This window comes from Azolla caroliniana, unplaced genomic scaffold, assembly GCF_043228905.1.
Source record: "Azolla caroliniana isolate FFs.n. ecotype wild unplaced genomic scaffold, voAzoCaro1.0.p SCAF_3, whole genome shotgun sequence".
Classification (NCBI taxonomy): Eukaryota; Viridiplantae; Streptophyta; class Polypodiopsida; order Salviniales; family Salviniaceae; genus Azolla; species Azolla caroliniana.
In genome coordinates, this window is record NW_028230438.1 from 18,043,235 (window position 1) to 18,114,573 (window position 71,339).

Consider the following 71,339-nt stretch of genomic DNA (forward strand, 5'->3'; position numbering starts at 1 on the left):
TATCATTCTCCAAATCAACAAGATGAATAGTCCACCCTCCAGAAAAGAGCCAACAAAGGAGTCCCTATACATATACGTGAAGCATTGAACTAGATCAAGGTCATTGCTTTTTCTTTTTCTTTCCTTCATCAACTGCATAAATGTTAGATAACAACACATACACAGTTTCTTTTTGTGGCTCCAACTTGATGATAAATTCAATCATCAGGTTATATTACACATACATTCATTCATATCTACATATACATTCATTCACATCCATACATTTATATACAAGCACACATTCATTCATTCATACAAATACGTATATTCTTACAATCATAGTCACATCCATGCATACATACATTTATAAACTTATTGATTCACATACATTTATGTTGAGGATAAAGTCCCCAAGAACTTCCCTTTTGTGTATATTTTGACCCTTCCATGTGAAAGCCCCCGAAGGGAGCTTTCTAGACATACCTTTACTATATCTTTTACCCCAATTTGGGGGGTTATAGAAATTTACATTATCTTTATAACTTCTGGTCATTGGTTGTGTGTGAACGTGCACGAATGACCGAAAAGTTACTTATTATTAAGATTTGGTCCCAAATCTCACATAATAAGGTGGGAACTTTTGGCGATTGGGGTTACCTCTTCATTTTTCTACATAGTTTTCTCCACTTCCTCTCTTCTCACAAAACAACCCACTCCCTTGGTGTTTTGGAGAAATTTATCACACCATCACATCACTCTATTAATTGGTGTCAAGGCTAGAGAGTTTCATCGCGAAGAATTTTTGTCTCATCAAGTGACTGTGTTAGCCGGTCGGCTACCCGAGGGACAAAGGTCGACAAGTCAGAGTCGGAGTCGGAAAGCGTATAAGTATGAAAAGATAGAATTCAAATTTAAATGTAATTTTGCCGACTATTAGAATTAGAGTAGACAATTTTGTAAGTTCTTGCCGAACAAGGCAAGTGTAATCTTGGTAGAGATACTCTTGGATCACCTATAAAAAGGGACCTAGAGCACCATAATTGCATCGACCTCTTTTGGTTAATATAAGTTTTAGTAGTTAGAGTTGTTAAGGATTAGGTAATTAATTAAGGAATAATTATTACTTAATTATATGATTAAGTTAAGCGATTACGTAGCAGAAGATTAAGTGATATGTGCGTGTATGTGTGCGTGAGAGGAAGAGAGAGAGAAGTGCACTTATAACACAAAAACAAGATGGGGGATGATGAAGTATATTAAAAGGTAAATATCATCAACTATCACCCAATACAAAAATACCTTCAATGAGGTATATATAGGTTTCATGTGCAAGGGTGCACATGTGCTAGGAGAATATAGGTACAACGTGTAAGTCCTATATTAAATGAGCATGGAGTGGTGGATCTACAATGTATCCCAATTGAGTACAAAATCCTATTTACGGCTTTATGGTCAACACACTAACTAGATTCTATCTAGGTAACTACAAAGTTACATTGTTGACTAACTAACTAAACTAAGTTGAGCTTGATCTCTCAACACGCCCCCTCAAGCTCAAGTGTGAGGCGTCCGACATCCAACGTTGTTTTCGGCGTTGTCCAGCTTCCGATGTCGGCTTCCGTCCAGCCTTCGGCTTTGTTCGCCGTGACAATCTCGAGTCCTCCGCCTCAAGCCGGTGACGAAGGCTTGTAGTGTGAGGGCGAAGGTCGACTACTTCCACCCATCGTGGGATACGAGCCGCTTCGGTGGAGTTCTTGGGCTCTTGTTTGGCCGCTACCTTCATCGCGAAGCTGTAATGATGGGCCAATTAACTCGTTGTAGCTGAGCCGCATGACGGGGTTCTTATCTCTAGATGAGCGTCGAAGTTTTTCACTTGCCAATGTGAGCGCCTTCTTTACTCCGAGTGTCCGCATGATGGGTACACCGAACTCACTATCTAGTGAGGGAGCCGATCCATCCGAATCATTGTCATCAAGGTGATCGACTTCGTATTCGGGCATCTTACCTTTGCCTTTGTTCAAGTTCGTACTTGGCCGCGACGTGCTTGGGTCGCGTGGGGGCTCTTGTGGCCTACTAAGCTCGGTTGTAATCGGACTTTCTTCGAACATGTGTTCGAAGCGATCTCCATCTTCTACCTCTTGTTCAGCGGATTCCGGTTCGACCGAAGTCAGAGTCGAGGTTGCCTCTGGTGCGTACCACGATGCGGACTCATCGAAGACTACGTCTCGATTTACCCGAACCGCTCGGGTAGAAGGGTTGTAACACTTGTACGCCTTCTTCTCGGACGAGTATCCTATGAGGATACATTCCTCCGACTTTGCGTCGGGCTTTTGTCGTTGTTCGTTCGGGATGCGTACATTCGCAATGCTTTCGAACAACTTGAGGTGTGACAGGATCAACTTCCTTCCGACGAGGAGCTCGTATGGAGTTAGCTCATGCACTCCATTCGTGGTGCATCGGTTCATGAGATAGACGACCGTGGATGCCGCTTCGGCCCAATAGAAATTCTGCATGTGCTTCTCATGCATCATGGCGCATGCTACCTCAAGTATTTGCCGATTCTTCCATTTTGTTGGGGTGTGTGTCAGCACGAGAATTCTCTACGAATGCCTTCACTTTGGAGGTAGGAAATCACGTTCGCGTTCACAAGTGGAAGGATCGCGCATAAATGGAAGGATAAGGGAAATTTTGGTTGATTTTAGGGCTTTTTCAATGATTTTACAAAACACATTGATACCAGTATCATACATGTTCAAACATACTATGAAAAAGGTTAAAAATCCATTATTTTCGTGATTTAGAAGTAACTAAATAAAGACGAATTTCAAAAAGATACATTCTCAATTTATATCACAAACTTTACAACCAATGTTATTTTATAAGAAACGATTTTTTAGAAATCATAAGAATTCAAAACACATGCTTTTATATTACTCGATTTGTTACAAGAGGAATGTAGTTACACTTAATAGCCAAATATACATTCATGATCACTCCTTTACGGAGAATCACTACTATAACTAATATACAATGACGATTCCTCCTCATCATCCTCGGATGTACCAATCAGTGCATTATCTTCGTCATAAACCAAATGGTTTGACTCTAGATTATATGTAGCAGATCTCGTTTGCCTTTGACTCGAGCCACCTTGTAGACCTGGTAATTTTTCTTTTATTATATCTATTGTTGACTTCCTTAATCGTCCGGCTTTTGTAAGTGTGAAGTCGTACACGATGATATCCACATCAGAGATATCAAGGGTCGAGGTGTTACGAATGTTTCGCTTCCTCTTCTGACGGGAACTCAACGCTCCTTATGCACAACGCTCGGCCACAACCGAGCTTAGAATGATACACAGAAAAAACGGGAAATAAAACACGACACAAAGAAGAGGAAGATACATAGGAGGTTTACGTGGAAAACCCCAAACTAGGGGGAAAACCACGGCAGCCCACAGGCTGCAAACTGTCACTATGTAAGAATGTACAACAGTGAGTTCATTGAGGCAACAATCTCGTGTTCACAGATCTTCGCCACAGGCGGCGGTTACAGCAGAGGCAACGACCTCTTTCTCACTCTCTCTCTCTGTACACGGTTACGTGCTCTCTCTATACTTTTTCAACAAGAATGACAACACACACTAAAAGTTTGCCCTAAGTCATATTTATACTAATATGACTTTTCGGCTATTTACAAATATAGCCACGGTGGGCTCTTCAGAAAACATATTTACGAATATGTCTCTTCATCCGGAGAGCATTCCTCACCGGGTCTGCGCCATCCGGCTCTTCGTAGCCGGGTACTCCTCATCCGGTCCTCACCGGGTCTGCATCATCCGGCTCTCCGTAGCCGGGTACTCCTCATCCGGTCCTCACCGGGTCTGCATCATCCGGCTCTCCGTAGCCGGGTACTCCTCATCCGGTCTTCACCGGGTCTGCGCCATCCGGCTCTCCATAGCCGGGTACTCCTCATCCGGTCTTCACTGGGTCTGCATCATCCGGCTCTCCGTAGCTGGGTACTCCTCATACAGTTTCGGCCTCGACCTATCGGCCTCGGCCGAGTTTGTTCATCAGCACTGTTCTTTTCTCTTCCCATCCGGAGGGACCTGTCTCCCAACATACTCCTCCTTCACTCCGGCATGGGGTGTCTTACCAGTCCGATCCGCTTCCGGCATGCGTTGTCGTAGTGTATTTTGTACACTACGTGAAAAACGTATATAGTATTAGATTCAATAAAAAATGAAGAAATAGAAGAAAATAGCAAAATAAATGGAACATGCATAGGGCAAGATTCGAACCTTGCACCTCCATGTTAATAATGTAATGTCTTACCATTACACTAGCATTTCATTAGTGTTAAAGCATAGATGTCCCACATAGAAAGGTAAATTCACGCTAGGATAAACATTAGAAAAACGCATAACAAAAGAAAAAGCTACACATACACATCTAGCGTGCATGATAAAAAACGCACAAGTTAGAAAAAAGCATGATCACTTTAGATAAAGCATATAGTCTATCTATAGGAAAAGCATGGGGTCTATAGTTAGAGAAAAAGCATGGATTACTAAGACTTCCTCATCACTACATAAGGATGGGGAGCACAATGTAATTGTGTGTGAAAAATATTTGGAAACTGGATATGTTTCTAAAAAACACCAATTAATAAACTATACTCGTGGGATTCACGAGGATTCTATATCATTCTCTTTCAACCCAAATTTATATTCTTATATTCATATTGATTAATCAAATACAATACACTCGTGGGATTCACGAGTTTGCTATAACTCTTTCTTACAACATATTTATATTCTTATTAGCCTTAAAACTCTCCTCTTCCTAGTCCAAAACCCCAGCGGTTCCCACCCGACTCACGCAACGATCCGGAGCCGAAAGGCACGACACAGTTGGTGAACCCGACGTGAAGACGGGTGGCAAGGAGATGGAGAATTAACAAGAGGCGATGAACATGATGATGATAATGTTTGAGCAGATGCAACAAGAACAACGTGCGATGTCGGAGATGAAGGCGGCAGTAGAGCGGCTTCTGCGACGAAACGGGGAATTCAACGGTAAGGGTGTGTCACGCTACCTACGTGAATATAAGGCGGAGATGATGCAATATCGGATACCGGAAGGATTGCAAGTGATATCCTTTAGTCGGGTGGCCTCGGACGAACTACAAGAGAGAATCCACAAGATACAACAACAAAACTCGACATGGGAGTCCTTTGAAGAAGCTTTACGGGAGGCATATGACTATGAGAGATGGACGGGACGAGATCGACGAGAATTCGACGAATAGGTGGCGTCGGAGAAGACCCACCAAAGTGCAACACAAGCATTCCTAGAGTTCGAGCATCGTTTTGCTCGACTCTCGGAGCGGGAACGAAGATTGGTGGGAGGAGATAAAGTCTTAATGTTCGTAAGATCGATCGATCGGAAAGAAAGGATGGACATTGGGATCGAACTCGAAGATGATGACGGTGCGAACAGCCTTACCGAGGATTGGGCCAAAGTCGAAAGGGTATGCCGAAGACATGATGAAAGGAAGCTGAGAATCTCGTCAACAACGACATGGCCCATGAAGGATGGTCGATTGAGGAAAAACGATGAAGCCAATATGAAGGCCGAAATACAACATGATGATACCACGGGAGAAAGAGTGGAACAAGACACCCACTCGTCTTGTGAAAGAACGATGGCGAAGGATAAGGCCGATAATTCAAGTGTAGAAGGAAATTTCGGGATACAAGTGCCCGAGACATCGGGTCAAAAAGGGGTAAGCATAATAGATGTTTGCATAATTGATGCAGATAAAGAGTGTGAAGCGGATGTGATTAAGGAGGTAGCCACAAAAGACGAAATCGAATCGGAGGTGGCTATGGACGAATCAATGGCGGATTGCCATATTGAGACTTCCCCACCACTGATTCCAGAGACTCCGGCGGTTGCGATCGAAAGGCAACGTGAGACCGAAGAGACGGAAGGTGGCGGAGAGAAAACGAATGTCGAAGCCGACGAATACGATGAAGAGATAGCCGAGAAGAATGCTAAGGGTGAAACTACGAAAGAAGTTAATACCGAGGATTCATGCCAACAATATCTAGAGACTTCAGCGGTTGTGTCCGAGAACCAACGTGAGACCGGAGAGACGGGAGATGGCGGCGAGGAAGGTAAAGTCGGAAGTCGGTTCGGATGGAAAATGATCCATCCGAAATTCCAATCTAAAAGAAAGTGCGACAATGCGGAGGTCGGGTCTACGACGGGAGAAGCGCGTAATACAGAGCACGCTCTACAGCGAATAAAGAAACGCGTGTTATGGCGAATAAAGAAGCACGCGCTACGGCGAGAAAAGAAGCATGCATTACAACCACACGAGGACCGAACAACGAGCACATATCGGAGGACCTACGTAGCGAACAACGGAAAGAAGTGCCGAAAGTCGAACCGGACAAGGCAGGTGAAAACGAAGAAAAGAAAGCAAATCCGGACGAAAAGAAAAGAAAAGAAACCGACCCGAAAGAGCACTGAATCGGTAAAAACCGATCAACCGAGTCCGGATCGACCGAATACAAATCGGAAAGGAAGCCGAACTAAACGAAAGACGATCCGACGAGACCGAATCGGAAGTAAGCTAATCCGACTAAACCAAAAATCCGAAAAGAAGTCGAGATTGATGAAGAAAAGAAAGAGGGCAAGAAAAGATACTACCGCGGATGACAAGGACCAAGCGGGCCATGCAAAAAGCGAACGAAGACTATGGTGGATCGGATGTCGACAATGGTTCGGGTGGAAAGAATGGATGTGCTCCAAATGGAGAGACAAAGTCAACATAACAAGAGAAGTCGAGGGTACTACGAGCCGGCAACGAAACCAATCGGGTAGAGACCGGACGGAGGAGACTAACAAACACCAACAACTTCGGCACATACCGGAGGATGTGCGGGTTTGGAGGGGGCGAGTGTCGTAGTGTATTTTGTACACTACGTGAAAAACGTATATAGTATTAGATTCAATAAAAAATGAAGAAATAGAAGAAAATAGCAAAATAAATGGAACATGCATAGGGCAAGATTCGAACCTTGCACCTCCATGTTAATAATGTAATGTCATACCATTACACTAGCATTTCATTAGTGTTAAAGCTATAGATGTCCCACATAGAAAGGTAAATTCACGCTAGGATAAACATTAGAAAAACGCATAACAAAAGAAAAAGCTACACATACACATCTAGCGTGCATGATAAAAAACGCACAAGTTAGAAAAAAGCATGATCACTTTAGATAAAGCATATAGTCTATCTATAGGAAAAGCATGGGGTCTATAGTTAGAGAAAAAGCATGGATTACTAAGACTTCCTCATCACTACATAAGGATGGGGAGCACAATGTAATTGTGTGTGAAAAATATTTGGAAACTGGATATGTTTCTAAAAAACACCAATTAATAAACTATACTCGTGGGATTCACGAGGATTCTATATCATTCTCTTTCAACCCAAATTTATATTCTTATATTCATATTGATTAATCAAATACAATACACTCGTGGGATTCACGAGTTTGCTATAACTCTTTCTTACAACATATTTATATTCTTATTAGCCTTAAAACTCTCCTCTTCCTAGTCCAAAACCCCAGCGGTTCCCACCCGACTCACGCAACGATCCGGAGCCGAAAGGCACGACAGCGTCCAGCTTGTCGGGTGTCAGCACTTTGGTCAGCATATCTGACCCGTTCTCGGCCGTGTGGATCTTCGTCAGTGCGAACTCCTGGTCGTCTACTCTTTCCCGGATCCAGTGATACCTTCGCTGGATATGCTTCGTCCGGGAATGGTAGGCCACATTCTTAGCAAGGTGGATGGCACTTTGACTGTCGCAATAGAGTCGGTATTCCTCTTGCCGGATACCGAGCTCTCCGATGAAGTCCTTCATCCATAATATTTCCTTGCCGGCTTCCACAGCCACCATGTACTCCGCCTCCGTGGTTGACAATGCAACCGTCTTTTGCAGCCTCGACTGCCACGAAACAGCTCCCCCTGCATATGTCATTACATACCCGGATGTAGACCAGCTGGTATCCACATTAGCCGACATGTCCGAATCGGTGAAACCGTCCAATTGAGGTTTTCCTGAGCCGAATTGGAGACACATATTTGAAGTGCCCTTCAAATACCAGAGTATCCATTTGACCGCGTTCCGAGTTTGTTCATCAGCAATGTTCTTTTCTCTTCCCATCCGGAGGGACCTGTCTCCCAACATCTTCCTACCTCCCCTTCTTGTTGGGCATTCAATCATCTCCAATGTATACTTACCTGTAAAAGCATTTGCACTTCTAGTGTTGTACCAATGAACATTCATAGACTTGATCGTGTTTTCTATTTCATGCATTATCACTTCTAGAATTTTACCAACCCAAAATTGGTGGCCATGTGAGTTCTCATCAGCCGGCGTTGCAATCAACATCCCCGCGGTGAGCTCTTGCAAATTGCCTTGCCATCTAGCTTCGGTTGCTTTCGTCATCCTTGGTCCCACATAAATGTCTCTTTGTTGTGGATGGACTAAGCTGTCATTAATCGCATTTACTAGTTGCTCCGGAGTTCTATTTACGCGATCATGTTGCAGCGACCATGTGAATGGCGTTTCCAAATTCCAATTATCAACAGATACACAATATTATTGTCTATAATTTCTTTCTGATCACTATAAAATACATCCCACCATGACATGTCTTGTTGTGCGGCATATTTCTTGGCGGCCTCAATATGCTTTCTTTTTTCTTCTAAGGCTTGGAGCCATGACCGTTTTTGTTCTGATACCAAGTCGCTCTGCAACTGTCCTTTCTTCTCAATTGGCATTTGCTTAGCTCCATGGACAATTGTACTCGGCATACAAAGTAATAATTGGCAACCACCTTCAGGTTCCCATGTTGTAGAAGATGAATATTGTTTAGCATACAAAAGTGTAGAACCACTTATTCCATTTTTCTTTATCATAAAAATGTGATTGAAACTTATATTGTTTAACTGAGCAAGCACTTTAACATTCCCACCACCCCCATCTGATATATATCTCTTAAAGTCATATACCTCCTTCAAGTGTAACACTTTTGGGCGTGGTGTATATGCATCACAAATGACATCAAATAGTTTAGGTAAAGTGAAAGCATCATGCCGAGACAACTGTCTGGAGAATGTGCTAAACATCTGATCTATATGGTCATGTGTGTGGCCAACCAAAAGGAAATTGACTTTCACTTTCCTAAACAATTCTTGGTTGACCAACATACTTAGATAGCCAAATACAGTTGAATTTTTGTTCTCTCTAGCAGTATTGTCCAATTGAATGTATAGAACAGGGGGGAAAGGTTGGCCCCAAGACATCAAAACTCGGTGAATGACTGTAACTGTTAGGTTAGGGTCATTGTGAACATTGGGGTAAGTAATGAAGACATGAGGTCGAACAGACCTATTATAAGCCAAGCATCTCACCAAGTGCATTTGAACAAGGCACTCATCATTGACATCTTTGGGGAGCCTCCGCATATGTGGCAAGCACAACTTCTTCTGGTCCATGCCATCTATCATTAAGCACATGTATTGTTCGGGCCTCTTCAAACACTTCTCTCTATGATGCATCGCCTTCTTTCGTTCTAAGGATTGTGCCTCACGATGCTCTTGTAGTAACTTCTTACTCATATCCTTTTCCATTGATGTCTTTGCACCTTTAGCCAAACTTTTAAGATTTCCACGTACTTTACGAGGAATAATAACATTTGAAAACCGAGTTCTCCATAATCTTGTGAATTGGCTATAGGTGATAGACTTATTACGTGAGCCCAGCATATCAGATCAATAGACATCATAAACTTCCCGACGTGTATAATTATCAGAAAGGTGCATCCTACCTGTAGTGGGCATTACTTCACAATTTAACTGAAAGTAAGTTTTCATCCAACCAATAGCATGTCTTCCAATTGCACCTTTCATACTTGGAACCTCTTTACAATTGAGCATCTGATCCCCGCTAAGTAGACGTTGTTGTACTCTATGTAGCTGCATGTTACTAACACATAACGCAATTTTGAATGCAACTCTACATATCTGTTGCGCATGGAAGATATAATAGTCGAATCATACTTTGATCCCCGTACATTTGTCAGATACTAGTTGCATATGTGACCCGAGGTAAGTGTCTTGCTCATCACCGGTCATCGAAAAATAGTATCGCCTTAATTCTCGCAACTTTGATTTTCCAATCATAGACATACAACCACAGGCACAACATATTTTTTTGACATCAAATCCAATCTGTTTATCTGATGTCACTAAGCTAAATCTAGCTAGACGAATTCTTTGTGGGATTCTTCTAATATGCATAGGGCTCCCAGATTTCTCTTCCTGCATAGAGGTTACAATCTAATTCTCTGTTGTGACCATCGCCAATGTTATTCAATGTTTCCTTGGCACTACCTTCATTCTCCGTATCTTTATTAATATCGTATTCTTCAATAGAGAATTCTTCACATGTGTCATTATTTACATTCCCTGTAGATGAGCTCAGACAATATTCTTCGATAGAATATGGTGAGTCTGTCGACAGACAATATTCTTCAATCGAATATGGTGACTCTGTCGACAAACAATACTCTTCAGTAGAAAACGATGAGTCTGATGACAAACAATATTCTTCAATCGAGAACAGCGAATCTTCACTCATGGCTTAAGGTCTAGATAGGGCTCTGTAAGTTATGTGCTTAGGGTAAGGAAAAAAACTAATAAGCTCCTCTCTAAACATATACTCCTCTCTAAACATAAACTTCTCTCTAAACAAAAGCCAAATCAATAGAATGTCTATATTATGTAATATTATATTAATACAATACATAAAAATTTTATTTTTAATAAAGTAATTGTATTTAAAATATCAATTATTATTTAAACTACATCTATATGAAGTTAAATCAAGTATAATATAAATCTAATCATTACCAAGCCATAAATATGTTGGATTAATGTTAAAATCATTGGCTAATTAATGGCACCCATATTTGATATAGAACCTCTCACTCATTGGTTCTTTAATGCTCACCATTTTAAATATTAGACTTATCAATCATTGGTTAATTCATGCCCGCATCTTTAATACACAGCATTTGAGAGTCATAAAAAATGTTGCTTTTAGTAATCAATCATTGGTACATTCATGAATCTCTATGATTATCTCCTTCATGACCTTTGAAGTCATTGCAGGTTGTTATGACTATAAAAGATTGATCAATATGTTAGTTTGACTTTGTAATCATTAATGCAATCATAAGTTACTCTAGTTAATGTGACTGTGGTTACCAACTAACTATCCTCAAACTTACCAAGCTTGGTTAAGGTGACTATGGTTACTTTAACCAATGTGGTCAATCCCTATAAATAGGAAGACCTCGTCATATTTCACTCACAAGAGCACCCAAGAGCGTACAGAGCGTACAGAGCACACAGAGCGTACAAAGCACACAAAGCACACAAAGCACACAGAGCACGAAGCACAAAAGCGCGATCTCCACCTCCACTGCCACACGATCAACCATGTCTTCAAAGAGAATCGAGCGCGAGGACTCCAGGTAGGCCTCTGACACTGTGGACATTTTTGTAAATATGTTTTGTCGCTCAAGAACTCGATACGCCGTATCGAGTTCATATTTTTTTTTTGCTTTTTAAACAGGAACTCGATAGGGCGTATCGAGTTCCTGTTTAAAACCTACACTTTAAACACGAACTCGATACGACGTGTCAAGTTCATGTTTAAAACCTAAACTTTAAACGAGAACTCGATACGCCGTATCGAGTTCCTATTTAAAAAGCAAAGAAATCACAGGAACTCGATACGGCGTATCGAGTTCCCGTTTAAAGTTTAGGTTTTAAACAGGACCTCAATACGGCATATCGAGTTCATGTTTAAAACCTAAACTTTAAACGGGAACTCGATACGCCGTATCGAGTTCCTGTTTAAAAAGCAAAGAAATCACAAGAACTTGATACGCCGTATCGAGTTCCTGTATAAAAGAAGGCTCTAGAAGAGAAAAATTGTGTTTTTGGGGCAACAATTAATTATTGTGTGGAAAAGATATCAAATTGTCTGTCAAAATCAGTCTTTTTTATGTTGACTTCCCTTACTTTTAAAAAAAATCATGCCCTAATTATAGGTGTTTTATGACCTACTATAGCTTAAAATAGTAGAAAATAACCCACAAATTACCTTTATGATAGCAAATTCTCCTCAATATAGGTTTGGAATCTATATAAGTTATACCTACTCTTTAAAAGAATATATAACCTTGTTTACTTATTACGATATATATTTTCTAGTTTGAATAGCCCTGCCTAGAATAGAGTTTTGAATATAGGACTACCATGTACTCTGAATGCATGATTGATATTTTCACTTCACCACTAATCGCCTGCTAGTGAGAACTATTCTTCATCTTCATATTTATATTTTAATATACAACCTTAATCTACGTGACCACCTAACTTATGTTTTTGCATATACTTTCTTAAATAGGTCGTTTGAGAACTTGTCGGATCGACCCGTGAAGAAAATAAAGCTTCGCATACAGGGTTCTCCAATCGAAGCCCAGACCAAGGTAGCTCCTGAGACCATGAAGAGAGGAAAAAAGCTTCTCTTCAACGAGGAGACAAAATCTCAGCCACACATTGACGTTAGCCAAAAGAAACTTATCGCCGCTACTGGAGGTGAAGACCTTCCTGACCGTGATCTAACAGACAAGGAATGGTGTATGCAATATGTCGACTCAAAGAAAAAAGTCGTATTGTATACAACAAAGAAGAAGGGGGAGGGGCAGCTTGGAAAGGAAACCCCATTTATGTATGGCCGTATTCTACGATTTGACTATGAAGATGCAAATTCGGCCAACATACTGGTAATGATAGAGTGCTCCAAGGGGGTACGTAAAGTGTTCCTTTTAGAAGACCTTTTAGTAAAGGAATCTTGTGGGCCAGAAGCGTTCAAAAAAGATCTTGAAAGCTCACAAAACCTTATTGTTACCTTGAGGCCTTATATACAAGGCCATGTAACTCTAAGAGATGAAGTGCCCTCCCCATTGAAGCCACAAAAAGGGTATCCAAAGTTCAGTCAAGACCACCAAAGAAGAAGACAACCAAAATGTCGGACACCCATTCAACAAGTGAAAACGAAGAGGAGGACAATAAGGGGACGCCAGGAGCTGAGCTGGCATCGGGTGTTTTGTCATCCGAGCAGAATAAGATAAGGAGAGAGTTAATGCAACGTAAACTGGTCAGGAAAGGGCAAGTGTTTAATTTGCCTATAACACACATCCATCGGCCCCCTATTGATGAAAAAACAGGTCGACAACCACTTGAGATTAGAGAGCCACACCGCATGCATGTTCAAAATCTCAAGAAAAAAATGAAAATTAATCCTCATGCCACTGTGGTGCCTTTTATTGTTATGGTAGATCCTGAAGAATATGAAACCATTGAAGATTTTGATATTAGAAAGCATGATCAATATAATTACTTTGTCATTGGTGGATCGCATTCAGCAGAGGCACGTCGGAAACTTGTGAGAGAACATCCAACGACTTTCTTCTTCAAGTATGCGGAGTGCAAAATTTATGTTGGGCTCACAACCGAAGAGGCTAAGCTGTTGGCATGGGACCATAATAATGATAATGACTATAGGCAGAAAATGTTGTCCATTGAGCGTATACAGTTCTTCCACCACGAGTATTTAGACGTGAAACAAAAGTTTGGTGTGAAGTTACATCCAGGCCTACGACGTCAATGTTTGCATGAAGTCGGCATTGTTGTAGATGATAATGTTAAGTCTGATGGTCTTCGAAAATATGAGTCTTGGTTTCAATTGGCGTTTAGAGATGGAGAAGTATGGAACCTACAAGATCAAATCTTCTCAATGTGGGAGAATAAGGAGGTAAAGGGTCAACGACAAAAGAAATGTAAGGTTGACCCTCAACTAGAGTTAAAGTCACAAGCCGCCAAGAAAATTGACTTGACAATTGAAGAAGCGGCAGATGACATGAAGTTGTCTCTGTGGAGAGCGACGCAAGGTATTAAGGACGAGCAGATTCTTGTGTCTGTTTTGTCAAGGGTTGTGGCGAAAGATTTAAGCCTTGAAGAAATGGTCACTGAGTTCAATAAGTAAGTCTTTCAAATACTGAAATTGTAGTCTATCTGGTGTAATTCAAAGTTCTAATCTTGATTTCTAATTTTACAGTCATAAGGTGTACATGAAGATCCAAGAAGTTATGATGAAACAACTTGGATGTATAACTTGGGAACAAGTGACCGAGGATTATCCTCTAACGTCTTCATATAAGGCATTATGAGAGTATTTTATTGCATTCAAGGATTGGGTTAGTATTGATGGTTTTTCATTACCCTTTCATCATATGTAGAGCTTGTATAATAATACCTGATGTCCTATTGCTTCTATTAGAAACCGTGTCGAGGCAAGAAACAAGGAGAAGTTAAGGATATACACGATTTCCCTACATCCTTCCTTGCACATCTCGAGCGAGCCAGAAAAGAAAAGGATCGTCGCTTAGTCAAGGTGTATGAAATGAAGGAAGATGGCTCCTTTAAAAAATTTAGCCACAAAAAAGATATTACGAGAGATCTTTACTACAATGTGGTTTGCGGTGATGTCGTCGACTTGATCCAAAAGGTGCCAAAGAAGGAATATACGCTAATGATTGCGGATATTCCTTACGGATTTCGAATGGCTAGGTCATCATACGACGATGAACCGTTGTCGTGAAGAAAATCGGCCATAGGCGGATTCGGAGAGAAAGGCACGTGAACCGGCTCTTACACGGATGGACGCGTAACTTGATATTTTGTACCCGATTCATAAACGGATCGGTGGGTGAAATACGAGGCGGCACACATTTATCAGGGGATTGTGCGTATCTCTGTCAGAAGGAGGGGAGGACAGGGAATAAAAAGGGACTTGACAAGAGAAGAAAAGGGCATCGCACGCGAGGAGGAAGAGGGAGGTTGCTGCAGAACGGAAGGAGGGAGCTCTCTCTCTTGGACGGGGAATCGTCGCTCTCTACGGGTGTTGGGAGGTCGTTGCCTCTGCTTCATGGACAGCCCGTGTGCTTCCAGTAGAGTCGCTCCCCTTCCCCTTTTGTTTCTTGGAGTCGGTGACTATCGTCGGTGTGCGTGGGTAGGGTCCTCGTGTCGGGCCCGTCGCCGCTTTGTCGATTGTAACTGTCGGAGTTTGTAATCTCTGTCATTATAATTAAGTGTTGCGTTCTATTTCTCACCTCCTCGCTTCTACGTGTCGGTGAATCTTTCTCTCTCGCTCCTCGGTCCAAGACCCCCGTGGTCCCGCCCCTTTTCTACACGTACGCGCGTAACAACGCAACATCTTTGGTGAACCCGACGTGAACAGGGCGGCAAAGGAGTCGAAAGATGAGAGGATCAGAGCTAGCAGAGGCAATGGCAGTGGCCGTCGACCGGCTCGTGAGCGCTGGTGAGGGAACGGGTACCCTCGACAGAGCCATTGAATCGATCGTCGGCTCTATAGGCCGTTTTGGAGGGAAAGACACCACAAGTTATTTGGAGGCTTACCGGGCCGAAATGATCATGAGGGATATCCCGGTGGACAGGCGGTTGTCCGGATTCCCTTGGGTGGTGACACCGGGCATCCATGCGGAGGTGCTCGAGGTGTTGGCCGGATGCCAGACTTGAGAGGAGTTCGAGTTGCAGCTCCTCGAGAAGTACGGGTTTGACGACTCGCTCCGGTTGTCGAGGCGGGACTTCATGGCGTGGGGGGAAAGCCCCGGAAAAGGGAGGAACACGTCGGTGCTCCTCCAGGAGTTCGAAAAACGGTTCGCGCGGCTGTCGATGCTGGACTGGACAGTCCTCGAAACGAATCGAGTGCTGCTATTTGTCAAGTCGGTGGATGCGCTCGATAGGGAAAAGGTGGGTCCCCTACTGGAAACGGACGAAGGGCTCACGACGGATTGGGCCGTGGTAAAACAGGTCAGCAGCCGTTTCGACAAACGGCGCGATTGGAGCGACGGAAGCGTGTTGGGGTCAGGGCCGGTCCTGGGGAGGAGGCTCGAGGAGCCGGTTTCGGTGCCGGATGGGAGGAAGGAAGAGACCCGAATCTGGCCGGAGTTGGGGTTGGCATCAAACGACGTGGTCAGAGGCCCGTCCGGAGGAGCGGCTCTGGAGGAACTAACACAGATGGCGCGAGACCTGCAGATCGCAAAGGCCCGAAGAGACAGCGGTGAACAACCTCGCGACCGGAGGCCGCCGGCTGGGCAGCGGTGCATGTGATGTGACGCGATCGGTCACATTCGGAAGGATTGCGCGGACTTCGCCGACGCGCTCAGGACCAACGTGGTGTACCTCTGGAATGGGTGCACGCGAGCGAGACCCGGAGAGCCCTGGAACTAAATACGGGGCGTGGCGACATGAAGAGGTTGATGGAAGTGGCCGTGGCACGGCACGTCGAAGCCGTTAACTACTCAGTCTTGGCGGGAATTCAGGTCGGGGGTGATGAGACCCGGAAGGCGAAGGACTCCGGATTCTGGCCGCTAATGCTAGAAGGCCTCTCTAGAGTTCGGCTGAGAAGGGAAGAGGCGGACCCCGCGGAACAGCGGGTCCAGGAAGTCACCGGTTGGGACGATCCGGTGGAAGAGAAAACGGGCTTCGTAGAAGCCACTTGCCAGAACTATGAGGTTCTAGTGGAGGAAAAACGGGCAGGAAAGGCCGGAGGAGTCGGGGCCCCGAGGTATGAGACCCGGTTCGGGCCGAAACCGACCGGTGCCTGCAACCCAGGCATGCCTGATAGGAAGAAGCAGGCGGGGTTTCGGTTGAGCACCGAAATCGAGAGAGCAACGGACCTATGGAAGGTCCTTGAAGAGCGAATCCTCGACAGTAAAGTGGAGCTGTTGTTGCGGGAGGTGTTGGGGATCGCCAAGAGGGAGTTCCACGACTCTATCGTAGACTTGGTGAAGCGTAAGAGGCTCTCGACGGAGCCGGAACCGGAGAAGCCGGTGGAGGTGCGGACCACGCACCTGGAAGACGAGCTGGCGGGAAGCCACTACACGAAGCCGCATTGGGCCAAGGCAACAACGGAAACCCCTGTACGGATCGGCAACGTTCTGGAACTAGTGGTGGCGTTGGTAGACCATGGATCCGAAATCAACCTGATGTCCATGGATTTCTACAAGAAGGGTAAATGGCCGATCAACACCAAGCATGGCTGGAAGATACGGGCAACGACGCGCACCACGGAAGAACTACATGGGGCCTGTCCGAACGTACGGGTGAAAATCGGCGATGTCGAGATCGACCAACACTTCTTCATACAGGAGACGTCCTCGCATCCGGTTATACTAGGAGAGCCATATATCACGGCGGCATGGTTGGAGACCAAGGTGCTGGACAACGGTTCAGCCTATGCAAGAGTCAAAAGCCAGGACGGGCACCACTCGGTCCAGTTCCTAACGGTGAGACCAAACCACGAGCGTAACCGCGAGACCCTTGGCAGCGAAGCCCGAGGGGATTTTTAGAGAGGGCTATCAAGGCGTGGGGCCGCGATAGTCCGAACTCCCGGGAACCACCCCACAAATGTACAATACAGAAGAAGACTTATACCATGGGTAGGAAGTTTTGGTTCTCTGACAACGGAGGTTGTACTATAACCAGCGTCAGCGGCCGGGAGAGGAAGCGAGCGGAGGAGCGGCTCAAGGGATGCAGAGTCCTCTTCCCCGACGAAGACATCAGTGGCGCCGTGGAGGCGGTCTCTTTTGACGACACCTTGGGCGAACTACAAAAGGTGATCGATGAAGACCTTAGAGAAGATTGGACCGTTCCGGTAGGATCGATGGGAATGTACGAAGTCATCGCAGACTTCGGGGAAAGGATCGGGTCGGATCGGACGGCCCGCGTGGATACGAAATACAAGATGGTGGACCGGAAGGTGAGGCCAGTCGTGGCACCCTTGCCGGAGGGCAGCGAGGAGCGGATGAAAGGGGTCGCGTCGGACCCAAGTTTACGGAATCCGGCTGGCATAGGGCACCGGTTCACCGACATAACGCTACGAGAGCTCAAGGTTGGTGGGGGCGGCTTCCTACTGCCGGCGGAGGAGGACCGGTTTCGGAGAATGCTCGGAAGGCAGGGGAAGGCTTTCGCATTCTCACCGGAGGAGATCGGGTGCGTAGACTTGACAGTTGTCGAACCGATGGTGATCTTCACGGTACCGCATGTACCGTGGAATCTCAAGCCGATTCCGGTGCTAAGAGCTCACATCCCGAAGTTGATGGAGCTCCTAAAGGAAAAGATGGAGATGGGCATCCTCGAACCGTCGAGTGCCCCGTATTTAAATCGGTGGTTTACGGTGCCGAAGAAGAACGGCACGTTGCGCTTCATCCAGGACCTACAACCGGTCAACAAGGTGACCATCCGTAATGCAGGGATCGGACCGACCATAGACGAGTTCGCAGAGGCCTTCGCTGGAAGGTCGATCTATTCTGTCAGTGATCTGTACTCGGGGTACGATCAGTTCCAACTAGCCCTGGAGAGCAGAGACATTACGACGATGCGGACTCCTCTCGGCCTAGTGCGGATGTGTACCCTGCCACAAGGAGGGACGAACTCAGTGGCTCACATGGTGAACGCGATGAACAAAGTGCTCAGGGATTGTATCCCGGACATCACCATGCCGTTCTTAGATGACATCCCGATCAAGGGATGCCCGATGGAGAAAAGGGACGAGGCAATCGGGCCGGACGGATGTCGGAATTTCGTGGCGTCCCACATCGATGACTGCGAGAAGGTGCTGCAGAGACTAGAGCGCGCGAGGCTCACCTTCTCCGGGGAAAAGTCGGCCTTTGGACAGTCAGAGATCTTGGTGGTCGGACACCTGTGCGGGCCTTACGGTAGGAAACCGTCTCCGGCAAAAGTAGAGACCATCTCCGCGATGAGGAATGTTTGCGGGTCGGTCACGGAGGTCCGCAGATTCTTGGGGGCATGCGCGTTCTACCACATCTGGATCCCGCACTACGCACATGTCGCGGAACCCCTCTACGAACTATTGAAAAAGGCACATAGCTTTGAGTGGAGGACGGAGCACACGGAGTCGGTTCGGAGACTAAAAGAGGCGCTTACGGCAGCGCCGGCTCTCCGCAGAGCGGTTTACGGCAAGGATTTTCCCATCTGCGTAACAGTGGACACCAGCCCGACCAGGATCGGGTGGGTAATCAGTCAGGAGGACAAGGGCGGTGTACGATTCCCGATCTGGTTCGGGGCGAAGGTATTGACCGAGCGGCACCGAGGGTACGCCCAAGTTAAGCGCGAACTTTGGGGTGTTGTTTCGGCAGTCAAGGCTGACAAGGATTATCTGATCGGGACGGAGGTGATTATCGAGACGAAGTGCCTGCCGATACTCGGCATGGTTTCCGGATGCGCGACGCCGGACCTAGCAATGCTTCGGTGGATAGCGTACGTTAAGTCCCTGAACCCGGAGATACGGCACATCTCCGGAAAGGACAACGCCATGGCCGACATGCTTTCGAGGGCAAGGTTCAACGACGAAGACGGCATGGTTTCGGAGGACGAAGAAGTCGGCGAGGACTTCTTCGGGTCTGCTAACGTAACGACAAGAAGGAAAGGGAACACTCCGACGCTTAATGAATTTGACGAAAGCGGGTACGACGGCGAGTGGCTCCAAATCGGGAGGTTCTTACGGACGATGACGCCGGACGCAACATGGGCGAGAGAGGAGGCGAGCCGGATACGGAGGAAGGCATACCGATTCTTCCTGCGGGACGGGTGCATATGGAAACACCCAAAGAAGAGAAGCGACATCCCGCTCCGAGTAGTAGCGAAGAAAGAAGAACAGGGGAAACTATTGGCGGCATTCCACGAGAGCCCATGGGCCGGACACCGCAGAACGTGGGCCACGTTCGAGAAGCTTAAGGAGAAGTACTGGTGGCCAGGGCTATACCAGGACGTGCACCAGTTCGTAACGACCTGCGAAAGCTGTCAGGTGCACTCCGTAGTCCGACGCCGGGACGAGCTACACCCGACCTACCCGCCTACGGTCCATTTCAAGTGGATGGTGGACTTGGTGACGATGCCGATGGGGGTAGGACAGATGCGATACCTGGTGCTTGCACGGGAGGACTTAACAAACCAGGTGGAAGGTCGTGCATTGCAAAGCAAGACAACCACGGCGGTATGCCAGTTCCTGATCGAAGAAGTAGTGTGTCGGTACGGGTGCGTCGGGAGGATCGTGGCGGACTGGGGAGAGCTGGATGCGTGGGAAGCTGAGGAGCTATTCGACCGGCTAAGCGTCAAACTCTCCCTCACTACGGCATACAATCCGGAGGCGAACAAAAAGGTAGAACGTGGGCATGGGCCTATCGTAAAAGCGTTGGTGTGTGCATGCGGAGGGCATGTCGGGAATTGGTCGCGGCTCCTTCCTTACGCGCTATGGGCGGACCGGACTACACACAGTTCGGTAACAAAGTTTATGCCGGCAGAGCTGATGTACGGACAGAAGCCGATCATGCCGGTGGAACGGACGGTTTCTTCATGGGCGACAGTGGATTGGAAGGACAAAATGAGCCGGGAGGAGTTGCTGGCGGTGCGGATCCGACAACTCGAGCGGAGGCCGGAGGACGTGATACAGGTGAAGGAAAAGTTGCGAGCGGCAAGGGAGCGGAATAAGACACGGTTCAACCGGACACACCGGTAGCAACCAAAGAAGATCGAGGAAGGCGACTAGGTCTTGGTATACGACAGCAGCCTCGACAATCAGCACAAGGCGGTGCGAAAGTTTGCCAGGAGGTGGTTCGGGCCCTACATGGTAAAGAGCGCAAACGACAACGGCACGTACCACCTCGCGGCACTCGACGGGACACGGTTAGCGGTGCCGATGGCCGGGAAGCGGATCAAAGCGTTCAAAAAGCGGTTCGAAGACGAGCCGGAGCCTGCGAGCGGGAGTGACAGCGACGATCAGTTCGGGCCCGGCGGAGAATCGGAGAGCAACGAGTGAGGCCGGTTTTCTTCGGTATCTACCTGTCTCTGGCGCATGCCGGTGGATGTCGTGAAGAAAATCGGCCATAGGCGGATTCGGAGAGAAAGACGCGTGAACCGGCTCTTACACGAATGGACGTGTAACTTGATATTTTGTACCCGATTCATAAACGGATCGGTGGGTGAAATACGAGGCGGCACGCATTTATCAGGGGATTGTGCGTATCTCTGTCAGACGGAGGGGAGGACAGGGAATAAAAAGGGACTTGACAAGAGAAGAAAAGGGCATCGCGCGCGAGGAGGAAGAGGGAGGTTGCTGCAGAACGGAAGGAGGGAGCTCTCTCTCTTGGACGGGGAATCGTCGATCTCTACGGGTGTCGGGAGGTCGCTGCCTCTGCTTTGTGGACAGCCCATGTGCTTCCAGCAGAGTCGCTCACCTTCCCCTTTTGTTTCTTGGAGTCGGTGACCGTCGTCGGTGTGCATGGGTAGGGTCCCCGTGTCCGGCCCGTCGCCGCTTTGTCGGTTGTAACTGTCAGAGTTTGTAATCTTTGTCATTATAATTAAGTGTTGCATTCTGTTTCTCTCTTCCTCGCTTCTACGTGTCGGTGAATCTTTCTCTCTCTCTGTATCTCTCTCTCTCGCTCCTCGGTCCAAGACCCCCATGGTTCCGCCCCTTTTCTACACGTACGCGCGTAACAACGCGACACCATTTAGGTTTAAACAATTGGAGAAGATGGTCAAGGATTTCGCTGAGCTAACAACTGCATCCTTGTGGCGAATAGTTGTCTTTCATAGTATGGACCAAGGGTACTCGGTAGCTCAAGCTTTGAGATCTCGTTGCCATGGCATCGAGAACCTTGCATGGTAAGGATTATTTATAGGCGTCTTTCAGTATATTGCATTTCTTAAGGTTGTTCAATCTATTCTTAACTCGATGTATTATTTTTTATAGGATCAAGACCAATGTAAATAGAGGGCCAACTTTTCGGTTCGTTAATGCCATTAAATACATCACGGTTGGCTACTTCGATGAAATTAAGAAACAGAGAATCAAGGAGCATTCTAATGAAGTGGGAGGTTCAAATCTGTTGGTATATCCAGCAGTGACACGGAAATTGCGACATGTCACCACGACAGAACGGGGACTTGTCAACCCATATCAAAAACCTCAACGACTTATGATGCGCTTGATCGAGATGTTTTCTATCGAAGGAGACTGGATATTAGATCTCTTTTCTGGCACAGGTATTCCTCGAACTAGGGTAACGATCTTGAGATAACCAATCCCTTTTTTTTTTGTTTGACAACTAAATCTTCTTGTTACTTACATCACAGGAACGACGTTTGCATGTGCATTGAAGCTCTTTAGAAATACAGTTGCATTGGAGAAGGACGAGGACCAGGTTATATTTATTAATATGCGGATTAAGGCTTTGGAGTGCCCAGACCAGGATGAGGAGGTCGGTGCAAAGAACCTCGCTAATACAGAAAGGTTTCAACCTGCTTCGCGAGAGCCTATTCCTCCGTTAGCCGGCGAACCGGGGGAGCTAATAGAGCTTGATGATGAGCTTATAGAAGATATTTCGTTGGCTCGACTAACAGGGGAAGCCAATGCACGTATAGCCGAAGAGAGTTCTACACAAGATGATGAAGAAAATGACGTTGATGAATTGATTGCTATGTAATAGACTCTATGAAGAAAATGACACTGACGATTTGTTAGGATTTCACATTATTAATACAAATTTTGGGTTTTACCCAGTGGATTCTATTCTTTATAATCTTCTATATGTTTTTATTTTTATATACTTGGTTAGTAGATTTATGACATTGGTTTCACTGCGTGCATATTTGACTACCAAATTTATGGAGAAACATGAATTAGTTTAAATTGAGGCTGATTTTGGTCCAAGCTAACCTTAACAGAACATGGCCCTACAATTGTTGCCATGACTGTCCATGTTGTTATTATGGATCTTTGTCTTCTATTGTTAAAACTATTATGTTTCTATTCCATTGCTGCTTAGATTGTGTAGTGTGTTGATAATGGTTCCAGTTGCGTTATCATTCGGAGTTTGATCCTGTGTGAATCACCTAAGCAATAGAGTAGATCAATTTTAAATACAGGTATGAAAGCCTAATAGGTTTGTTATTTCCACGACATTATCCTAAAGTTCACTACCTTACATTGTCCACAATTATATACATATGGTTTGATCCCATATGAACAAACTGAGGAATAGATTAGATCAACTTTAAATACAAGTATTGAATACTTTAATAAGTTAGTTATTCTAATCACTTATCCTAATGTGCACTATCCTACATTTTCCACAAATACATACATGCACGTATGGGTCAAAGTATAAATTATAACTCATTTTATTAGTATGGATACAAGTACACCTGATATTTTTGTAAAACTTACCTAATTAATATAAGTCTTTAAGTTAGTGTTTCCCTTGTCGCACAGTAGTGACATATTGAGCCATTGTTGACCTTTATTATGCCTACATTAACTTATCAACGCGTCTAAACTTGCATGATTTCTAATAATCTCCACTCGTAGACCTATCATGTATTTTTATATTTGCAAATTCTCATCAAGTTGAGGAACATGTGATACTAGTGCATCCAATTTTTGTAGAGAGGGTGTATTTGCTTCGTTTTAAGAAGATTCTACAAGTGGAATGTGCAATCCTTCCACTTGTGAACGCGAACGTGTTGGAAGTGAATTCGTCGGAGAAGTACTCCTTTCCTCTATCCGATCGTAGGCATCGAATGTGCCGACTGGTTTCTTTTTCGACTTGCCCCTTGAGCTTTTGGAAGTGGGAGAGCACTTCACTTTTCTTCTTCATCGGGTAGATCCACGCATAGCGCGAGTAGTCGTCGATGAAGGTTACGTAGTATCGACATCCGACGATCATCGGTGTTTGAGCCGGTCCCCATAAATCCGAGTGTACGACGTCAAGGAGGCCTTTGCTCGCGTGGCTCTCCTTCGGGAATGGGAGTCGATGTTGTTTGCCGAGTTGACACGCTTCACATAATTGGTCGACTCGTTTCGACTCGAATGTCGGAAGTCTGATGACGACTCCCTTCATTTACATCGCTCGAAGCCGTTGGAGGTTTATGTGGCCGATTCTCTTGTGCCACAACTTGATGCTTGTCTCGGTTTTGAGACTTTTAGCGTACATTGCCGATTTCACCTCGTTCGAATCGAGGATGAACATCCGGTCATCTCTCCGCCCCTTAGCTATGAGTTGGCCATCTTTCTCGATGAAACAACCTTTGTTGTTGAAGCAGACTTGCATGCCTTGCTCCACGATTTGGCCGACCGAGACCAAATTCTTTGTTATTGTGGGCATGTGCAAGACATTCTTGATGCAAGTTTGCTCGCCTTCTTTCCCGAATGGGACATTGCCGATGTGCCGAATGGGATGCGTGGTATCATCTCCCGTCTCTATAAAGCCGGGTTGATCCGGCGTTCGTAAGTCGCGAAACCACTCTTCGTGGGATGTCATGTGATGTGAGGCGCCGGAATCTACGAACCACACGTCTTCTGGATTGGAGATGCTTGCGGAATCAGAGGCCGTCATAGAGTTCGCTCTATGCCACATTACGAATAGTCCGTCGTAATCCTCGTATTCAAAGTTGTTGGCGTAGTTTGTGAGTTGTCGGCTTGTCGACGCCGACTCACTTCTTTTCTTCCGACACTCCGCCTCATAGTGGCCGATTTTGCCGCAATAATTGCAAGTTGTGGGCCTCGTTTTCTGACCTTCTTCGGCTTGCAAGCTCCCCCTTCTTTCGAAGGTTCCTCGATGGCTTCCTCTTCTACCGCCACGACCTCTTCCTCGACCACCGTCCGAATTTGAGAAGAACATTTTTCCTTCCAGTGCCTTGCTTTTGGTTCAGACGTGGTTTTCTTCGACCAATAACATCGATTGGAGGTCGAAGAATGAAGGAGGGTTTTCTCTCGCCAAGATTGTCGTTCGTAGTGGATCAAATCGTTGTGCGAGGCCGCCCAAGCATACTTGAACCATCTCATCTTCGTCGACGTTTATGTTGATGGAGCCAAGCGAGTCACAAATGTCCGACACGGACATGTCTTTTTGCCGAATGTTATTCAACTCTTGCCGGAGTAGAAGTTTATGGGCGGTCGTGTTGGCGGCGGACATTTTCTTTAAGTTCTCCCATGCCTCTTTAGGCATCTTGGCGTCTCGAATGTGGCTAAGCATATGGTCGTGGACACATGTTTCCAAGCAATACATTACCCGACTCGCTCCTTACTCCCATGTTAGGTAGTTGGCATTTGTGTTGTCGGGCTTGTCCTCGAGTGCGCCGTTGATGTAGCTCCAATACCCTTGGCCGACGAGGTATTGGGTCATCTTGTACTCCCAAGATGAATAATTGCTCCGGTCTAGCGTTTCGCTAGGGAGCGACCTACCCATTTGTGTGTTCATGTTGATTGTGCCTTCTCTTCTTTTGCTTTTCTTCCTTCGATCACGTACACGTGCTACGTAGCGGCACTACGGTAGCGATGAGCCAGTTCTTCTTGAATGTCGGCGTAGAGCACAACACACGATCACGATGAGGTGAGTGGGCTAGATCGAGCTCCCAAATCGCTCTGATACCATGTTACGGATTAGGTAATTAATTAAGGAATGATTATTACCTAATTATGTGATTAAGTTAAGCGATTACGTAGCTGAAGATTAAGTGATATGTGCGTGTATGTGTGCGTGAGAGGAAGAGAGAGAGAAGTACACTTATAACACAAAAACAAGATGGGGGATGATAAAGTATATTAAAAGGTAAATATCATCAACTATCATCCAATACAAAAATACCTTCAATGAGGTATACATAGGTTTCATGTGCAAGGGTGCACATGTGCTAGGAGAATATAGGTACAACATGTAAGTCCTATATTAAATGAGCATGGAGTGGTGGATCTACAATGTATCCCACTCGAGTACAAAATCCTATTTAAGGCTTTATGGTCAACACACTAACTAGATTCTATCTAGGTAACTACAAAGTTACATTGTTGACTAACTAACTAAACTAAGTTGAGCTTGATCTCTCAACAAGAGTATCTACTATGTCGACTACAGTGTGTCATAATTTTTTAACTATCTCTATGTCATATGTTCGAATGTAGTCTCTATTGCACAAGTTATATTACATCTAATAGTCTATCATAAGTATATGTTAATCATAATAACTAGTTCTGGATACCGAGTTCTAAGTGTAGGACTAGTGTCGACCAATCCATCTCTCCACCACAATCTTCTTGACCGAACATTCAGAGTCCAACGTTCGACCTATTGTGTTTGTTGACCACAGCCGTCGGCAAAGCAACACAATATTCTGGGACGCTCGGTTACATTTGCTATAAGCAGAGAACAAGGAGAATGGATGTCGTCTAGTCGACCGAATACAGACCGACCTATAGAAAGCAGAAGACCACGCACACGATCAGAGAGCCGACGTGCAGAAGGTGGTGGTGTTTCCGATAGTTCAGAGTTTACTGAACAAATCCAACAAGAAGCTTAAGGGGAATTGAGAGTACTTCATGATTTAGCAATTGACAGTAGTTCGGACGAGGAGCAGTCAAACCAGGAAGACTTACTCAAAGTTTGTGAGGAGGATACAATGTCGTATCCCTACCCCAAATATAATGATGAAGCTGATGCCGATGCACACGTGCGTGCTTTTCTCACGACATGGCAAGCAAACCATGTATTACAACGGTTGTCTGAAGCATATGCAGACAAATCTAAAATTGCAAAATTTGGATTATCGCTCGACAGGTAGTAGGTGAATTGGTACTCGCTGCATGAAACGGGTGAGTTTGAATCTTTTAAACAGTTAACTACACAATTTATCAGATTATTCCACCGACAAGTTCTAAAAAAGGAACTCATGAGCCAATTTTCTGCGGCTTATCAAGAAGCACATGAAAATGTTCCGCAATTCATCATTAGGTTTCAAAATCTTCGGCGGCAGTTAGCAAGACCTCTGCTTGAGAAGATGTCAAAGGAAACTTTATTGTCAACACTACACTAACCACTTCGAACAACGTTAGCTGTGTTCGACTTTAAAGATCTTTACAACGATATTTACCGACATCAGAAGAGTTGAGGTTCCGACAAGCAATCCAATGTACGACTTGTCTAAATCCAGGCCATTCTATGATCAAATGCACTTTACGCACTCATTGTCCGATCTACCATTCCAAGGTGCATATGATCGCCCAGTGCGAATACAATCTGCTCAATAAAGTTGCAACACCGGTAAAATAGATACAACCCCAAGACGATCGTCTTGAGGATCGGAATCGGTCGGTCCGATTTCGGGACGACTATTGGCCACATTACGATGATCATTGTTGGTCGGATCATAATCGACGAGAGGATAATCAGAGAGACGATTATCGACGAGACAATCTATACAATCACTATTGACGGGAAGATGACCGACAAGATGACTATGGACTAGATAGTCGAAACAGTTATGACCAGGATTATTCACCCCAGCAAGATAGAATAATCAACAACCTTACAAGGGTAGTAGATATCATGATGAGAGTGTCGACTCAGGAAAAGGTGGCGACATCATGACAATGACAGCATGGTAATGTGTGCCATTGTATGTTGAAGCTGTCAATATGATGATGATGGAGAAGAACATCAGTATTTTGAAAACAATCCCAAGATTATTCCATTATTCGAAATCAACGTCGTCAAAAGTACTCCCGCCATATCCCGGTGATGACGAAAAGGTGCAACTCAATGATAAGACTCTAAGGGAGTTACTCCTACAGCAAGAAGTGATGGAGAAAGAAATGAACGTATCACAACACATACATGCATTGAAAGAATTAAATCTCGTCGACAATGAGAAAGAGCCAAAAATAGTGCTCATAGCAAACAAGATGCAGTCGGCCGACAAATCAAGTTTGGCCAAACTACTATGACAATACAAAGATGTATTTGTGTGGTTGTTCGAAGATATGAAGGGCTTCGATCTGGCATTCTGCTAGCATCAAAGTAGTCTACATAAAGATGCACAACCGGTACAACACCGTCGATGTTGTCTAAACCCGAATTATGTAGTAAAGGTAAAAGAGGAAATCGACAAACTACTGCGAGTTGGATTTATTCGACCAGTCAAGAAGGCTACTTGGCTGAGTCTGATTGTCGTGAGAGTATGTGTCGATTATCAACAACTGAATGCTGCCACAGTGACAAATGCCTTTCCATTACCATTCACAGATGGAGTGTTGGATGTAGTTGGCTGACCATGAAATATATAGCTTCCTAAATGGCTTCAGTGGATATAATCAGATTCTGATGCATCTCGATGACTAGGAGAAAACTGGTTTTGTCACCGAATGGGTTATATTTGTAGCGGTTGTCATGATGTTCAGGCTTAAAACGGCTCCGACTACATTTTAGAGGGTGATCATGGGAATTTTTGTTGATTATATACCGGAATTTATGCAGGTATTTTTGGATGATTTTGCAGTATGCCGTTGGCAAATCAACTATTTGGAACATCTCCGACTCTGTTTGGAGAGGTGTCGTCAAGGAAGGTTAAGCTTAAATCCAGAAAAATGTGCATTTGGGGTGTCTAGTGGAGCGTTGCTAGGGCATATTGTTAGTCCCGATGGTATTGCCGTCGACCCCGACAAGGTGAAAGCAGTAGTCGAGGCACCACCGCCGACAAACGTTAAGGTGTTGAGTCATTTCCTAGGCCAAATTCGATGGCATAGTAGAATAATTAGGTATCTCGCCGATGTCGCAACACCTCTTCATGCGGTGGTTCATAAAACACCATTTCAATGGTCGACAATCAAACAAGATGCTTATGATTGTCTAAAGAAAATATTGACCAAGGTACCAGTCGTACAAACCCGATTGGGCAAAGGACTTTCATGTCTTTGTTGACGCCACAGGTGTAGTTATCGAAAGTGCCGTAATGCAATTATCAAAGCCTAACTGGTATAGACCAATGTATTATGCAAGTCGGAAATTGTCAACTACCGAGCAGAACTATTCAACAACCGAAAGAGAGGCTCTTGGCATGATATATAGTGTAGTGTGAACTAGTTCCGACATTACCTATTAGGTCAGAAATTTATTTTCATGTGGATCATTCTGCCTTACTATACTTAGTGTTGAAACAATAATTAATAGGCAAGCTAGCAAGATGGACACTTTTATTACAGGAATTTGAATTCAACATGTTCCATTGTCTAGGAGTGCAACACGCGGTAGCCGACTGGAGTCGGGAGAGCCAGGTACAGGAGTTCGTGATGACATTCCAGATGTACAAATGTTCTGAATTGAAGCTCAGCATTCGACAAAAGTTGATGAGGAAGTAGCTAACCTATGGATTACAGAGATGGTAGTAATTCTCAACACAAGATTGCCACCATAGGGCATGGCACCAAACGAGCACAAACGATTAGCGGTTCAGAGTTGGAAATTAAGTTTACTCAAGGAAACGTTGTATAATAAAGGAGCCGACGGCATATGGTAGCGCACAGTTCCACAATTTGAGAAGGAAGCAGTTTTACGCAAAGACAGGCAAATGAACAATGGCGAAGACAGGCAACTGATACATCATAGTAGTTATCGACTACTTTACAAAATGGATTGAGGCCAAAGCTCTTCGAGGTAATACGACAACGTCAACGGAAAATTTTCTCTATGAATGCATATGGTGCAGATTCGGCTACCCAATCGAGTTAGTCAATGATCAAGGTACTCACTTTGTTAATAAAGTCATTCATGAGTTATCAAACTATTATGCAGTAGTACATAAAGGGAGTACACCGTACTACGCACAAGCTAATGGGTTAGCCGAGTCAACAAACAAAACAATTCAAACAATTATGAGGAAGATCGTCAATGAACATCGGACCAACTAGGATCAGAAGCTACATAGTGCCCTATGGGCATACCAAACAACATACAAGTCGATGATTCGATCGAACCCCTTCAGGATGGCATTCAGATTAGAAACATTGATGTCGATCGAGTTCTAGATTCCAACTTTGCGTGTACCAGTGATAGAAAGACTAGATGAGGAACAATCGGAATGGTTTCAGAAGGAACAATAATGAATCAGTGATGATTCTGTGCAGTGGAAGAACTATGTATGTGTTTGTGGGGAGATAGATAGATAGATTATATTATCGTCTTCGGAGGTCAAATATGACCTATGAGACCAAAAATATTACATTTCACGTGGTACGTGTGAGAGTGAGTAGTGACTCTCGATGTTCAAGAACTTTACCAATGAATGTTGCAATCAAGAGTGCACATTGTGGTTGTAAGAGGAATTCATGCAAGGATTGGGCTCGGTCAAAGAGATGTGGAAAGCATGGTCGAATATGATCAAAGGCAGAGCATTGTATCAAACTGTGATACTCAGACTTGTGAACTTGTTTAAAGGGCAAAGTGTGCATAACCGACCACTCTCATCACTTGTGCCCCATCTCACATCACAATGCATGTGAGCTAAGTCACATGGAAGCAATGGTTCGAATGGCAGATAACGGTATGGGCTCTAACATGTATCGATCTGTACGATTTCCCCGTTCCGCAAAGAATATGGTTTTATAGTTATGTGCAACATGTGTAGTATAATGTGTGAAGCGTGAGCCTCCACATTTTTCGCATGTTATGATACATTGGCGTTGCAAAAATGCCTCATTTACAAAGGAATCTAATGATGCATCATGAAACAAGTGTCTCGCATCCCATCTACCAAACCATTTTTCTATATCTTGCATCCAACCAGAACACAAAAGTTTGCATTTATGCACCTTTTGGATCTTTTTTCTTGCTTCCCATGCAATTCTAGGAAGTCGATGTGAGGGACTTTTTGAACCTTAAGCATGTATTCAACAACCCTTTCCATGACCATGATCTCAATGGGAATCGATCCTATCTCAAGGAGGAGGGTGTAGGGCGTTTGTTTCTTAACTTGCAGAAACTTTGTAAGAAAATGTTTTTGGACATTTTCAAACTCTTTCCACATAGATTTAGGGATGCTACCGCCCAATACTTCCACCCCATAGAGAAGAACCAGTGTCACCAAAGTTTCGAAAAGATATTTCTTGAGGACCCAACACTTAATATCTCCAAGATTGCATGTGTTCTCAAATGCATAGTATGCTCGCTTACCCGCCTCTAAGCGGTGTGTAGCACATTCATTCCATCTATGATTTGAAGGATCTTCAAGGCCAAGATATTTGAAGCTTTCCACACATTCAAGTGACTCATTGTTGTACATAATGCATGGTTTATCTCTTTTTTGGCTCTTCACAAGCATAATCTTTGTTTTAGAGCTATTGACACTTAATTTAGTATGCGTGCAAATTTTTTCCAATGCCTTCATAAGCTTTTGTGCATCTCCTAAAGTATTTGCCAAAAACACTACATCATCTCCATATAGTAAAAGCATAATCACAACATTCCCAATGACAACTTCTTCAACACATTCTTCCTTTGCAAACTTGGTAACCATTTCTTCCAATTCATCAATGCATAGACCAAATATTGTTGGTGAGAGTGGGCATCCTTGCTTAACACCAATAGTGCTTTTGAAAAATCTGAAAGTTTATCTCTCATGCACACACAACATATAACCTGCTCATAAATTCAGGAAATTGCAAGCGTATATTCACTTGGCACCTCAAGTTCTTCCATTTGCCTCCAAAGATGCTCATGAGGTACCATATCAAAAGCTTTCTTGAAGTCTACAAAGCAACAATATAAACCTTTACCTCTAAGACGACTTTCCTTCATTAATACTCAAAGGGTGACAAGGTGATCAATGGTGCTATGTAGAGAGAGAGAGAGAGAGAGAGAGAGAGAGAGAGAGAGAGAGAACTCAAGAGTTACAGAAAAACATTGAAAGAGAAGGGGAAGGTGCTTATGTAGTCACCTTCTGTCTAGGTTCTCTCACTAGAGTCACCTCTTGGGAAAGAGGTCTAGTTTTAACTACTTAAAGATATGTGTCATAGGATATTAACTTCTATGACACATTTGCTACTATACAAGGTGGTGGGGTGGTCATGCACTTGAGTATCCTAGAGTGTGTTCCCACACACATGAAGTTTGATTCTCAACACGCCCCTTCGAACATAACTTCTGGTCGTCGGATGGTTGGTTCGGACTGGTCTTCTGGTCGGCCTTGAGTCGACTCTAGCTTCGGCTTCGAATGGGCAATTAACTCCTATTTCTCTTTACTCTCATTCAAGCGCGGTTGGTTGCCGGTCAAACGACCCAAGTTCGTTGTGAACTGCCGCATCTTGTCGACTCCCAAGGCCTTGGTGAAGATGTCAGTCATCTACAGGTTTGTGTTTATGTGTTGTAGGTCGACATCCCTGGCCAGAACATGTTCTTAGATGAAGTGATAGTGCACTTCGATGTGCTTGGTCCGAACGTGGAAAATTGGGTTTCGAGCTAGGTGAATATTGCTCATATAGTCGCAGTAGAGGAGAATCAGATTTTATATGGGAATGCCTAGATCCTTCAATATCTATTTCAGCCAAACAACTTCATAGGTAGCAAATGTCGTGCCCTTGTATTCATCCTTTGTGCTCGACAATGTGATTTTCAGTTGCTTTTTGTTGCTCCAAGAGATGGCTTTGTTGCCAAGGGAGAAGACAAACCCTAACGTTGATCGTTTGTCGGCTTTGTAGCTGGCCCAATCGACATTTGTGTACCCTTTGAGTCGTATCGGCGTGGCCGATTTGTAGAGGATGCCGAAATCCATGGTTCCACTCATATACCTGAGCACTCGCTTAGCACAATCGAGAGAGATGTCTCGAGGAGTTTGCATGAACTAGCTAAGGAGGTCGACCGACTAACTCAGGTCGGGTCAGGTAATTCTGAGGTAGATGCGGCTTCCGACTTGCAGTCGATAAAGCGTCTATTCAGACTCTCTTGTGCCAGAGTCATCATCTAGCTTTAGGTTGCAATCAAGAGGGGTAGTGACGGGCTTACACTTTGTCATCCCGAACTTGAAGAGAAGATCAAGGATATATTGTCGTTGGCAGATCATAATGTCATCGGGGGTTCGAGTTACTTCTATTCCTCGAAAGTAATAGAGTTCCTTCATATCAGTCATTTCGTATCGGTTGGAGAGTAGCCTTTTGGTATGTTCGATGTCCCCAAGGTGCTCTCTTCCAATGACCAGGTCGTCCACATAAATTATGATAAATAGCTGTCCTCTGGAGTAATTCCGGATGAACAAAGAATTGTCAGACTTGGACATTCGAAAGCCGATTTGGTGAAGATATTGCGTTATCTTCGAATGCCATGCTCTTGGTGCCTGCTTGAGATTGTAGAGAGGCTTTTTGAGTTGGCAGACAATAGTCGGATGCGTGGTTGACCCGAATCTGAGCGGTTGTATCATGTACACCTTTTCTAACTCTCCTTGGAGGAAGGCATTCTTCATGTCCATTTGGTGGAGGTGCCACCCTTTTGCTACTGCATGCACGATTATGGTTCAAATTGTAGTCATCTTTTCCACCGAGGCAAAGGTCTCTTCATAATTGATCCCATGGTTCTGCGCATACCCTTTGGAAACAAGTTGAGCCTTATACCTATTGATGGTGTCGTCCGCATTGTGCTTCACCTTGTATATCCATTGGCATTCAATTACCTGTTCATGGGGTGAAGAGGGGACGAGATCCCATGTCGCGTTTTGCGAGAGGGCTTGCATCTCCTCCTTCATCGCTTCAACCCATCGTGGGTCTTTAGCGGCTTCGGAAAAGGTTTTCGACTCTTGGATTGTTGCCACCTTCATCATGAATGCATAAGGATATGCCATGTAGTCGTAGCCGAATTGGCTGACTACATTCTTCTCTTGGGTGGAGCGAAGTGGTTCCTCTTCTTAATCTCACTTCTCTTTCCTAAGACCTCACAATTCTATTTTTAGCCTCCCCATGCAAATACATTTTAAGTTTCAATAATCTTCCCTCTAAGTTTATCAAGTGCACCACAACTAGCTAGATTACTTGCCCATATGCTCCCTTCCCACTTCCGCATCCTTAAAAAGCTTACTGGTGATCCTCTAGTTGTGGTCCCTTTTTGCCTACAGGAGAGGAAATCATATCTCCTGTGATTTCTGGGTTTGGGAGTTTTGTATGTATTTCAGAAGTCGAGGCAGGGCGAGACATGGAACTTGATGGCACATGTGGCACTGAAGATGTGTTCATATTTCCTTCTTTCTGCCTCCTCTTCCTTGTATACACCTTTAACTCCCCCTCAACTTGAGTCCCAACACATATAGGCTCCTCGTCTTCGTTTCCTTCTTCTTCTGTACCTCCTACGCTCATTTGTTTCTCAGCTGGTGTAGGGATCAGCAAAGGAATTTATCCTATTTTTAGCAACCTCTCACCATTATCTCCTTCCCTCATATTTTCAGTCTCAATTAAGTCATCAAAGGGTGAAGTTACCCCTTGTATATAATATGGCTCTGACACTATGAAATGCACATCCATGCTCACAAATAATCTCTTCTCTACTGGATTCCAGCAAACATAGCTTTTTTGTGTGGCAGAGTATCCCACAAATACACATTTTACAGCTTTAGGATCAAGTTTTCCTATAGATGGTCTACTGTCCTTTACAAAACACACACATCCAAACACCTTCAAAGGAAGGATTCCAGAGTTATTTCCTTGCAACAACTCACATGGAGACCTTCACTCCAATACTCTAGAGAGCATTCTATTGATCAATGTGGCCGCCGTCAAAATTGTATGTCCCCACAACTGCTTTGGGACATTCATAGAAATCATCATGCTTCTCATTACCTCTAGAAGATGTCTATTCTTCCTCTCTACTACTCCATTTTGTTCTGGTGTATATGGGCATGTAATTTGATGTTGTATTCCTTGATCTGAGAGTTATGCCCTAAATGTCATGTTAGCATACTCTTCCATTATCAAACCTCAACACTTTTACTATTGCACCATATTGAGTTTGAACTATTCTATGAAAACCTTTAAAACAAGAAAATACTTCATTGTTTTTCCTCATCAAATATAACCAAGTCACACGAGAGAAGCAATCAATGAAAGAGACAAAATATCGATATCCATTTATAGAACTTGTGGAACATGGTTCCCAAACATCGGAGTGTATTACATCAAATGCATGGGAACTCCTATGACATGAACTAGCATATGAGCTTTTAGTAAGCTTACCAAATTCACATGCATCACAAACAAGTTTTGTTTTATCAACCTTTTCAAAAAGGTGTGGATACACCCGACTCAAAACGCCATAAGAGGTATGTCCCATACGTTGGTGGTAAAGTATCAACAACTCCTCATAACTCATTTTAGATCCCCTTACATATGTTCCCTCTACCATAGATGTTAATGTTGAATCCAGCCCTTCATGATCCAAATACCATAGTCCACTATGCCATGTGTCAATCCCAAGTCTCCAACTTGTTCCTTTCTCCTAGAATATCACCTTGGGAATATCAAAAGAAACAACACATTTTAGTTGGTGTATGATAGAACTTATGGATAATAAGTTTATTGGGAAAGAAGGAGCATGCAACACATTACAAAATGTCACAGAGTCGGTACATTTTACTGTACCTATACCCACTACAAGTTGTATTGTACCATCAGCAATTTGAATGTTTTCTAGCATTGCTAAGTGAGTATACGAGGAGAATTCACTAGCATTACCCATCACATGCCTAGATGCACCATAATCAATTATCCATTCTGGTGTAGAGGCAAGAGTATTTGTGTTGCTAGTACTTGTGGCCGAATAAGCATAGGTGGCAATGTTACCTCTTGACATGAATGAAGTATCATCAGCGGCTCTTTGTCGCCACATGCCTAGATGCACCAGAATAAATTATCCATACTGGTGTAGAGGCAAGAGTATTTGTGTTGCTAGTACTTGTGGCCGAATAAGCATAGGTGGCAATGTTACCTCTTGACATGAATGAAGTATCATCAGCGGCTCTTTGCTTCCTCCTATGTATTTCTAAGAGAGCTTGATCCTCTTCAGTGAACACTACCTTAGTTCCTTCCTCTTCTTTTGCTACCATCAAGTTTGCTTGGTGACCTCCTCTTGCACCTGTTCGGCCCCCTCAACCACGACCTCTAGTTTGTCCACGTCCTCCATATTCTCTCTCCTTAGATGGTTTAGGGCAAGCATTCTTTAAATGACTAGCTTCACCACAATTGTAGCATTTTCGATTTTCACTTTCTCTTGAATTTGACACCATTAGTGTCGATCGTACCCCTAGAAGTCTGGTAGTGTTTGAGAGCAGCATCATTCTACTCTCCTCTTGTATCATAGTTGCAATTGCCTCATCAAGTGTGGGAATTTCAGCCTTGGCTAGAAGAATTGCCCTTCTTTGATCAAACAACGGGTTGAGATGTTTCAAAAATCGGATGGTTCTTCTTTGAGCAGAAAGTTCCTTCCTCTTACATTGAGGATCATTGCACACTGTCACAAGCGAGAAATGATCGTATTCTGCCCATAGACGCTCCAGCTCTATGGCATATTCCTGAATCATCCTATATCCCTACCAAACAACATCTATCTCCTGCTCGATTTGAAATACTCTCATGTTGTTTCCCCTCCCAACATACGTCTTTTGCAATTTCTCCCATATCTCCTTCACACTTAAAATTCCATTAACTGTTATGGCGATTGATGGAATCATGGAGTTGAGAAGCCACGTGGGTAGCTCTCCATGCTTTCCATTCATTGCTCGTTATGATAGGAGGTTCTTTCTCTTCTCCTGTTAGGTAGCCTTCAAGGCTTCTCCCTACCGAGGCACCTATAATCCGACACGACCAGCTCAAGTATGTGGTTGGTTCATCGAGTTTGAACTGAACTAGGAGGAGTTCAAGTCGGGGTGGTGGTTGTGTTCCTGTCACACCTCTAGATGCTACAATCTCAGCCTACTTCATGTATTTCACCAATGTTTTCTTCTCATCCTCGTTCAATTTTGAGAACACCTCATCCATCTTCTCAACTTGGCCTATCTCTACTCTCCTCTTCTAACTTCTTTTCTCAAGTCACCTCTCAATCACATAGCAATGTCATCCCAAATGGAAAAAAAAAACCCTTTCGTCTCTTGGATGCTAGGACAGTGATGTTCCAATCCTTGCCATACCAACTGAAGGGTGGATCTAGGGTTTTGCAGAGGGCTTATCTAGGGTTTTACAGAGAGGCGAATCTATGCTTTGATACCACAAAGAAAAATGAGAAGGCACATCTGTTCAATAATATACATTAGTATGTCACAACATGAGGGAGAAAATACAGAGATTGCTCATATTTACATGAGGAGAAAGTTCCTCTAAATAAAGGCCAAGATCTGGCCGTTGGGTGAACTAGTTGTTGGAACTAACTAGTCGTTGGGCTAGCCATTATAACTTTTAAACATTCTCAACAACAAGTCTTAAGATCACAATTGATATGTGGAGGGGCAAGGGCTGACATTATTGTTCCCATTTTGGCTAAGAATACCGAGCCAACAACAATGCTCCCATTTCCACCAAAACAAGTAAAAGAAATTGTGCTTGCCTCAACCAACCATCAAGATAATGAAGTATTGAAATCTTCAGTCCCCATCAATGCCAAAGAAAGTTGTCATAGAAGAAGTCCTACCAGCCATTGCTTAACTTTTATCTTTCATTGTGTAGCTACCACCCCTCTCCCCTCTTCGTTGCCACTTCTTCCATCTAGAGCCACATTTTGTTTCTAGAAATTGTTGTTCCACAGCTCTCCCATTACATATGACCATTATCCAACAATTGGCCCATGTTATCAAAGCATCCTTTTTTGCCTTGTGCACCCCAACTTAACACACTAGCTCAAACCAAAACCTCTAGTTAAGTACACTTGCAATCAATTTGGTTTGTTCATTTTTTTAATGTGGAGCAAATTATTTAACAAAGCATAAAGCATCATGACACTGAAGCACAATGTTAAAGCATTGCATTTCTGCATTATATATTGGGATTTAGATATCAACCAATTTGATTTTCTAATTCATCATTTTTTTATATTTATGAACTTCCTTTCTTATGGGCTCAATTGATTACACAATTGCACGAATCTTTGAAACATTGAACATTCTCAATGGTTCATCAAAGTTTGAAACAAAGGTCTATAGTTTCATGCATAGGTATGCAACTTCAATTAGCATATCGCAAAACAATAGCAAACATGGAATCAACAAATATAAGAAGTTGCCCCTCGCACTTGCCTTACATAGACTCATTTACCTAATACACATTAGGGTATGATTGCAATAAATATATGATGTTGCCACTCTAGGCTTGCCTTCAATAGACACAATTACTTACACACATGAGAGGCTTATTGCTACAGATGAATACTAATTATTGGGACATACAAGCAAATGAATACCCAAGATCATGCTGTGTTCTACTATCCAAACTCTTTAAGGAAGATATTGGGTTACCTGATATATTGGATAATACCTTTCAATCTATGTTAGGTACTTTCTTGGTGTAATTATTTACACATATATACTTATTATAAACTGGCCTCTTCCTTACATGAGCAAGCATATATGAACGCATGTACATACGTATGCAAATATAATCATGACGTCTTCCTTATGATCTCAAAGGATTCATTTTAGTGGGATTATGTTTTTTTCAGAGACCTTTATAAATAATATTACGCAATATGTAATAGGATACTAGATACACTTGAGAAATCCTTCGCAAACGTTCTCATGAATAATGTTAATAAAAATTTGTACTCTCTATAAGAATTTCCAAAAAGAATGTTACAAGTAGATTTTATACCCATCGATATTTTCACCACAATCAGTTGTCCATATCTCTCACCAATGTTGTAGGGTACATAATCTTTACCGAATCAGGCAAACTAGTATGCTCATCCTGTCAAATAATAATGATGATAAAAGCAGGAACCTCTTTCATCATGTATTTCTTCTCACTTTTTGAATTATAAAGTAAAACAAAAAATCAACTTACAAGATTCCAATAATGCTTCAATTTCATTTAACTCCCGTGGTACCGCACCCGTTAGAACCTGGACAATTAAAAATATAACTCAGGAATTCTTCAAAATCTTTTATAGCATCTTAGAAATAGTTAAATCCAAACCTCATGACCCGAATCTGTTATTAGAACTTCATCTTGAATTCTTATTCCTATCCCTTGATACCTATATGAAATAGGTAATACATTGCAAATAGAAGTTCACAACAATCAATACTTGATAATGCCAAGGTATTTGATCCAAATGAGTTTTCTCAAGAATGTTTTACAACAGAAGTAAATTATTAAGATAAAAATCAAAAGAACTTTAAGTTTTGCATTTACCATTGTGGGAAATAATCTGATAGTGGTATGTATAAACCTGGTTCAATCGTACACACCTGTCCCAAAACTTTAGAATATAAAGACGACTCCAAGGAAATGCCAACTAAATTCTAATGCAATCAATATCATTTATAAGCTAGCCTCCATTTAATGAAAATTAAAAGGAAACCAAATTTCTTATACAACTCCAGCCATGGACAATCGGAATTACACTTAAAACACATCCAATATCGATCTTCACTACTCAGAATGTAACTTAGGGAAAAGGAAACTGTGGAGTTGTGCTGAATTCATCCAAACCTTTTCATTTTGCTTCATTTTTTAAAAGATCAAGATGGACAAAGATACTTAATCACTTTATGATATAAACACTTAATCCACAACTACTCATCAGATTAAGGAGATGCAAAACAACGATGTAATTGAATACAAAGCTTATATTAATCCCAGATAACAAAAGAGTAATATCTCTGATGACCCCTGATTTCTACTTAGCAATGGGCACTGTTTCGTTCGGTTTCAAGGCAAAGAAACCAAACCAAACTGTTTAGGGAAAAGTTGAAACCAAACCGAACCATTTAATAAAAAATTTAAACCTAACCATTTAAATCAAACTAATTAAACATCTAAATAAACAAAAATATATTAAATTAAATAAGCATTTAAGTTAAATTTATTAAATCAATAAACGAAACTTTAACTGAACCATTAAATTAAATAAATATTGAAGTTAAATTAATTAAATCAGTAAAAAAACATTAATTCAACGATTAAATTAACCAAAAAGTTAACCAAAAACTATTAACCCATAAACCCGAGTTTTAGAACCAAAACCGAACCATTTATTGAAAATCCAAACAAAACCAAACCATTAAATTTTATTGGAACCAATAAACCGTTAAACCCTGGCTTAACGGTTCGGTTCGGTTTGAGCCGAAACCGTGCCCATTGCTACTTCTACCCTCTGATTTTCTCCATTTTTTACGTGTGATTTGCCATTTGCTTTTATACAGGTAGGTGATGGGGGTGACATGGTGCCTAAATCACCCAATGGCTGGCTGTACTTTATTGAAGTTTATTTGGATCATAACTTCTTATATCATACTATATTCAGACTTTATGAGGTTGATAACAACCGTCGTGTCCTTGTCTCTATGCATGCATGCATTTATGTGTAAGTAGCAATAACAGTCAAAACAAGAATGTATCACAACCAATTCGAGGAAATTCATTAAGATTAAGATCATCAGGAAAGATTACATGCTTGTTAAGGAAGTCAACCTCATTGAAATCAGTTAAGGAAGAAGGATAGCCAAGATCCAATGGGCACCCATTGACAGTTAGACGTACGGGGGAGATAGGGTCACAGGAGGTATAGACATTTAATGAATATACATTACTCAATTCTTTTATGTCCACAAAATTAACTCATAGAATGTCAGCATTATAGGTCACCAAGCGCATTGATGGAGAGGAAAATGGTGGAGAAAACCCCTTGAGGGGTAGCAACTCAAGGAATTTCCTTACAATTGAAGATCACCAGAAAAGATGGCATGCTTACTAACAGAAGAGGTTCAAACTTCAGTTTTCTCAGATTTATAACTCTGATTCTGCTGTGTAAACCACCAAGCTAACATAGGAGGGGAAGAGTATAATGCAGTGGCATGCTTTGCACATTTCTGTTCTAAGAGAACAGAACAGAGGCTGTGTAACATAGGGTATTCCACTCTAAGAATCCTCAAATGGCAGCCCAACCTTGTCCGATCCAGAATAATGTTTTTTCTACTAAGGCCTTTGTTGTAAACCACCAAGCTACCATAGGAGGAGCGGACAACAGAGGCATGCTTTGTGCATTGTCGTTTGTAAGAGAGATAAAGAGACTGTGTAGCAGAGGGTTTGCACTCTAGGAAGCCTCAAATGGCAGCCCAACCCAACCTTACCTGATCCAGAATAACGTTCTTTTCTAGAAAGGCCTTTACTCTTACTGTGTAGATGGTGGTTTCATTTGCACAAATAAAAAATCAAGCTTAGGGTGAACAAAGAAGTCAGCCTAATGAAATGGCATGTAGCAATGTTGTTATTGGTCTACAAAGAGCTGCTGCCTAGCATTACAAAAGCTGTTCAGACATCAATCACACTAATTTGTTATGCTGAATAACAAACTATTCTTACACGATTATGATGTTTATTTCTCTTGACTGTATAACATAAAATGATAAGGTTTAAAGTACACAAAAAGAACAAGATATGAGATAATAGACAAATGAGAGGTAGGTCACTGAAAAACTCAGCCTAATGAAATGACATGCAGCAACATTATTTCTGTTCTGGGAAGGTGTCTTGCCAAACATTATGAAATGCATTTAGACAATCACATCAATCCCTTCCACTGAATATATAACTATTCTTAGACAATTATAATGCCTATTACTCTTGAAGGCTAAAGATTTACAGTACATAAACGACCAGAATATGAAATAATAGACAAATGACATGTAGGTTACCACTCCTGGTACAAGTTTCCGATCCTCATGTATGGTCTTGCAGTCAAGGGAATCCAAACCAAGATATCGGCCTAAAAAAAATTAAAGGCTAAACATTCAACCTCTGAACTAACTAGAAAGAATAAACACGCAGCCCTCAACCCCAAATAAGTATTTACCAAATTTCAAACGCATGAAAAAAACAATTTGCATACCTATGGCAGTCGGATTCACTTTGAGGTAATCTTCTCGTTTTTTTACTACATTGAAGCCCCTCATTGCTCTTGATAGCCTATCTGTCTGTAAGAAGGTTAGTCGAAAATTATAAAAGTAGAATTGAAAATTTTACTTGAGCAATGTTTAATATCGTTTTTCAAGCTCAGAATTTTGAAAAAGCATACTGAAACTTTATGGACTTCGCCAAGGGTAACACCAGGCTTGTAAAGGCGTAAACTGTCCTTATATGCTGTCAACACAGCTTGATATAGGTCTTTCTGAAAGAAAACAAATACAAATTAGAGCCAGGGTTTCCAATCATTATTGAGAGACTACAAATACAAACCTCCATAAGAACCAAGAGTTGATTTCCTAAGTATGAATAGTGCACACACTAGAAAACAGACAAGAGTTTCACTTCCTAGGCATGAATATATGGAGATAGAATAAAACGAAACAACAGCTTGAACTAATACCAAGTGTTGCCCCTATGTTTCAAGGTACTCTAGGGCCACCCCCAAGTGGAAATGTAACTTGAATTAAAACGTAAAAGACATAAGACATTTGAGTGAAACTGTAACAGATATTTGAAGTAATATATATATATATATATATTAGATGTCAGAGTCAAAGAGGGAAGCTAGTCCCATTTATATATCTCAACTCCTTAGGCTCCTGGACTGCCACGTGTCCCAGGTCCGTATGTTTTAGATGTTTGAAGTAAAATATATATATATATATATATATATATTTAGATGTTAGAGTCAAAGAGGGAAGCTAGTCCCATTTATATATCTCAACTCCTTAGGCTCCTGGACTGCCACGTGTCCAAGGTTCGTATGTTTTGTCCCAAGTCCTAGGATAACCAGTTTTCCACTTGTCCTAACCTTAAAACCAATAAAAATAGACTTTAGAGTTGATTCCTAATGCTATGCCTATGACAAATTAAGACCAATAAGGCATTGCTATAACACTAAGATTTCCAGGATGACGGTACAATCCCTCCTCACCGAACAACGCGCCGGAAGGATGATGTGAATGGAACAATATATTAGAAGTAAATTGGGCAAGGTAAAGCTTTGACAACAGCCAGCCTAAGCTGAACCTAAATCCCCTTATGCACATAGCTTAAATTTAACTAAAATATGCATAATCCTTTCAACCAGGCGAATTCAACTAGATTATTTCTAATGAATGATATCTCTGAATATTCTGATCAAACTTCATAAATTATATACGCTAGCTAGGTTCCTCAATATCAAATGTCATTCAATGCTTAACTGAGGTTTTATATTAGAAATAGGGGTAAGTGCTTATGCTTTTTGGCATCCAGTGTAAATTTAGTGATGTGCAGACATAAAAGACATGCGTACAAAGATTAACCACATATTTTACAGATTAGATTATATATCATATATTGTTTCCGTGTAAGTATTGTTGATCAAAATGTTCTAGCGTGCAACTTGCTGCATGATAGAACGATAGCTGGGGCTAGTAAAATATTACCTGTGCATTAGAGAGTTTGCCAGAAGGGGACCAAGTACGTGTAACTTCACTAACATAGCCATAGTATTCACATCCAGCATCCATAAGCACCATCTCTCCTTCTCGTATCTAGTATTTGACAGATATGAGAAATTATAAGCATCCACAACCAGCAATCTAATCTTTTCATTATGGTTGGCCGAAACAAAAAGAAGCTCTGATTACCTTTTGATCATTTCGAAAATAATAGATCACTGTTGTATTAGGCCCCCCTGCCACAACTGGAGGAAACCTGTCACAGTAATAAATGCATTCTGATAGTCTGTATTTCCAAGTGGTCTAATGTTCGGGCTTAGTTATTTTCTAATTTCCTATCATCATGGCCTTGGAACATATCAAAGTAGTTTGATGACACCATCTCTATAGAAAGATTTTGATGACATAATCCCAATGAATCTGGAAATCTACTCAGAAAAAGTTCAAAACACTAACGCCATGCGTTGAGCTCCTCTGAATTTGCATTCAAACTCCATTGTAGCTGCCAAAAGATGCTCATGCGGCTTGTGGCGGGATGCTTTGATTGTTTGTATGAATGCCTGCCGAATGCAATTGAAAATAACAAGTTGCTATGATTACGAGACACACACAGCATTCAAATCAAAAGAAACATGTCAACAAGATTGGAAGATGCAAAATGAGAAAGAAAAATTTTAGAAAAGAAATTGAAAAATAACATTTTAAATTAAAACTTGAAAATGGGGTGAGATTCCACCTGAGAAGCAATAGATGCAGACTTTTTCATGAGGTTTATTTCTGCAGGTGATTTTATCCATCGAGGCTCAAAAGCATATCTTTGTATACTGCGAACCTTTTTCTCGTCGTCTGCCTCTTTGAACGCTCCTAGCTTCTTCAACACACAATCCGGAGGGAGTTCATCATCAACATAAACTCCTTTGGCTTGTTTGATTAGACGAGGTAGAATCTGCAAGTCCCGACTATGACAATGAATATTACAAATTCATACTGAATTTGGCCCACACTGTCTCAAATCATCTCATTAATCAGGGACTAACAATTATAGATACCCTTTGGGTTTATTTTCAAAAATCTTTGGACTTCCTGCAACATGTGAACCAGTTCATCATTACTGGGGTCCAGAAATTCTGCTGGAACCAGTTCTTTAGATAAAATTTTGATCAAATGTACTAAAAGAATTGAGATATAAGGCTACTCATTTCCATTGTCACAGGCAATCCAAACACAAAATCAGACATCAGGCATGCCACTCATTTTTTTCATTTAAAAAGTCTAAAACAAATGCACAAATTACACTTAATGTTTCTTTCTATGCAAACACAAAAATCGGACATCAGACATACCACCCATTTTTTTAATTTAAGAAGTCTAAAACAAATGCACAAATTAAACTTAATGTTCCTTTCTGTGCAATTCTTGATCAGGAGAGCTATAGAAATGCAAGTGATCCTCATTCATCTGAACTAATATGCAAAGGCCCTTAAATGAGCTAAAAATATCTGTTATGATGAAACTACGCGGAATGTGATGAGCATATTCCAAGATCTTCAAATATCCATTTACCTTCGGTAGATCTTTCATATTGTAGGCACGATCAGCTTTCAAATTATTAATGGCTTCTGGAACTTGAGCCACCCGTCCTTCCCATAAAGCACTCTAGAAGGAAACCGTGGTAAAAATGAGCTTCAAAGAAACTTGATTGCACATATCATTTTGGAAGTTTACACCAACTTCTCACGAAAAGATATTAGCTAGATAAATACCTCTGGATTAGGATCTGGCATGAACATGCATAATTCACCTAAATTGTAAATGACTGCCACACCACCCGGGTCTCGGCAACCTGTATAGTATAAATAATCAGAACTTTGGCGGAATGGGTAGGGCACAATGTCTGTCATGTACTTGACAGTCTCGGAGAGCAGTATGACTAGGCTTCCATTTGGGAGCAACGACATCAGTTTCTTTCTTCTTGATTCTACTTCAGCAGTCGTGACACCAGGCATAACTTCTCCTGGTTGTAGAAGCTGCAAATAAACAACTATTGTCATATGGCATAGCTCGGTGAAGCAATATAGGGGTTAACATATGGCTGATGTGCACAGCTTGTGAAATATAACCTTCATAAATGTGTTGCCTACTCTACAACAAAGACTTCATAACATCAATTGACACTACATCTATGAATTTGAAGGCCCATAATCATATATCAGGCAGAAATTTCCTTCAAAATCTCCAATGTAAAACATAAAGATTCAAGATTTGTGATATCATTCATCACAACTATAGCTGTATCTCTGAATTGGAAATTCCATATCAAACACGAACAAACACAGCAATGAAGTGGAAGGCATGTTCTCCCATATCACGCATCAAGAATAACCTCATTCAAATATCCAACGTAAGGAAAAATAATACAAAAACTCTGATATTCAATATACTAATCTTATCAATTCATGTTCCAATAATGAGTTCACAGGCCCGCACTCCATATTCAATGTAAACAAGAGGATCATTCAAATCCTCCAACAGAAGCCAGAAATATTCAAGAATTGTGAAATTCAACAAACGAACTAATAAAAGAAATTTTGGGGTCCACAATGATGCATTTAGCACTTTATCAGCCCATTGATAGCATGTGCAATATAAAGTTTTGGAGATATGGACTAGAAAAACAATGCAATTGGAATACCTGGAAGGGGTTGGCATTATTTGTCGTCTCTTTTTCTTCAAACGCAGAAGCTGTCGCATCTGTAGATAAAGCTCGCAACATCATGTTCTTTTGTGCACACCTTCTCGAAGCATGGCTTGAATTATCTATCTTGCATTCATGAGAATAACCTAAATGGACATGAAAATAGAAGCTAAATATCAACATTTCCACATCTAAGTACAATCCAATCAAAAGAAATTATGATGGGGAATCCCTAAAAATGTATATGAAATTAAAGCTTGAAAACAACATTTATACAGCAGGGACAATCCAATATAGATAATGATCATGAAACCGAACTACATGGACATGAGAAAGATGCTAAAGATGAGTATTCCCTCATTGAGGCACAATCCAATACAAAGGCGTGATAGCGGAAAGGATTTAATGGAGGACATGAAATAGCAATGAGAAATCATACATTTTCATAGCAGCCACAATCCAATATAAAGGAATGACGACGACAGACACCTAATGCAGACTATGTCAAAGTGGAAAAGACCTAAATAGACATGAAATAGATGCTAGAATTCAACATTTCGATAGCACACACAAAACAATCGGACATGATAATACTAATAATAACAATAAGGAAGTCATGAACATGAAGAAACAGAGAGGGAAGTACAAAATCCTTTTGTTTTCGGCAGGGATTGCCCGATTAAACCTGAAAGAAGAGCGGAAGCTATTTCCTGCTGTGGAGCAGGCGACGAGAATGAGGTTGTTGGTGGGCATTTGGTGAGGGAGGAGATGGTGGCGCGTCTGTTGATTCTGATGCATCTCATGGATTTCCACATTCTGGAAGAGAAACAGGAAGAGGCGGAAGATTGGGGAGGAGGGTTTCTTGAGGGTTTAACAGGCCACGCCTGGCCCCACCTTCTCTCCAACTCTCTTCATCTTGGGGACCTTGACTCTTGGCCCTTAGCCTTGGTCTTGGCCATGGTCATGGTCATGGTCATGGTCTCGGTCTCGGTCTTGGTCTTGGTCTTGGCCTCTCCTTTCCGAAAATGTTTCCCTACCAAAACCATAGTTTACATAACATAACATAAACACATCATTTGCATGCATGTATGTATGTATGTATAGAGAGAGCCCCGCCTAGACCACATAAGGGACATTGGTGATGCGTAACAATTAGAACTGAACCACAAAACCGTGGCTTAACGGTTTCAACGGTTCAGGTTTAGGTTCAAGTTTTTGTAAACGGTTCGGTTTGGTTTTGGGGTTTTATCAATCTATATTTGTTAGGTATGCAAAATCAATATAGTTTGCATCGCTCTTCCAGACTTCTCCGGTGACGAGGTGCTGCAAGCAAACGGATCATCATTCGTGATTCCTACCCTGACTCATATGGTTCGTCGACATCACGAGCGAATTGTGATAATACATATAGTGTGGCTTTCCGTGAGATTGTTTGGGAAGATGATCAGTTAGTTCGTCTGACAGAGATCACTTTTTCTCTAGTTGAACATTGCCCATCTCCTGTAGACTGGTCTGGTACCCGGTATATACATTGCCCATGTATAAAAGTACAACATACATACGACATGTGTACAAAACCTCGTACAATACATACATACCACATGGAGAGGCATCCATCCATACACCTAAATTTATACATTGTCTATAAACAATACATACATTTACACATTATCTATCTATACACTATACATATATGTATACATTTATACATACATACATGTACATATACATATATACAAATTTATACATACATACATATGTATGTACATACAAAAATCTGAACTTTGTAGAAGAGAACATGCGTATATACCAAGTATCTAGACGCTTCAGAGGGAGTCCTGCGCAAGCACCGACGAGTATACGAGGGGGAAGACGAGGTAGAGGAAGAATTAGGTCATGATCGGCATCATATCAAGGGTAGTAGTAGCACAGAAGCATTGTAGTGGCAATGTGAAAAGATGCTTCACCACAGAACCTGTGCTCTCGTTTGATGTATCTAGCCCTAGAAATGTGGAGAGGGCATCCTCCCTTCACAGTAAAGAACCGACCCGTCATGACAAAAAACAGATTAAAGAAGCCCAAATCATTAGATGTCTTTGTCGAATCATGGAAAGCCATGTGTGGGGACCCAACACCGAGCCATTGCTCCAACCATATACTCCCCACCTCTCCAACACAGTCATCTCTCAAGTTATTCTCAAACAAAAGAGCTTGGATATGGCTAAGAAGTTCTTCCAATGGTCACGACGATGCCGTCCCTTGACCCATAATGCTAATGTTAATGACGATAATGGTGTTGCTGGTGTTGATGATATTGACGTTGATGTTGATGGTCATGGTTATGATGCTGACGTTGTTGTTGATAATGATGCACATGCATATCATGCCCTCCTTATAAAGCTCGGGGTGGCGAATGAGTTTGATGAGATGTGGAAACTAATTCATGAAATGAAAGACAATGGCTGTGGTGTATGTAGTACTACTTTTTCTATACTTTTGAAGGCTTATAGTACTGCTGGATTGCCACATCATGCCATTAATGCAATGAAAAAAGTGCACGAATTCGGTGTTTGTGTAGATGTCCCCTTGTATACAACCCTTTTGGGTGTCCTTTTCAAGGCTAAAATTATTGGTCATGCTAAATCTGTATATAAGAGAATGTTGAAAGAAAACTATGATCTTGATGGGTCAGCTTGGTCGACCCTTATTCGAGGTTTTGGCAAATGTGGATGCATAGAGGAATCTGAAATATGTTGGCAATTAATGGTTAATAGAGGTTTCGAGCCTCAGATTGGTCAATATAATGCCTTCATTGAAGGGCTTTGCGAATGTAGGAATTTGAATAAGGCTTTGGATACTTTAGGCTTGATTAAGGAGAAAGGTTTGGAGGCAAATGCTTATTCATTTAATCCAATATTGGGTGGTTTATGCAAGGTGGGTAGATACGCCGAAGCTTTAAACATGTTTTCAGAGATGGAGGGTGTGTGTTCTCCAAATCAAGCCACTTGTAATACCCTCTTGGAAGGGTTGTTTTTGAGTTCAGATGTCTCAAGTGCTCTTGCTTTCTATGAATCTCTAGAGAAGAAAGGTCTAATAGATAGTAGGAGTTATTGCATCCTGGCAACTGGCCTTAAAAAGGCAAGGCAAATGGACAAATTGATTGTGTTATCTCAAGAATTACATGGTAAAAACGGAAGTGTTAATGTTTGGCTTTGCAATGCAATTCTTTATTTCCATTGTCATGACCAATCCAATATAGAAAAAGCTATTTCTTACTTTGAGCAGATGTTGAATGGTCTAACACACCCAGATGTTGCATCTTTTGCCACAATGATAAATGGGTATTGTAAGGTCAGCAAGCTTGAAGAAGCTATGAAGCTCCTCTCTGAAATGGAAGGTAGAGGATGCAAACCAAATGCTTTTTGTTATAGTCCTCTTATAGCAGCTCTTCTCAAGGCACCACATAACAGAGTATCTGATGGGCTAAGGCTCTTTAAGGAAATGTTGCAACGAGGTTTGGAGACAAATGCGGTTACATCCGATTTCCTTTTAAGGAAATTGAGCGAGGCTGGATTTGTGGATGAATCGTTGTGGCTTTGTGATTTTGTGATGGGGAAGAAATATTGTATCCATCGTGTGACATCCTTGGCATTGATGGATTGCCTAAAGAGAGCTGGAAGAATGGATAAGGCCAAAGCATTGTGGCCAGAGCTAGAGCAGAAAGGATGCCTTGTAGATGGCACGATTGTCGACAAGGCTTTGCAAGTGTTAAGAGGGACAGTATAGCCACTCTATATTGATTGCCAGATAAATTACGTTGATGTAATCATCTGAAGTTTGCATATTCTTGTGGTAAAGGTACCAATAAGAACAATTATTAAGGAATTGCCCATATTTCACCAAATTTCAACCAAACAAGTGAAATGAGCCTATAGCCATGAAGCTCATAGTGTGTGAGAGCAAACGTGTCTTATGAAGTGTGTTCTCTCTAGAGGAATTAGGAGATCGATGACTTTTTTAGCTCATCAAAATATAAGGAGGGCCCGTTTCCTTATGTCATTGTATGATATTTACGTACACTAAAAGTGCTGCACAAATGTTTGACGTTTTTCCATGCATACATGATCAACATTTCAGTTCAATTCACCTAAGGTTGCCCATTGGAAGCATTATGCAAGTCTTAACATAGCAGGAACATAGATGATTTATGTATAGAACACAATTCTTTTTATGAATGACATCAATTTTGTAGTTAATGATTTGCGGCATAGCTAATGAAGTTTGCCTGATGAAGTCATTGGAAGTTGAGTATGTTCCACCATTCATCTGTTAGATTACAAGGAATTTGAGATGATTTATAGAATCTTTGTAGTTGACAAAAAGGAAGATTGTAACATATGAGTATTGGTGCAGTGTTAAGGTACATTAGAGAAAGTATGTTGTTTTGAAGTCAATACATGTGTGTGTGGGTATAAGTGTGTGTGAATGATGAAGAAGCAACTATAGATGTGTTATTTGGAGATGGAAAAATGTTCAAAACTTTGGATCAATGTGATATCAAACACTGCAAATTATTGATAATCTCAAGAGGATGGTACATATCTAGTTAGTGAAGATGCTTACTGGAACAGAAACTTCAAGAAACTTCATACATTTTCTGACAATGCTTACTGTACATAAAATCATTGTTAACTTGTTTACGACTTTTTTCATCTTCCACTCTTTAACTCATATGTGCATTAATAACTTGTCAACACATTGTGTGATGTCTTTTAAGGAAATCCATTCGTAGGTGCAAGAGATTCGAGTAATTGTATCTCAAATTGCCTTTATTGTGCTTGGATTTGAAACTTTCAAATATACATAATGAGGAAGAGGACAAGTTTATGAACAACTTCAAGATTGTGCAAGGCATAGGACATGTATAATCTTTGCAAGATTTATAACATATAGGAGCTTAATGTCAAAATCCCTTGAATCATTATAAGGGAAAAAACATGAACCATAGCGACAGCAATTATTACTTATTAGAGGAACGCAAGGTACTAACGTTGCACAATATTACTTTCATGGATTACTTCAACCCAATTGAACAATTATATATTACAATTTCAATTCAATCGAACAATTATATATTACATATTATATCCCCATCAATCTTGGTTTCAAGATTGGGACAACAATGAGGAAGGAAACGAAAAAAAGCTGTCCACGTGACTCGTTTTTTTAGAGTTGATGCATTAATGAGTTTGTAAGCATAAGGGTCTGATCTGTCACACCACATGTAGCATATATGTTAGATAATGTTATATAGGTTACTTCATCACTTGTATCCAACTCAACACTAGACTTTGCTGCATATGTCCCACGCATGAGATCTGTAGAGTTTCTGCATGCGGTGAGCAATGTTGTCCATGAGAGTGCACTAGGTTGGATGGGCATCATACATAGTAAAGCCTCGGCCTCATCTACTTGTCCAGCTCTTCCAAACATATCAATAACAGTGTCAAAATGGTCAAGCATAAGGGGAATTTGGCAATCTCTAACTATAGAGCTCCAGAACACGATGCAGTCTGCCACAAGCCCAATATGGCTGCATATGCATAAAACATTGGATAAAGTGGTTCCATTTGGAGCCACATCTTGTGATTGCATTGTAAAGAGAAGCTCAAGAACCTCTTTACCATTACCATGTTGAGCATGGACGGCTACCATTGAATTCCACGTGACCATGCTCTTATCCAGCATCTTGTCAAAGACCACTTGTGCTTCATCCAAACATCCACATTTACCATACATATTTAGAAGAGCGTTTCCAACAATGATGTCTAACTCGAACCCATTTTGTAAAACATGGTTATGTACGCCTATTCCTCTTGCCAAAGATACCTCAAGTGAACAACCGCATAAGGCTGCCAATACTGTTAACTCATCAGGCATAACATCTTCACTTTGCATTCGATCAAATAGAAGAACCGCATCGTTGCCATAACCATGGCGCACAAAGCCTGACATCATCACATTCCAAGAAATAATATTGCGCTCAGGTAAAAGGTCAAACACTCTTTTCCCATCTTGCAAGCTATTACAGTTGTTGTACATGTTCACAATAGCAGTGCCCACAATCACATCCACATCATATGCACACTTTGACATCAAAGCATGTATTGTCTGACCTTCGCCTAACAACCCCTCATTAGCACAAGCATCGAGAACACTGACAAATGTGACCTTATTCCCAACCAATCCCTGTTTCTTCATTTGGTAGTAAAGCTCCAATGCCTCTTTTCCAAGCTCAAGTTGGGTATACACAGCAATCATCGCATTCCAAGACACTACATTTCGCACAACCATGTGATCGAAAATACTTCGACTATAATCCAAGCATCGACACTTTCCATACATGTTTGCAAGAGCAGTGGCAACAACAACATTTCCTTCTAATACTCCATCCTGATGCAAAGAAGCATGGATCCATTTCCCATATATAAGAGCGTCGGGGGTACCAAATGCACATAACACATTCACAAAGGTAACCTTGTCAGGAAGCAAGCCCTCGATATGGAGCTGTTTGAATGTGTTAAATGCATCCTTATCTTTACCTTGTTGTGCATATGCTGAGATAAGAGCATTCCACGATACCAAATCTCGTTCGTGCATGTGTTCGAATGTGGTCTGAGCAAGGTTTAATTCATTATGTTTTCCATACATATTCACAAGGCCAGTTGAAACAAAGAAATTAGTATCAAGACCCATGGAAATAACCCAAACATGTAAAAACTTTCCTTGTAATAATGTGTGCTTTCCCACTATATTTGCATAAGCTGACAATGCATATACAAAGGTGACCTTATCTGGCATAACATTCTCTATTTGCATTTGTTGGAAGAGAGAAATGGTCATTTCCATGTGTTCTATACCTTCATAAGCCCCTATCACGAAATTATATGCAAACACATTTCTGTGTGAGCCCATCTGATCGAAGCACGAATGGGCACTCTCCAAATCCATACATCTTGCATACATTTGGATAAGCAAGTTTCCCAGATAAGGGTCTTCTTCATACCCATGTTTGAGTATAGATTGATGCAAAGCTTTTCCATTACAAAGGTCTTTCTCGATTCCAGATTCTCGAATGCGAGCTGCGTAATCAGCAACAAATGAAGGTGGAGCCGAAGAAGAATGGGTTCTTTCAATGTTTCTTCCTCTCTTCGAGATTGAAGTTAAAAGTACATTCGGAGAAGTCGTGTGCTTGGCACAAGAAACAGGGGACCACATAAGAGACGGTTTTTCTCGAAGCTATGCAGAAAAACAGAGAGACCCAAATCTTTGTACTCAGCCATACTTACACATATGAATTTCTAGTGATTATGAATTGAAGGTCTCGCAGAATTTCAGAGTACATTACATAAATTTCTGATGTAATGATGTGAGGCCTTAAACCCACACCCACACACATATATATGTATAATGTACATATATGTAGTATATGTACATATATATGTATGTATGTATATGCATTTATATGTATAATGTATGTATGTATGTATGTATGTATGTATGTATGTATGTATGTATATGCATTTATATGTATAATGTACATATATATACACACACACAATCATAACGAGTGTATTATCATATCAAAACAACATTTGGGGTTTGTTTATATTATAAATCTTGCCCCTTCTTCATATCCTTCTTTACTCTGTGCTACTAGCTTATGATGATACACCTTTCTCACTTCTTGAGGACCAACAAAACTTATCCACTTCATTCATCTTCCACCACTTTTCAATGATTTATAGAGTAAGTAAGCTTTATAACAACAACAACATATGCCTTTTAACCACTTATACCACCATAAGGTGCAACGACTTCAGCAGGACTCAATGTCAAGGCATAACTTTGCCATTGTGCTCCCATCAAGTGCTTATATGGCCATTGCCCCATCATCAGAGCTCACGTTGTATTTGCCCATCGCATGATATCAAACCTTACACTCTTGTTGAATATCCATCATTATATGTGTGGTGGGACTATCTATCTTTAGACATAGCTTATTTCATTTGATTATTATGTCATATAAGCTACAGATGCTTTTCCAATAACAACTAATAGGATTTGTGCGGGTATAGTAAATAAGGGTGACATACTAAAAGCCTTTAAAGGAAAGGCTATATGGGGATTGACACTATGGTTTATTTACTCTAATACAAGTTTTACCATCATGGCTACAACAATTAAAAAGGACATAAAAAGATGCAATCTAATGTTAAAATTGATCCCCAACTTTGTCATGAACTAAAGGTGAATATGAAAATGGCATTTACCATATGTAATCTCCTCATTTATTACTCATGAAGACCTAGTACTTTTGCAAGTCTTTTTATGTTGCAACATTGCAAGTGGACTACGAAACATTGTTTAACCATACAAGGAATGCATTAATCATATGGGGATTATTGAATAGTTCAAGGTTGAACAAAGGCACACAATTTATTACAAGGCGTCAAAAGAGTTCAAACCAAGACCATTAAACATACTAGGAATGCTCTTAATCATACGAAGATTGTTGAAAAGTTCAAGATTTAATCGAGGAACATTGTTTGTTCCAATGATAGGGAGCTCCCAATATTTGTGATTATGTCCTAGTAGTACACATTATGACCACCCTTTATGTATATGTGAAAGTAGAAAACAACCTAAAAATGATTGGTCAATGACTTATCACTACTACAATAGAAAACATCTTGCAAAGTGTTTAGAAGATGATTTTTTTGTCTTGCGTATTGACATCTAATTTCTAACGCATTTGATTGGCTGAGGATTCTGTGTGGATGCAAGAAAGTAGATTGTCTACAATGAGCATGTGATATTGTGCGTGAGCAGAAAAACTTATATTTAACCCAAACCCTCATAAAAGTGGGCTTGCATGATGTACAATAGCCATTCGGTTAAGTGGACACTTTGAACGCAAGGAAAAATTGCTTAGTTAGGGCTTTTTTAGACAAAATTATTGTAAAAGTTACGTGTGGAAGTGTAGACACAACCGGCTCAGTCGGATAGCAACAAAAAAATAGAAGTGAAGGTTTAATGGAAACTTGAGAATACACAATATGTTGATCGTTTTCTGAAAGTCGACCGACTCTGACTCGTATGCTTCAATCGATCTCTGTAGGTCAGCTGACTCCGACTCATATGTACATGTCGGCCACTCCGAGATGACCAACTCGGATTCAGTTGTATCGATTGGGAATCTCTTATTAGCCGACTGTGTTGAGTCGATTAGTCTTGAGTCCATAGTGGAGGCAGTCGACTGGGAAGACAATCCCAACTTCTTCTGTTTCTAGTCTTCAATCATCTTGTCTTCCATGAACACAATATCCCAACTCCTCGCCACTTTCTTGTCGAGTAAATCCCACAGTCTGTAGTCGAATTCATCCTATGAGTACCCCAAAAATATGCATGGTTTCAACTTGTTATTGAGTTTTGACCTCTGATCCTTAGCAACATGCATATATGACAGGCATTCGAACACCTTGAAGTGTTGATAAGACACATCCTTACCTATCCATACCCATTGTGGGACATCACCTTTCAAGGGCAGTGAGGGAGACCTGTTAATCAGATAGACAACTGTCAACCATTGGCTTTAGCCCAATACAACTTTGGAAGCTTTGCATGTGACATCATGCTCCTCACTGTTTCCATTATTGTTCAATTCATCCTCTCTGCAAGACCATTCAGTTCATGGGTCTTAGGCACCGTATATTCGAGTCGTATGCCTTGTGTATTGCAATACTCCTCGAACTGTCCTTTGTATTCGCCACTATTGTCAGTTTGAACAACCTTCAACTTTCTTCCAGACTCTCTTTAAGCTCTGGCCTGGAATTCCTTAAAGACCGACAACACTTCATCTTTCGACTTTAGCACGAAAGCCCACAACTTTCTGCTATGGTCGTCAATGAATGTTACAATATTGTCCACCGTAGTGTGACGGAGCATCCACGTAACATACATCCGTGTGGACTAGTTCTAGTGCACATTCTCTTCTTTTTGGTGGTCTTGAGTGAAATGCAACTCTGTTTCGCTTTCCGACCAGGTAGTCGACACATTTCTCCAAGTGCACCCCTTTTACTTCCGGAAGAAGTTTATTGTCGTCCAGAATATGCATGCGTCTCTCGCTCATGTGACCAAGCCTCTTATGCCATAGCTCTCCATTTGAGTCAGTTGCCACATTTGTTTCATCCTTGCACAACTTGGCATGCATCACATATCGTGTCCCCTGTTTCTATGCTTGGGCCACTATGAGACTTCCTTTACAGAACTTCCACATGCCATTTTGAAAACTACCACTGTAGCCTTCATCGCCCAATCTTCCAGTCGATATCAAATTCAGCTTGATATCTAGCACATGTTGAACATCCCTTAGAGTCAGCCTACAACCAGTCGAAGTTGGTAGACATACACTTCCGATGTCGGCTATGTTGCATGCTCCATTATCTTCCATTTTTACATAGCCATAGTCACCGGTTGTGTAAGATGAGAAACATTCTCTCGAGGGAGTTAAATGGAACAATGCACCAGAGTCAATCACCCAAATGCATTCTTCATTTGCAAGGTTTACATTCGCTTGCTCGCAAATGAACAAGAGTTTCTTCACTGGTAGCTATGGTTGGAGTGCCCTGCTCCTCAAAAATCTTTCTGGGTTCGACATCGTTCAAATCATCTTTGTCTTTCTTAAGGTGTTGACAATCCTTTTGGATATGTCTAGGTTTTCCACGATAAAAACAAGTGAGTTTTCCTCTGGACTTGGACTTGACATGAGACTTGTCTCTCTTTTGTTGGCTTTTGTGTTTACTTCTTCCTCTTCCGGATGTTGTGCCACATTTGCCCCCGATTGGGACATGACACCCTTGTCATTCCTTCTTGTTTTCTCGTTTAGGATACTTGTCTTTACCACTTGTAAAGACAGATTTTGTTCTTGGCACGAGGCACTGAGAGACACCACCAGGTTCTCGCAGTTATCCGGCAGGGTACACAACAACAGTAGAGCCTGTAGAGTGTCGTCTAGGGGAAACTTTGTTGTTGCAAGTTGATTCACTAACCCCATGAATGTGTTAATGTGTATCAATATGCTTTCTCCATCTCTGTACTTCAGTCTCATGATCTTTCTCATTAGAGATGCTTTGTTGAGAGTATTTTTTCTCTCGTACAAACCTAATAGTTTGTGATGCATTTCATCAACGCTTGTTTCGTTACCCACATGTTGTAGGACACTCACGTCTACACATTGTCTAATGGTGGCCACTACCTTCCTATCACGACACAGTGGCATAAAATACATAGTTGGTGAGGATTGAACCTACAACCTCACTTCAACAAGACATCATGTTTAACCATTTGGATATGAGCTATGAGTTTAGTACCATATATTCTAGAATACAGTATATATTCTAGAATATTCTAGTCTTTAGTATATTTTAGAAATGTTTACCTTGGGCTCCAAGTTTGTAGCCCGTCGTCCGTAGCCTCATCATCCATGCTCCGTCCCAGTCCACGCTTGGTGTGTCTGTGACAGTTTGAATCCCTTCCAACTGGGAGCACCACCCGTCTTCATCATCGCCTTTGCTTCTAGAGTTACCATCATCACCGTCCTTGCTTCCGTAGTTATTGTCATCAACATCCTTTTCTTCGACGTCATCATTTTCAACACCTCTTCGCCTAACCATCATCTTCATCAACACTACTTGTCATCATTTTTAGGTATCATTTTGCATCACGGTTTTGGTGAGGAGTGCTTTCGATCGCTCACCTTCCCAGTTTCGGTGGGGGTCACAACCACTCACTTTCTTGGTGGGGATCGGATCATTGCTTGCTTGCACTGCATTTTCGTTATAGTTCAAGTCTCGCGCCACTTTCTATTAGGAGGACAGATTTCAATCGCTCACCTTCTACTTTTGGTGGGAGTCATAACCGCTCACTTTCCTGGTTGGGATCGCGTGGGTTTCTCGCTAGCGCTACCGTTTCTGTCGTGTCTTGGGTCAACCTCGACTATTTACCCTCTCATAATAGAAGAAGTCGAGTCAACCGCTTCACTTGCACTCCTTCGCTAGTTGTTGCTCTAGTTCTCGGTGAGGGCCGCATGGTCGCTCACACCCATTCGTGTTTTCGATGAGGACCACACATGGTCGCTCATGTTCTAGTTCCCGATGAGGGCCATACATGGTCTCTCACGTCCGTTCGTGTTCCAGTTATCAGTGAGGGCCGCATGGTCGCTCACGCCCGTTCATGTTTTCGATGAGGATCGCACATGGTCGCTCACTCCAGCTATTGTTTGTGTTCCAGATCCCGGTGTCGTAGTGTATTTCGTACACTACGTGAAAAAGTAAAAATAATATAACCGATTTAATTACATATAAATAAATAAAATAAGAATATCAAAATATTTATCACGTGCATAGGGCAAGATTCAAACCCTATACCCCCACATAGCCAAACCTCAACTTTACCACTATTCTACCTTATCTTTAGTGTTTTACAAATAGATTTAATAACTATAAGTGCTTTATTTGCGCCTACCTTTATTAAAAGGTAAATCATGTATTTTTAGAGTGCGTGAATATTTTATAGAAAAACGCAAGCAACTAAAAAGTGACTCATGCACATCTAGCGTGCATGAGCACTATATTTAGCAAATAAAAGCAAGGATTAAAAAAGCATCACATGCACATTTAATGTGCATGAACATATTAGAAAAAGCATGTAGCTATGCTTAGTCTCTCCCATCACTATATAAGGATGGGGAGCACATTGTAGTTTTTGTTGATTATTTTTCTATAATGATCAATCAATCTAAAATATTCGTGGGATTCACGAATTTGCTAAAATAATTCTCTCTTACTACCTAAATATTGACTAAATATACTAAACTCGTGGGATTCACAAGATTCTTATCTTATAACTCTTTAAACCTATTCTTTACTAGCCTTATTTGTATTTTTCTTCCTCCTAGACCAAAACCTCGGCGGTTCCCACCCGACTCACGCAACGATCCGGAGCCGAAAGGCACGACACCGGCAAGGACCGACATGGTCACTCATGCCCACTGTTGTTCATGTTCTAGTTCCTGGTGAGGACCACACATGGTCGCTCACGCCCGTTGGTGTTCGTATTCCAACTCTCGATGAGGACTGCACATGGTCGCTCACTTCAACAATTGTTCATGTTCCAGATCCTGGCGAGGACCGACATGGTCGCTCATGCCTGTTGTTGTTCATGTTCCAGTTCCCGGTGAGGAGTCAAGACCAGACATGGTTGCTCATTCCCATTGGTGTTCGTGTTCCAACTCTCGGCAAGGACCGACATGGTCTCTCATGCCCGTTGGTGTTCGTGTTCCTTGTAAGGACCACACATGGTCACTCACGCCCGTTGGTAGTCGTGTTCCAGTTCCCGACGAGGACCGCACATCGTCGCTCATGCCCGTTGGTGTTTGTGCTCCCCGTGAGGACCGCACATGGTTCCTCATGCCTGTTGGTATTCGTGTTCCCTGTGAGGACTACACATGGTCACTCACACCCGTTGGTATTCGTGTTCCAACTCTCGGTGAGGACCGACATGGTCTCTCATGCCCGTTGGTATTCGTGTTCCAGTCTCCGATGAGGACCACACATGGTCGTTCACTCCAGCTATTGTTCGTGTTCTAGATCCCGGCGAGGACCGACATGGTCGCTCATGCCTGTTGTTGTTCATGTTCCAGTTCCCGGTGAGGACCACACATGGTCACTCACGCCTGTTGGTGTTTGTGTTCCAACTCTCGGCGAGGACCGCAAATGATCATTCATGCCCGTTGGTGTTCAATACCTCGTCTTCTAGAAGGGTTACTCCTTGTCTGGGATTTACTAAATACTTTGGAGGTGGTCCAAGATTTTCATCAACAATATCCCCTTAAGGGGACGATCGGTTTGGGAAGGCAGTGTAAGAGGGGGGATAATGTTACATTCTAAACTCGAACCTCTTGACTTTTAACACACAGTACATTGTGTTGTGTTAACAATATGGAAACTCTTGTGAACTGTCCACATTCGATTGTGAACTTGTATATATTGTAGAGTCTAGTGTATAGTACATTCGAGAATATTCTAGAATTATTTTGTGGTATATTATTCTTGAGATATTTCTCGAGTATATTCTAGAGATATTCCATCTCGAAACTTGTATAAATACTTGTAACATCCTTGGTCCCTTTCAAGGGATTCAACACGAGTCATTGACACATCAATCTAGTATTCTCATTTCATTCCATCTTGTCTCCTTCTTCGTCTTTGTCTTCATGCTCTCATGTAGATCACAACTTCTAGAGTTCCTAACATTGTCACTTCTAGCTCCAAGTTTGTAGCCCGTCACTCGTAGCCCCATCATCCGTGCTCCATCACAGTCCACGTTTAGTGTGTTCGCGACATTTCCACTCTGACCCCAATACCCATGTGTGTATTTCACTCATGTCTGTGGGCTCGTACAGGTCTCTGACTATCAGAAGATCTTCCATCTTGATCTTCCAATTTGCGAAGTTGTCTAAGTTCAGGACTATCATTCCTAGAAAACTACTCAAACCTCCTTCCATCTTCCACCTCAAAGCTCTGATACCAGTCTGTTGAGTTTAGGACCGTAGGTTTACGGGAAAGATGGACTGAAAAATACAAAACAGAAAACAAAATACACAATACACAATACACACTCACGTTTACGTGGAAACCCTACAACAGGGAAAACCACGGGGCAACAGATTTTCACTATACAAGAGGGAAAACAGATTACAAAACACTGCAGAACAAAGGGTTCCCGCGCTTAGGGTTTTGATGGCAAGTATCACTACTATGTCTTCCTTCCACTCTCACTCTTGTCTCCTTCCTACTCTCTCTTTATATCCACTATCTGTCTGCTCTACTCTAGTTATTCGGCTCGCTGGTTGACACAACTGTCCGACCCACAGGTCGACAGTCTAGTCGACTCCTGTGTTGCCTATCCAGTCGGTCCAACTAGCAAACTCTGTCTTCGACCATTAGGTCAGCCTGACTAGTTGGCCTATTCTTTCACTTGGATCATTCGTCCAGTACAGTCGACTACTTTGTCTGCTCTACTCTAGTTATTCGGCTGGCTGGTTGACACAACTATTCGACCCACAAGTCGATAGTCTAGTCGACTTCTATGTTGCCTATCCAGTCGGTCCAACTAGCAAACTCTGTCTTCGACCATCAGGTAAGCCCGACTAGTTGGCCTATTCTTTCACTTGGATCATTCGTCCAATACAGTCGACTACCACGTCGACTCGTCAGACGATTCAGCTAACTAATTAGATTTCGACTATCGATTCTCCCAATCGATAGCCGACTTCTTCTGTAAGGAGGGACACACTCCTAACACTTTGTTGGTTATAGAAGGGTATGGAAATGAGATTCAGATCGTGCAACTATGCTCTGATACCATGTAAGTGAAGTTAGAACAAGGTAGAACAATGTAGATATTTTGGAACAATGTAGAACAAGGTATATCTTATATTAAGACAAACAAATGTATTACAATATAAGAATATTTTGGAACAATGTAGAACAAGGTATATCTTATATTAAGACAAACAAATGTATTACAATATAAGAATCTACCGTAACAACTCAAATGTAGTACTACTATAAGAACTGAAACATAGTACCACACCCACTAAACTAAACAATACTTCACAGATATATACATAGAAGTAACGGGTAGTTGTTACTTCTTTGTAACTGTTATTTTGACTTTTCTTAATGTTCTTGTGTAATTGTTAGTCTTAATCCTCATAAGCAATGTTTTATCATTTTGTGGTGTCAGCTATGGCAATTATGTGTACAAATGTGTCCATTTGGTTGCTATGAATGTAGAGATATTAAATGTAATGTAGTTCACATTAACTCGGAGGGGATCAAGTTCTGAATTTCGAATCTATGCTTAGACATTATACTTTAGTTTGGATACAAATGTTAAATTAATCGTCAATAACTGTTCCAAAAAATGAAAATGAATTTATCAGGGGTCTACAAATTAATTATTAATGTTTTTTTTTGCTATATTTACTGATTCATAGTAACTAATTGACTAACATATCACAGTTAATTAAGGAGAGCAATTTGTATCGATAAAATATAGTGGCAAATGTCATGCGAAGTAACTATACGATTCATTACTGTATGTATAACAACAATGAGATTGAGCTACAATGGCATAGTGAATTTGGCAATTGATTTGTATTATATCATACTGAGATTATCTTCTTGATCATTCATGATCGTAATCATCATCATCCTTATTTATAAATTACAGTAAAGTCGGGCTTGAATTAATTGCATATAATATATTATATACTGTCTAATTCTAACAATAATAAGATTGTGTTGATTATTATTGCACATTTGATGATCAACTTCCTCTTCTCATTATAATCATCCTCCATCTTGATTATGTGCTGATCCTCGCTATCGTTATAATTGTAAGACCTTATCGTGAATGCTGTGCTATAATTATAATCACGATTCTTATTATCATTGTTGGTGTTGTACTTAATGTTGTTGGCATCGGATCCACATATAAGATAGCCATAATTTACCATTGGAGCTCCATAAGTATATGAAAACATGGTGGTCTTAATTGGTCGTTGCCCGATAAGATGGGCCGTTGATGGTGAAATGGTCCGATTGGTGATTATCATTACACCAATGAGTTTGTAATGTAGTTCTGATGCTGCTGATGACGATGATGGCTTATCAGACATATGTTGATTCATATCATCATGATTTGCCACAATTATATCTTCTTCTTCTTCTTCTTCTTCATTATGATTTGCCACAAATATATCTTCTTCATCATCATGATTTGCCACAATTATATATGCTTCTTCATCAGCATGATTTGCCACAATTATATCTTCTTCTTTATCATCACGATTTGCCACAATTATGTCTTCTTCTTCTTCTAGGTCATGATTTGCCACAATTATATCTTCTTCTTCTTCGTCATGATTTGCCACAATTATAGCTTCTTCTTCATCAGCATGATTTGTCACAATTATATCTTCTTCATCATCATCATGATTTGCCACAATCATTTCTTCTTCTTCTTCATCATCATGATTTGCCACAATTATATCTTCTTCTTCATCAGCATGATTTGCCACAATTATATCTTCTTCTTTATCATCACGATTTGCCACAATTATATCTTCTTCTTCATCATCATTATCATCACCATCAGCGTGAACCTCATGAATATTATTATTATCATCATCATCATCATCAATATGAATGTCTTGCTGAATATCATCATCACTTAAATCAATGTCTTGAGTATCATCATCATGAACAGTATGAATGTCTCGATGAGTGTCATGATAAATTTGAATGCTTTCACCAATATCCTCCTCCTCATCAATGTCTTGATTATCATCAAGATGATCGATATGAATATCATAATCAATTTGAATGTTTTCATCAATGTTTTCTGTGTCAACATCATGATCAATATGAATGCCTTGATGAATATCATCATCGATTTGAATGTTTCCAGTAATATCCTCATCACTACATTGATTAACAATATCATCATCAATTTCTAGCTCACCATGCTCAAGGTATGTGGAGGAGTAAATTGTCGGCCTTGCAGAAGTATAAGTATGATGATTGCCGAGCAATTGTGGACGAAGTGTGAGGCGACCATCCTTGCGGTCAGCGTGGAAGTGTAGCAGGTGTCTTTTAGCAGCAACAGAAGCAGCACAAGTGCAGGGATCAACATGTAGTACCTCTTGCAGAATGAGCCGACGGCCTCCGGACTCATCATCACTATATGAGCGCCGGAATAGTGGCAGCCTTTCACATGATAATGATGGCTTACAGTTACTAGTGCTACTATTGTGAGCTACATTAAATGCATTCTCATCATCATCATCATTACCAAATGATGGAAATTTCGTTCCATTGATGTCTGCAGAATTAACCAATGCAGTCATGTGCTGCATGGACACTAATGGAGGAGGAAAGATTTTCTTTGGATTATTATGATGAGTAATATCATTGTTAGCACTAACCATGTTTCTGCTATTATTATGATCATAATTAGTGTTTGCAGTCATCAAGTCATTGCTAATCATGTTAAGGTTAGGTGCTGACCTGACAGACACCATGGTATAATTAGTAGGTGAATTCTTAACTAAATCATTAAAATGGCTAGATTGAAGATGAATGTGATGATCATGATGTGAGTGTGGTGATGAGGATGCATTCAATTTCTGATGAGGATGCTCAATGCACGAAGATCCGCCGCACGATTCGGAGCCGAGCTCCTCGGTGCAGTGCTGGAGCTTCATCTGCTGGATCTTCAGCCGCTTCTGGTACGCGCTCTCTCTCACCGATTCTTTGGCGCACGAGATACCGAAGATTCCAGCGCGCTCACTCGTGCCCACTAGAGAAGGGCTAGACATGCTCTTTGTCATCATCAAATAATGGCTATTATGATTCTGATTATGATTCTGATTCTGATTATGATTATGATTCTGATTATGATTATGATTATGATTATGATTCAAGCTAAGAAGATTAAGCTTGCTAGCAATATTCCCACCATCATTATTTTCTAATTTACTGTAATTGGTATTGTTCAAGACTAGAGGCTCAAAGCAACTTGTATAATTGTTAATATAAGGCAATGGCTCATGGTGATCATCATGATGTGAGGTGCTCTTCATCATCATCATCATAATCACTACCACCAGGAAGATCAATCGCCTGCAATTTGTTAAGCAAATGATCTTCTGTCTAATCAGTAGCCAGAGAGTGCAATTAGTTTGATGCCCTAAAGATAGCTATTGGATTATTATAAGTTATGAGAAAGATAAGTAAGAGTTAAATGAATGAATGAATGATGTTCTGACTGGCTAGTTAGTTACTCCATATATATATATATATGGAGCGCATTATTAATAATTTATTTTTATTGCTATTATGTGATCGATGGCTTAAAAGAAATAAAAAAGCAAACCAGCTTTTTTCTTTAAAAAGCAGAAGAAACAAATAAAGCCCTTTGATTTGTTTTCATTTTTTCAATTCATAGTATTAAAATTATATGCATATACAGTACATACATACTAGGACTTCTTATTTTATCTACTCATTTATTTACTTTATGATTATTCTTATTAGTATTACAAGTTTAAAACAATGAAATTATTATACTTAAAAAGCATACAACTATAAGCCAACATACTAGCCAATGCTACTATTAATAACAAATGGGGTTTCACACCACTCGTGATGGTCATGATGATAATAGAGGGATAGTTTGTGCAACCAATGATATTTCGACAAATTCAGTAGGATTATGATATTCGAATACATATGTACATTGGCCCCAACATTCATTCATTAGTAACGTATTGCTAGGCATCATTGTATCCAAACATATGCAAAGCATTGTCACTAGAGTAAATTGAACATGTAAAAACAACATTGTCAAGGTTAACTTGGAAGATTGAGACCAATTTCGTTGAGTTATTGCAAATAATTATTTCAAGCTGGCATATCAATTAACTTTCGATTTGACCAAATTAGTTAATCTTCATACGTTTTAAAATAGAGAAACCCTCCTTCATACCTTATTTAATGCAATCCCTTGGAGGGTGTTTGACATTTTCACTCGCGAAAAAAAGAAAAAAACCTGCCTAAGTGTGTGATCATGTCATACATAAAGAATTATAGAATTTGAAGCATTTTCAATTCGTCGCGATCATATGCATTGGCGAACATTTTTACGCTTGAAGACAACAATGTTGACCATCTTCTTGAAAAATAAAACGAGGGAAATGTTACGTGATCATACAAAATTTACAAAACTAAACATGTGAAAAAGAAATATGGTTTGTGCAAAGACATCGAAGTAAGTAAGAGAGGAAATTGATTCTGCCATTCTTGGGCTCCTTGGTGGACATGTTTTCCTGAGGGGAGTTGTGTTTATGTCAACTAGCCTCACAACAACTCGTAAGGCCATTTACTGTGCCATAAATTCCTTAGTATTGTTGTAGAGACAACAAGGGTTTTTTTTGTAATTTCGTGGTGTTTTAATATATACACTACCTTTACATTTATCTTAATTCAAGCACATAGTCACAAAAACAAACAAAATGCCTTATGCTATATGTATTACTTTAGTGTTTTTTAATGCATGAACTTGCATTCAAACAAAATCCCCATCGTTATGTATGTACGTATGTATGAATTTATTTACTTGCCCTTACACAATTGATTAATTTTACATGAAAAACTGCATGTTATCATGTTATGACATCTCTACTTTTTCAAAAGATCATTGATTGAATGTGATTGATTGATAGATTCCCAATTAGGCAATGGTGCACAATGCACATCCCACTAATGAAATGGTCATGGTGGTGGATTCAACATTGGTATACAACAACAATAATAACGTTATTCATACCAATAGTAGTCATGTAGATAGTGGTATGGGCCCGGTATGGAAATCCCATCAAGGTTTGAGTTTCATACAAAGTCTACCATAGAGAGAGGATTATTGATATTACTCTCTTCTCTAATAAGGCCAACATTATGGGAGAACTGATTAGGTCACTAGCACTTTTATTTTCAAGACTTCAGCTTTTAGCTATAGAAATTTAAGCTTTTTTAGAAAGAAACCCCGCGGAAAAAGATATCTTACTATGTCAATTAAGAAAATCTAAGTTTATGATTTGTTTAAGAAAAAATGTGTTGTGCAAATATTGACCAAAGGATTGCAATTTGTTTATGTGGTCACATCTATAATTTTGAAGTGGTTGTGCCCATTAAAAGGATTGTCCAGTATGGTGGCATTCAAAGGCACTTCCTTCACTTTGGCTCTTAAAAATGGACAATATGTTTCTAGTTCTGAACTCCAAACCTCCATTTGCTAATATTATTGCAAGACAAGCTCTTAAATTTGAATATGACCATTTGATCTAGTTATTACGCATAAAAGTCTTCCTTCCTTTTGTCACTTGTTATTTTCTTTCATCTATTGCTATGCAAACCTTCCCAAATCCTTTCTTGAGGTAAGTACCATGAATGATGGAACGCCTCATTTGAAAACTTGAAATTAACCTAGTTGACCCTCGTATGATATCTTTGTGATCCACTAAAGAGCAATTGTCATGATGGTCATGTTAAAGGCCTTTCTCATCATCCTTATGGATGGAGAAAATGGTCGTTATGTTTGTATGTAAAAGAGAACATTGATGTTCATGTGTGAACCAATCTAAGATTGGCTCATATGGAGTTCTGTCTCATTGTTGATTAAATGTACACGGTTTCCATCATTTTGCATTCATCAAATTGTTATGAAGCAAGTCAATATAGAATGCATGTCATATTTCAAATGATAACTTTTCGACGATCTAGAAGTGACATCTCGATACTTTTGACCTTAATACATTAATTAATATAGAGCGCTCAAAATCAAGGATAAATAAGGTTAGGTAGTTTGGTAATCTATCAATTCTAGAAAGAGAAACAACACTTGTTTATAAGACAAGAAAATGAGGAATCACTTGTCGGAGACATGTTTGGACAAAGTATGTTTCATCAACCCCTTAACTACAGAATGCACATAAGACTTGTAGGATTGTTAAGAACATATGTAAAAACGCAATGTATTGCACTATTGTTTTCTATGCATTATTCTTGTGATTTTTCTTTACTTTTTCTTTACTATTTTAGACTAATCAAGGTTACTACCAATAAAACTTACAAAATTGAAAAGCTTGATGTCAATGTTACCATATGACAATGCATCAAAATTGAATGGGATTATGTAATCTATGCCAATGTTAGGCATTGAGAATAGTGAAGCCACAACTAAACATCGTTCAATTTGTATGCCCATCTTGTGACTTGTCCCTAGCCTAAGCTATACCAGTTTGTAAAATAGACTCAATAGATAAAAAGTGAAAGAGGTCCATCCTAAACATAATTTAAGGTAGTAAATGAGGAAAGTCGGGCATTCCTCAAAAAGCTAACCTGTTTTCACTTCACTTTCCCGAAATAAAAACACTTGTTTTCACATATTTTCTCTTTGCATGGAAATAGGTTTGTGAATGTATGGAGGATGTTGGTTTGATTTAGCTTTAGGTACTACTCACATGCAAATGTATCAACACACAAATACATAAACACAACTAGAAGTAGATTGCATATCTACATTGGAAAATGCATACAAAGCACACAACTATGTATGCATATGCATATATGTGTAATGTATCCATACGTGACTTCCACGTATTATTGTAAAAGTGATCAATCTTTTTTTGTTTGTGTGTGCCTACACACAAAAACACACAAAAAGACCTTCATGTCCCTATCTTATATCCATTCTTTGAAGGATTTCACCTTATTGAGGTTTTCTACATGCAATATAATGTATAATCTTTTGAAATGTGTGTACACGTGCATGTGGATTTCCCTATATGCACATGCACATGCATATGGATACACAAACACTAATAAGTATATGCCACCCTTTTACACTACCTAGATTCTATCTTTTTCCATGTCAACCCACTTACAGAACCATGTATTAGTTACTGTTTTTCACCCCGCCCCTATTTTGTTTGTTTGTTGAGTTGCTCCTTTTTTGTCGCATGTATCCTCATTGTCGTTAAAAAGACATATGCACACAAAGAGCCTTTACACACGCTCTCCACCCATTAGGCTTGAGGAGTCTACTACCCTCAAGATTCTCTCGAACAATTCCTGATTTTGGTCTACGTTAAGAATATTTTGGTCACTTGATCCAACATATTAGGCTTTCGATTTCCTTTCACTACATGGCAATATAATGTTCACTAAAGGTGCTTGATAAGTATATTTCTCTTTCACAATATTCTAAAGGTCGTAAATCCTTACACTCCTAGTCAACACACTTTTAAAACCTTCCTTTTTATTATTCTTGGAGCATATTTGTAACTAACCACTTAATTTTATGGATGAAAAGATCAACACATATAAAGTGACATCTTATCAACCATTCCCTGATGGAAATATGCCCTTCTAAAAGTCTTAATTTGTGAATGTTGACATATTATGCTTGCTTTGTCATATGATATTACTCTAAGAGACATGACAATTTATATCAATTGACCCTCTTCAAAATCCTCCCCATAAATCATAGCAATTTGTTATCTTTGTATTTTATTCCTCAATAGTAATCTAAATAGATGATGCAATTTGGCCATCCTATGTCTACAATTCCTCTCACGATTTGCTCCAAAAATTCCATAAGTTTTGGATAAGTTGATAGGAAAAAACAATAATGAGTCAAAGCATATAGGTTAATGATTCCAATCCACATAAGGCATGAGACGAATGTCAACATCCTCTATACATTCATATATGTAAAGATTAATGCAAATTTGATTTGAACCTAGGTTTACCGTGATTGTATGGTCAAATGTAAAGAAGAAGATATTTTCAGTCCGATGTCTTTATTCACAAAACAGGTTGGATGGTTGAATTCCATAAGGAACTTTATAAGACGAAATGATTGTTGATGTACCAAAATTGATTCTTTGTTTTGCACTTTTATTGCGACTGTGAATTTTTTGTGTATTGTGGCAAATACAATATTCTTTTCTTGAATCATAATAACTTGATACGATGTATCCGGTCCTAAATTAATCGAAGATGGACACACAACAAAATAATTATTAGTATTTCTTTCATTCTATATTACTTTGTGGGTATTGGTTTTGCAAATCACAAGTAATATTATGTGGATAGAGTGCTAGGTTTTTTATGGACATAAAACAAATATTCTAAATTCGAACCACTAACAAAGTGTCATTACGTATACGTGAAAAGACAAGGAAAATGAGGGTATACTCAAGTGATGTAAATTCTTATTGAATGAAGCATATTACATGCTAACTGGCGTGGTGTAAGTAATGCCTTTATACTGTTAATATATAAGAGACTTTTGATGTCCCCATCAACGTAATTGAATAACAATGTTGTTCTTTGACATAGATTTTTTGTTTGAGATTATGCATGCTACTAGGTAACTTGATCAAAATCATTTTATGTTTACATCTTGAATCCAACCACGCTATTGTTTACTCCTTTAAAATGGCTTTAAAAATTGATAGCCAAAGGTGGAACGCAATGGTGTCGCTTTATAGAGGTGATTTTAACGATCAAAAGGATATTGGACCATTTCATACTTATGCTAGCAAAGGTTAAGGTTCAACACTCAAATGAGTACTATAATGGTAGAGGTTCTACTTTACACTTTTGATTTAAAGTTTACTCTCCTAGGGCTAACATACCGGACATTTATCTATGGTAGACGGAATCCATGTCTGCTATTAGAGTCACCAAGAAGGATAATAAAAAGGAATCTATTTAAAAACATTTTGATTAAGTCAATACACCTAAGATTCGAAGTTCATCAATTGAAACTGTATAAAAGAACGAATGATCCACCTCCAAAATTAAGAAGAATTGTAGTTTCTAAATCTTACCAATCAAGAATACCCCGGCCATATTCCAAGGACTGTATAGGTCTATGCTTCATAAGTTCATTGTACAACTATCAAGTTAAAGAAGTAAAAGACAAAAATAAGATGGTCCAACATTTTAGTGAATTAAAATGATAAATATTTTTTGTTATAGTAAGTCAAACACACTAGTACTATTGACTTGTTCATAGTTAGTTGAGGTCCATGGTTCGGGTATCATAGTTTCAAAATTTTTTAAGCTTCATTGCCGATAACCAAAGAACCTCAAGACATTTAAATCAAGGTTTACAACACTTTTTCATCATAGTTAGTTAAGGTCTATGGTTTGGGTATCATAGTTTCAAACTTTAAGCTTCATGTAGCTAGCGAAAGAGCCTCAAGAAATTTAAATCAAGGT

At 41.0% G+C, this 71,339-nt stretch overlaps 4 protein-coding genes across 4 annotated transcripts; 1 reads left to right on the forward strand and 3 right to left on the reverse strand.

Annotated features, from left to right (window-relative positions):
- Positions 1–38,817: 38,817 nt before the first annotated feature.
- Positions 38,818–47,187, reverse strand: LOC147866373 (intermediate cleaving peptidase 55, mitochondrial-like). Its single transcript, XM_087316813.1, has 15 exons — positions 47,045–47,187; positions 46,357–46,505; positions 45,428–45,691; positions 45,228–45,320; positions 44,401–44,610; positions 44,121–44,224; positions 43,854–43,920; positions 43,650–43,757; positions 42,329–42,421; positions 42,143–42,227; positions 41,949–42,019; positions 39,445–39,500; positions 39,226–39,286; positions 39,094–39,151; positions 38,818–38,997 (listed from the first exon to the last, which is right to left on the reverse strand). Coding segments are annotated over exons 1-15 (1,551 nt in total). The 5' UTR covers positions 47,175–47,187; the 3' UTR covers positions 38,818–38,995.
- A 950-nt stretch (positions 47,188–48,137) lies between these two features.
- LOC147866374 (uncharacterized) lies at positions 48,138–50,468 on the forward strand. Its single transcript, XM_087316814.1, has one exon. The coding sequence runs from the start codon at positions 48,256–48,258 to the stop codon at positions 50,143–50,145; it is 1,890 nt and encodes a 629-aa protein (XP_087172940.1). The 5' UTR covers positions 48,138–48,255; the 3' UTR covers positions 50,146–50,468.
- Positions 50,469–51,402: 934 nt separating this feature from the next.
- Positions 51,403–53,777, reverse strand: LOC147866375 (pentatricopeptide repeat-containing protein At3g57430, chloroplastic-like). Its single transcript, XM_087316815.1, has one exon. It carries the CDS (start codon positions 53,635–53,637, stop codon positions 51,586–51,588), a length of 2,052 nt encoding a protein of 683 aa, XP_087172941.1. The 5' UTR covers positions 53,638–53,777; the 3' UTR covers positions 51,403–51,585.
- Positions 53,778–62,620: 8,843 nt separating this feature from the next.
- On the reverse strand, positions 62,621–65,229 carry LOC147866376 (uncharacterized). Its single transcript, XM_087316816.1, has 2 exons — positions 63,595–65,229; positions 62,621–63,222 (listed from the first exon to the last, which is right to left on the reverse strand). Exons 1-2 carry the CDS (start codon positions 65,141–65,143, stop codon positions 62,753–62,755), a joined length of 2,019 nt encoding a protein of 672 aa, XP_087172942.1. The 5' UTR covers positions 65,144–65,229; the 3' UTR covers positions 62,621–62,752.
- Between the last annotated feature and the right edge of the window lie 6,110 nt (positions 65,230–71,339).

Excerpts from the sequence above, each read along its gene's own strand:
- LOC147866375 (XM_087316815.1), bottom strand. The coding sequence starts at position 53,637 with ATGTGGTCCCCTGTTTCTTGTGCCAAGCACACGACTTCTCCGAATGTA.
- LOC147866373 (XM_087316813.1), bottom strand. The coding sequence starts at position 47,174 with ATGTGGAAATCCATGAGATGCATCAGAATCAACAGACGCGCCACCATC. Across the intron at positions 46,506-47,044 it reads AGCTTCCGCTCTTCTTTCAG|GTTATTCTCATGAATGCAAG; the intron begins GTTTAATCGGGC and ends ATGTCCATTTAG. Across the intron at positions 39,287-39,444 it reads TCAGATTATTTCCCACAATG|GTATCAAGGGATAGGAATAA; the intron begins GTAAATGCAAAA and ends TATTTCATATAG.
- LOC147866374 (XM_087316814.1), top strand. The coding sequence starts at position 48,256 with ATGATCGGCATCATATCAAGGGTAGTAGTAGCACAGAAGCATTGTAGT.
- LOC147866376 (XM_087316816.1), bottom strand. The coding sequence starts at position 65,143 with ATGATGATGATGATGAAGAGCACCTCACATCATGATGATCACCATGAG. Across the intron at positions 63,223-63,594 it reads AGATATAATTGTGGCAAATC|AAGAAGAAGAAGAAGAAGAT; the intron begins GTGATGATAAAG and ends ATCATAATGAAG.